We start from the raw sequence: 72089 nt of genomic DNA on the forward strand, positions 1-72089 counted from the left end.
GTTCTTTCAAAAAAAAAAAAAAAAACCCTTAAAATTTCGGAAACGACCCTGTTGCTTCACACGCTTTGAGCATTAAAAATATGTATATATATACACCCAATCCTCTTTTTATGCGGTGAATAGGGACCGCATAAAAAAATCGTGTAAAAAAAATGCTTGAAACTTCACCAGTAGCTTTAAAAAGTTTTCGCAACTGAGTTAAAAAATATTTTTTTATGCGGTGGATAGGGACTGCATAAAAAAAGTCTCACGTAGAAAATACCCAAAATATTATATTTAAACGAAATCAAATGAACCAAGCGATGATAATTTTGCCGACTCCCGAAAAATTTCCCGAATTAAGAAATTTTTGGAAAGTCACAGTGACTTCCCATCGGATGCCCCTGTCGACCCTTGATGATACTACCAAGCACTCGTTTGATAAATAATTTTCGCTCGTTTTATAAATAATTTTTATAAACTACACAAAAAAAGTCCGCACAAAAACAGGTTTGGGTGTACACACACATCGGAAGGCGCACAGACCGGAGAGCGTTCACTTTAGCTCAGGTTCTATCCCCACCTTACCTATAGCATCCCAGGTGCTATTACTTCAATATATTTTTCAATTGTTATAAAGTGTTCACGCAGTAAATACTTTTTATGATAAAGGTCAGATTCGGATATAAAATATTTATCTTACTTACGGACTCGTATTACCTATTCTAAAAAATCAACAGTAATATTATGACGGGTGCAAATTTCTTGGTCATTTCCATTTTATTCCATTTGTAGAAACAAGAAACCCAACGAGTAGGATTCTATCGCAATTCATGATCGTGAATAACTTAATTCGAACTCATCAAGCAGCCAAAATTCAAATTATTATTATTTTTTAAAATTTATTTTTAACATTTAACAAATACATGCAATAGGGAAAGAAACTCCTCAAATATCTACACATGAATCTGTGAAACTAATTTAAAAAAAAAAAAATGGGGAACAGATTATTTTACAAAATATTAACACTGTTGATATTTCGTAAAATCCTAGCAGGGGAGAGTTCCGTACAAAATTTATTTTGTCTTTGCAAAAGCAAAACAATGATATGATTTTTTTTTACTTGCCATTTCTATGATATTTTTAAACATACATTCGATTTGCGATAGCTCGAATGTAAAAAGACCGACGGAAAACTTCGACTTATCGAAAGTTTGACTTAACGATAGTTTTGTTTTTTGATATTTTAATATTAAAAACCATCGAATACTTTAATTAATATGTACATATAACAGACAAAATTACAGAACTTAAGTTTTTTAGCACAATATGCACATTTTAATCAAATGTATTGATAGAAAAAAATCAAAATCATGCTGGAACCGCTAGAATAGAGCTGATTCTACTTCAGGAAATGTGCACATCTTCATTCGTTTCAAATTCGGATTGCAAGTGAAGGTAAAATAATTTTTCTCCCATAGTCACTTCTTTTTTTTTTCTTTTTCTTTTTTTTTTCGTTCTTTCGAAATAATTTCGAGTAATCTTGAAAAAAACTTCGAGTTGAAAGAAGTTAACTTCGAGTTATTCAGAATAATTAGAATGGAATTAAAGACTAAGTTGTCAAGACTTGATAAAAATTTCGAGTTATAGTAATATTCGATTTATCGGACTTTGAAGTATCGCAAATTTACTGTACTTTTAAGAAAATTAAAATATTTAACGATGTAAAATCCTATAAACATTGAATTCGTCATAAAAACTATTTTCTACACTTTAAGCATGAATGAGAAAGGAGCTTTGAACTAGAAACTTTGCAGGAAATTTGATCGCCAAGTTTGGCGAAAATTAGGATATGAATTTTCTGTTGGAAAAATAAAATACACACACACAGTAGACCGTCAAGTATCCGCAGGAATCTAAGATCTGCGTACAAATTTTTGTAATCTTGTTCTAATAGTATAGCATTAGGAGCAGCTCTAAATATCTAGCATTTCTTTTTCTAAAAATAAAGTGTGTGTGTGGGGGGGGGGGGGGGGGTAATTTTCCGTGATAGATACGTAGCGGAGCATTTTTTAATCTGGCGATTAGTTTCAGTTTTATTTATTGTCGGGGACTATTTCAAGTTACATATGAAGTATTTATTTGGCGATACCATAAACTATTTTGTCTTTTTCAAAGACTTGTAAGCGAAGCGATAAGCCCTAGAAACAAGGGTATAACTTTGATATACACCCCCAAAAATTACGCGCCAAATCTGGCATTTCCTACGGACTTTTTAGGGTTGCTGTTTCGTATTTTGGTGTTGCCAATTTAGGTGTTTTCAGCTTTTAGGTTTTTGCTGTTGCCAAATTTAGTATTTTCTTGCATTTTGTACCATTTTTTGAGTTTTTTTTTAAAGTTTGTGGCAACAATTTTTGTGGCAACAAAGTTTTGTGTCAACAAAAACAAAAAAAGTCGCCAAATTTCCGATTTGGGGGGGTATATCAAAGTAGTTCCGAAACAAGATCTAAAAGTCCATTAAAATAAAAAATAATCCTCTGAATAATTATGTTTCTCCATTAAGCGTAAAATAATCCATCAAATGATACACAAGCTATAAATGAACATGTAAAATTAAATTAAAAGAAATTGCCTAACCAACTTTAGATCCACCATTTACGCATTAAATAATCAGCTAAATAACTTTACTAATTCGATTTGAATTGGTTTTTACGGTATATTTCTGAGCATCTTGCGAAATATTGATGTTTGTTACATGTTCCATTTATTAATCAAAATAAACAAGCTTTGAAACTTGTCGTTGATTGGTGGAAGCAACCGTGGCTTGTGGCGCCTCCTTGCGGTCAGAATGGGCAAATATGAAGTTTTGAAGTTTTTCCATCTAGTGTGGCCATGTTCAAGTGCAGAAATAGTTTCCCCGGTTTAACACAAGAAAGTCAAAAATTGTCAAGGCCTGGTAAGCGCCAGCGCATTCAGTGGGGCCATGCATTGACATAATATTTCCTATCATTTCCATACAATTAAAATCACGAGAAATACGCAGACGACAATCTATTACGATTTATCTTTCTTATTGTTGCATTAATAAAAATATTTTTATTCCCTAAAAAATAATGATAATAAAAATAAATCAGCACCTCTTGGCGCGATTGGCGCCAAAGTTGAACCAAAGCCTGTTTACATATAGATTCACATATATTCCAAATTTCAACCAGAACGTAGCATTACTTCTTGAGATAGGGCACTCAAAATGGAAAAAAAAGAACGGGTGATTGCGCTACCCCCTTTTTAGCTGTTGACACAAAAATAAAATCAGTTCTTATACCCACTAAGGGCTACTTGCCGATAAATTTTTCTTTCATTCCGTTCATTATTTCTTGAGATACAGCAGTCACAATTGACGACAAAAAACGTTCTATAGCTCAACCCCCGTTTGAGTTATTGACACCAAAATTGAATCAGCACCTGTTCCTGTTAATACCAACATATGGACCAAATTTTGTTTGATTCCGCCAGTAACTTCCTGAGGAATAGCAAGCACGCGTAACTCGAAAAACGTCCCATTGCTCCACCCCCCTTGGAGGAATTCGCGCCAAAAACTAATAGGCACAAGTTCACATAGGGGCACATATGTGTACTAAATTTCGTTCGATTTCATGCGGTAGTTTTTGTTGTAGAGCGGCCACAAAAAACTGGTCACACACAGACGTGACACACATACATACACACACACACATACATACACACACACACACACAGAGACATTTTCCAAAAATGGTCGAAATGGACTCAGCACACCTCAAAACGTTCGAATCCGTCAAAATTCGAAATTCGAAAATTTGCACGAATCCAATACTTTCTTCTATATATTAGATATAGAAGAAAGTAAAAAACATACATACGGTATGAACTGATAACCGCCTCCTTTTTGAAGTCGGTTAAAAATACAAATATGCTTTACTTGAAAAACGGAACAACATCGAAGAAAGATTTTTTTCTTCAGTTAAAAATGACTAAAGGCTCTTCTCTTGGGACCATAGACTCACAATTCAGTAAGATTTAAAAGTACGAATTTCAAATAATTACTTTTAAATTACATGTGTTAATATGGCCAAACTTGCAATTTCATAAACTGATCACAGTAAAATATTCGAGTAATTTTCAATTTCATTCTTCGTTTTATAAAATTTTGATGCAGCGAAACGTAATTTCCTTGTATCAACATCAAATTTTATTTATTCACTTATTTTACCTCCAAACACAAATCCTTTTTGGACATTAAATATGTTTCATGGTCATGTTTCAATATTGGGTGGAAAAACATCCGCAAAAAATCTAGTTTGTTTCTCACAAAGGAGAGAGAAGTTTCTCAATGTTATCTTGAACTAAAAATAAGACACAAACGTTTAAAAAAAAAAAAAAAAGAACTTTTTTCAGGATTACAGTTCAAAAATTGTAAGCTTCTGGGGGCATAAGTAATCTATTATTGTTAAAAATAAACTAAAAGTTTAAATAAGATTATTTATCAAAATATAAAATTAATCTGAAATGACACATCCCAAAAATATAAAGAGCAAAAATAAATTAATTAATAATTAATGTTCATTTTTTCTCATCCTCAAACGCACAAAGTGTGCAGAATTTCTTTTTCGTTGCTGTCTGAATGTCTGAACTTAATTTTTAAATAGGAAAACACATTAACACATAAAAATGCTCGTATTGTTAAGAAAACTTTAAAAAGGAACTACAACTTACCTAGTTTGTGTAAACTTAATTTCCTTTTGATTACAAATTTGTTCTAGATATGTTTCTTATAAGTGTGTGGTAGAAAAATACTGTGTGTTAAAACAGAAAATAATAGGAATTTCAATTACTGATTCACTAGGGATGCACCCCACTCTGGCTGTCCTTCGTGCAGCATGTGTCTAGGAAATCAAGTCCAAAAAACGGGAAAATAGTCAAAACAAAAAGAAAAAAAGAAAACCACGCCGCAATGGCAATCTGGCGGACCAAGGGAAAGGGGCCGAATTTCAAGGTCACAACCCAGCTGAATTGAAAGAAGAAACAGAAATTCGTCATTTTCGGACGGAACGCGCGACATAGCAAAAGACAGGAGGCAGTTACACGAGGTTCTCGTGTTCTGAATTGACTCGGAAACGGGAAAATTGCCGATTAATGGGAATATTTAAGTGGAAGATATCGGGTTTCATAAAGTTTTTCTCTTTTGAAAAAATTTTGTTGACGTGAGGTGCAACAAATGACAAAAAGCAGACAATTGTCTTCCGGGAAGGGGGGGGGGGGGTCCGGACCGCATTTAAGCATACGGTACTCGAATTTGGACATGTGAATAACACGCGCTCTTTATTGGTCGAATCGTCTGTCAATCAATCGCCTTTCGCTGGAAGTGATGCGAGAACGTTAAGTCCAAATGTAAACATCGTGTTATAAGCTGTTTATTTTTCATTTTTGAGAAATAAATTGTTTTGCTATCTTTTTATGTTTCTCGAAAGCGTAGTGGCCGCAATTTTGTTCTGATTTTAAAAAGAAGGTTATGTTTGAGTGGCAACTATTTCGTTGTTTACATTGTGGATTTATGTTGCTTGCGAATCGAGCATGCTTCTTCATAAACTTTTTCTTTAATGTATTTTATGCATAAGTGGCGTTTTGTTATACGTATGGATTGGATCAGTAAGAATATTCATTTTTATCTTATTGTTCAATCATTGCTAAGGTGAAATTTGCTAGAAAATATTCTTATTATAATTGTTTTCCAACGTTTCTATGAATCACTATACCAACCGAAACTCGAGTGATGCAATAACCAGAAGCAAACTTAAAAGAGACATTAAAAAGACAATGATTTAAAACCCTCAAAATAGCTCAGAAAAGTTATCTGGAATGGTTTGCTAGACATATCCTTTATAGTATAGTTAATTTCTGTTCCACGCTGTCACAAACTTTAACGCTGATTTAAAACTAGAATTGTGTCATCATTGTGTGCTAGGGGCTTGTGTGTATCCGCGTTTTGTATCCGCTGGGGCAGCTACAGGAGAGGCCATAGGGCATTCCCCCCCCCCCCCCAATTGACCACAATACTATCCATCCCTTGTGTTGAAATATTTTATGAATAAAGTGAAAATAATTACAAAATTAAATTCAATTCATGAATTATCTTGAGTTGTAAAGGTTGAAACCTTTTTTTAAAAAAAAAATAGTTCATAAAATTCTTTCGTAAAGTTATTTGGTGCCTTATTGCTATCTGATTTGGTGCTTTTTATTGACACCTAAGCAGTTTCAAAAAATTTTTGTGGTCAAAACTCTAAAAATTTGTCAGCATCATCCTCCACTGCCGCCCCCCAAAAAAGGTAGTTAAAAGTCGCCCTTGGGTACGTGTTTTCTGAAATCCTGTGATTTGCCACTAATGAACCAGTTATTTAAAGTAAATTCTGGTTTACTTAAGCTTTGAGAAAAAACAAAAAATGTACGCAACCACAGATAACTTGTAACCATCCTAACGAAAATTAATCTATCTTAATAAGGCTTTAAAACAACAAGCTACAGCTATTATTATTATCATAGTAATTATTTTCATGGGAACATTTTTTTTTCAGTCAAGCATAAGCAAAAAATAACCGCAATTGCCTAAATATAAAAAATAACTCCTTTTTCTGTTTTAATTGCATTTTATAAGAAATGTTATACATAATTTTGATGTTTAGCTGTGTTTCCCTTTGTCAATTAAAACATTTTGAAATTGATAGATTCAACAAAAATTTAAAATATTTTCACACCAATGGCAAGTGTTGTACTAATAGATCCTGGAATACATCACACTGTAGTTCAACAGTTCAATTAAAAATTTACTTTGAAATATAAATATATAATATATATATATATATATATATATATATATATATATATATATATATATATATATATATATATATATATATATATTAGCCATGAATAATTGTTTTATAATCATTTATTAACACTTCAAATCTATAGAAAACACAACTGCACAATTTGATTTAAAAGTTCATAACATGTTCAAAAAAACCAAGGTATTCAAAGTTAAATTAAGTGTTTTAAAAAAAGGACGAAGGAAAAAAAAACTTATCAGCAAACGAACTTTTGACCTGATAGGCATCAATTTCTCGTGTTCCACTTAGTATTTGTTTTCTTTCCAAATTCTCGGACTCAAGTATCTATGTCCACCATGGTCTTGACGTTGCTTCTTATTAAAATCTTTTCATCATTTTCTACAATAATATTGTGAAACTTAGCAGATAGATGTTCGCTTTTTATTTTCATGGAGAACGAGAGCGAATCCATATCGGCCATCTCAGACAACATGGCGCGTGTTTCAGCGGCGACGGAGGGAAAGGCAATTGATTGACAGACGATTCGACCAATGAAGAGCGCGTGTTATTCACATGTCCAAACTCGAGTACCGTATGCTTAGATGCGTCCGGACCCCATGGACTCCCCTCTTGGCTACGTCCTTGGTCGATCGCGCCGATTCGGCGGAGCAACCCCCCCCCCCCCCCACACACACACTTTTTACGGTTAATTTATTTATTTTATCTCGAGTATCACTATTGCATGATTGACAGTTGGCAATATGACCTTGAATATGGGCAAATCTTTTTCATGTCTAAAAATTAAACAACCCAACGAAACCACGGCGCCATAAAGCCGACTCCTTCCGGCGCCCGGTTTGCTCAGTTGCATCTCCCGAGAGCCCCAGTTAGAAAAAGCGCCCAGTTTCCTCTTTTTTATCTTAACGTTTGAATAGTTATTGTGTACAAAATTCATTAAAATCTCAGGAAAAAAAACGTATGTTAGTTGTTAGACTGACATCAGTTTTCACTTATCTGCTTCAATACTTTCAAAACTAGCCGTAATAAAATTGTGACTTTTTTTTTTCTTTTTCAGTTTTTGCTGCCCGCAAAAAGTACCATGTCTTTTAGTTCTTTTTTTTCTGCCCCCAACTTTTAAGCCCAATCGCTGCCTCTGCCCATTACCACTCTTTTAATTTCAAGAAACAGTGATAAGAAAATGACGGGGGGGGAGTGGAATATCAGTTGTGGAGGATGAAAAGCTTATTAAGGCAAGCAGTTACTAAGATATTCTGTGAAAAGAAAAAAAAACCGAAAGTGCTACAATCGCAAGGGAAATTTTTTTGTGAAATAACTGTCCGTTATTCGGAGTGTCTGTTATTCAGAGTGAATTACATGGAATGGCCTATATTGAGGGACTGGGACTTGCAAAAATGTCCGTTGATTAGAGGTGTCCGTTATTCGGAAATGTCCGTTAAGGGAGGTTTCATTGTATATATAAAAGAAAAATAAAGAAGTTAACTCACAATAAATAGATTCGCAGTAAAAGTTCATGATAAATCTATACATTTTTTGCTCTGAAATATATGCATCAGTATTGTCATTATATATCAATTGTTTGGTTTGTTTCACTTGTTTAGTTGTTTTGTAATTATTATTGGGTATTATAGCGATTCCTTTCTCAAAAATGTATGGTTTTTTTTTAACAGTTACAAAAATTTCTATACACAGGTTTTTTATTCCAATTTATATTATTGTTTCATTTATTTACATTTATAAGAAAGAAAATCAATACTACTGTTAATCATTCGCGGGAAAAATGATTATTAGATTATGAATAACAAATATGCACTTCCCGTTTATCTTAACTCATTTTACAATTTAAGCAAAATTTATTTCGTACTTTCTTTTACGTTAGGATTTAAATTTCAAGAGTATTTTCTTCATATCCATACAAATAAATTTTCTTTTTCCTTTCTTATCTGTATATGTTGCGTAATATAATATTTAATGTGTCATATGCATACAGTTTAATTTAATTTACTATTTAAGAACTATTTGTGGTGATATTAAATCTTAAACGATATAAAATTTTAATTGAGTATCAGAGTACGTCATGTGAAAACCATGTACTTTCTCAATGGATTTTAAAAAAATCTTAAATTTTTATTCACGGTAGAGTTATTATGAGATGTAAACAAACAGCCTTCACGGGCGGCCATGTTGAATGAGCGCGCAGGCCTTGTGTTAAGATGGCTGTGGATGAATTCGAATTTCATAATTTTGAAGAAAATATTTCAAGCGCTGTCTATACAATGTTCATTTAGTCTGCAAAACCAGCCGGTAAACATTCCTTCATACATGTATGGCGTACATTGCAGTATTTGTGAGCAAATCAATAAAAACGAGTATATAAAGAGCTGATTATCTTCAGTAGTTCTTTTTTCCCCCTCGAGATTTTCGGTCGCGCCCGTGTAAAGCAAAGTCGAAGGAATGAATTAAAGTTTCGATTTAGTTATGGCCGTAATTTGATTATAAAAATTTAAGTAATACACTGTGTAAAACGTGAAACGGAATTAAGGCTATACACGACTTCGCTATAAACAAAAGCAACTGTACAATGGTAGTCATCGATGAGTGAAATGATATATGTAGACAGCAAAGGAATGTAACATTGCAACTAAAGCAATCCCCCCCCTCCCTCTCCTGATTTCCAGAAGAAAAATAATCTAATTGCACCCCCAGCAAACTTGACTGCTTTGTGTAACAGTACAGATGCAAAAATCTTGAAAAATTAAAATCATATTTGTGTAAGTACATTTTGTTTTTAAAACATTTTGAATTTTTACTTTTCAGTCTAAAAGTAAATTCATTTCTCATTAACAAGTGTCATAACCAAAAAGCGTTTATTCAAAACTTTTAAACAAAATATGCACCTGTGTTTCATGTTATATAGTCTTAAAATATTTAGTAAAGAGATACTTAAACTCCTATAGTACAAAACCAACTAAATCTGTGAATTTATTTACATCTCTGGAATACAGGAATGTTGCCACTCAGGCATAACTAATAACACGTAACATCCTTCCCTTTTTACAGAACTTTCAAACAGTTATTTTCCCCCTCAAAATAAAATCACAACACAATATTATACTAGAATCAAAAAAAATTTTTAAAACGTCACAAAAGTTCTCTCTTCAAAATTAAAGAAATAAACTTAAAAAATCACTAAGCAGAATAAGGTAAATTAAATTCTGAGAGAGAGAAAAAAATTAAAGAAAAGTAGCAGTTCTAGTCTTTGTATCTTGATGGCAATTTCACAACGCGTCCTGATTTTGTTTTATATTCTGTATTGTCTCTTTTTGAATCAGTACCCATTTTTTGTAGTAAAGATGGTATACAAGTTTCATTTTTTGTATTTATATTTTCTGTTGGTACACTTTCTGGTATCTGCTTGGTTGGCGTATTTGGTATTGGTGTCTCGAATTTTTTTTTCGTGTGTGTTGTTTTGGGTATTCCTCGAATAAACCTTCTATTTCTGACATATTTTTGTCCATTATCCGTGGTGACCTCTAATCTTCTAGGTGTTAAAGTCTTTGTAACCACAGCTTTCTTCCAGGTATCATTTTTCTTTTGAGGCTGCATGTACACTATATCTCCATACTGAAATTCAGGCAGAACAGATTTCTTGTAATCAGCTTCAGACTTCCTCTGTCTTAGATCTTCTTTGCGATGAGTAATTTCAGGATAGGAATTGAAAGATGGCTTAAATAAATTATTTGTAGTGGGTACTAGAGTCCTTGTCCTTTTTCCAAGAAGTAACTGTGCTGGGCTTTTTGAAATGTTTTCAATTGGAGTATTCCTATAATTCAATAGACCTAAGTAGGGATCTTCTTTTGCAAAGAGACTCCTTTTCATAATCCTCTTCACAATTTTTACGGCAGATTCAACTTGACCATTTGATTTACTATTGTATGGACTGGTCTGCTTGTGTTTAATATCCCAAGCTTCACAAAATTTGTCAAATTCAGAAGATTTCAGCTGTGAATCATTTCCAGTTACAACTATTTCTGGTATACCATATCTTGCAAAATGATGTTTGACTTTTCCTATAACAGTTGTTGATGTCGTGTCTGGTAGATAATCCACTTCTATAAATTGACTAAAATAGTCCACAGTAACTAAGTAATTTCTATCTCGTAAAACAAATAAATCAATTCCAACTTTCTGAAAAGGTCTTTCTGCTACTTCATGCCACTTTATTGCTTCTTGAGGTCTACGATCACTATATGATAAACATGTATGGCATCCACTTATGAATTGTCTAATTTCAGATGACATACCAGGCCAAAAAATAAGCTCTCTTGCTCTTCTTAAGCATGAATTAATACCTTGGTGTCCTAGATGAATTTTGTCTTTCATTTCTCTTCTCATCGCTTTTGGAATTACTATTCTTTCTCCTCTTACTACAACACCTTCTTGAATTCCAATTTCATCTCTATAGTCAAAATAATTTCTTATATTTGGAGGAACATCAATTTTGTCCTCTGGCCATCCCTTTGTAATCATTTCTTTTAAAGCGAGAATTTCTTCATCTTTATTTGATTCATGTTGTATTTTCTCTAAACAGGTTCCTTTAATTGGCAGAGTGTGAACACTGCAAACTATATCAATTTTCTTATTGTCCTGTTCTGTTGTATTCAGTGGCGCCCTAGACAAAGTATCTGACACAAGGCTTTGTGTTCCGGGCTTGTAGACTAAATCAAAATTGTAACGTTGAGCTCTAAGTAACATACTCTGCAAGCGCTTCGGTGCCTTGTGTAAGGGTTTCTTTCTAATAGCTTCTAAAGGTTTGTGGTCATTGTATACAGTTATTTTTCTTCCATATACATAATGGTGAAATTTTTCTAAACTCCATATAACAGCTAACATTTCTTTTTCAATTTGAGCATAGTTACGCTCCGCAGCATTTAGTGTTCTACTTGCATAGGCAATTGTACCCGAGTCTTGCATTAATACTGCACCAAGCCCAAATTGGCTTGCATCACATTCTACTTGAACAGGTTTTGTAAAATCAAAAATTTTCAAAGTTGGTGCTTCTGTGAGTAGACTCTTCAGCTTCATTAGGGCTGCATCTTGTTTCTCTGTCCAATTCCATGGAGTATCATTCTTTAAAAGAGTATACAATGGTTCACTAATAGTAGCATAATCTTTTAGAAACTTCATCTGATAATTACACATTCCCAAGAATCGTTTCAATTCTTCTTTATTATTAGGCTTTTTAAGATCAATAATTGCTTGAATTTTCTTTACATCAGGTTTCACGCCTTCTTTGGAGATTTTGTGACCCATAAAAATAATCTCATCACATTGCAGTTCCATTTTTTCCTTATTGAGCTTCACATTCAGATCTTTGCATCTCTGTAGAAAAAGTTGTACATTTTCATCATGTTCTTTTCTGTCTTTTCCAAAAATTACTACATCATCAGCAATATTGATGAGTCCAGGAAGACCTTCAAATGACTGTTTCATCTTAATTTGGAAAATTTCCGAAGCTACATTCAAGCCAAAAGGCAAGCGCAGAAAACAATATCGTCCAAAAATAGTTTGGAATGTTGTTAGTATACTTGATGCTTCATCAAGAGAAATGTGCCAGTAGCCATTCTGCAAATCAAATTTGCTAAAAACTGTAGCACCATTTAATTCATGTAGCACTTCTTCTAAACTAGGCATAATATATCTTGGTCTTTTAAGAGCTTTATTCAATTCAAGCGGATTTAAACAAATTCTCAACTTACCGTTTGGTTTTTCTACACAGACAATGTTACTTGTCCAAGAAGTTGGTTCAGTTATTTTCCGGATAATTCCTTTTTCTTCAAGTTGGTCCAGTTCCTTTTTAAGTTTATCTCGCAAAGCAATAGGCACTCTGTGTACAGGCATAGTAGAAGGTGAGATATTAGGGTCAGTCTGTAGATGAACAATACCAGGCAAGTCTCCAATTCCTTCAGAAAATATATTATTATAATCAGTTATGTTTACTATGTTTACAGACTGGAATTCTTTCTCTTGGATCGTAATCAATTTCATAGCTTGAATAGCCTTCAACCCTAGAAGTGGTTGTATATGTTCCTTGTCAACAATAGTAAACTCAATATTATACCTTTTGTTGTTCTTCGGATTGATTACATGTTCACGATGAACTCCAACTGGTTCTAAAGTACTACCGTTCCACATCTTTAGAACTTTATGACATGGATCTATGCCAGTAGCATAATGTTTGGGCAAAATATTTACTGTAGCTCCAGTGTCTACCTGAAAAGTTACTTCTTTTCCATTAATTAACATCAGACATTTTATGTCTTTACCTTTGTCTTCAACTTTATTCACCCATTCTTCACTCTCGTGATCTGAATCTAAATTATGAATACTTTCTTTCTTCATTTTGAATGATGATACACATTTTTTTGCAAAATGGTTCTTCTTTTTACATTTCGAACATGTTTTTCCCCAAGCTGGACAAAGTTCTTTCACAAATTTATGCTTTTTACCACAAAACTTACATGATTTTTCTTGTTTCTCGCTTTCAAAAAACTTTTTAGCTTCAAATTTTTTATTTTGCTGAATTTTGTTCACTATTTCTGGATGAAATTCTTTTCGTTTACTTTGTGCATATTCTGCAGCTCTGCAAGTATCGATGCATTTCTCTAAGGTTAATGTTCTTTCTCTCAAAAGTAGTTCTTGTAACTGGGAGTCCTTTAAACCTAAAATAATTCTATCTCGAAGTAAAGAATCAATACAGTCTTCACAATAATTGCAAGTTTTGATTAACACTCTTATGGCAGATAAAAATTCATCAAATGTTTCACCATCTCCTTGTTTTCTATTATTGAACATAAATCTTTCATATGTTTCATTAATTTCACCGACTACATATTCATCGAACTTGTCAATTATTTCTTCAGTTGTTCTTGCTTCATCATCTGTCGAAAACGAAAAACCATTGTATCTTTGTAATGCAGCGTCACCCAGTGTATGTAATAATAGCGCAACTTGATACTTCATAGTCTGCTTTTCTAAATTGGTAAGAATCGCATAATTCATCCATTTTTGCTTGAACAACTTCCATCTTGTGCATAGATCACTATCGAACAACAACGGTTCAGGAGCTTTGATAATAGGCTTAGCAGCGTCCGTGCTCATTGCGGCTAATTAGAATTTCGATCTAAGTAACTTCTTCAAAGTTATTTAAGAGAATAATAATTTACTTATTTTTCCCGCTGCCACCATGTTTCATGTTATATAGTCTTAAAATATTTAGTAAAGAGATACTTAAACTCCTATAGTACAAAACCAACTAAATCTGTGAATTTATTTACATCTCTGGAATACAGGAATGTTGCCACTCAGGCATAACTAATAACACGTAACATCCTGTTTGCTTTGATGGCCTCAACAACGAAGTACTTGTAAATACTGTTTGACTGCGGATTGTATGTAATTTGGCAATCCGCCAAGTAAAGACTATTCCATCTGAATGAATCTAGCAGGGGAGAAGGGAAAATAACGATGGGATTTTTTGATGCACGCGTTTTATAATGTCACTAGTGCCTTATTCATTTATTGCATTCTCGAAAAATAAAATAAGGGGAAACAAAAATAGTCACCATGGAAACAACAAAAAGAAAAGAAAATATTTTCATTTCGTTCAGGAACGTAAAAGCAAAATGGTAAGCTCAAAAACTTTATTGTGAATCAATAAATCAATTCATTTTTGCCGTGAGAATATAGATCAAATATACTTAAGATTAATAAAATGTTGCTGAGAGCTAATTTTCATTTTTACAAAACTAAGGCTAAATAACAGAGAGGCAAAAGTGCAAATCTGTAACAAAGCAACTAACACTCCTATAAACTAATAGATAGGTCCATTTCCGCCCATAAACCGGATATTAACCTTTCCATGTAATCGATGGTCAAACAGTATCGCTGAGCATTCCTCTGATAAGAAGAAAAGGAAAGAAATTATTTCCTTTCAAACGAAGACACAAATTTAAAGATATCGGCCATTGCAAACAGGGTTGCCAGATTTTTGAAGCAGAAAAATACTACACCTCCTCTGAAAAAATACTACAAAATACTACATTTGGCGCCATCTACATTACATTTTATAAAACTACAATATTACCAAATACATATATGTATATGAATCTTAACACTGATAGATATATATATTTATTTGTTTCATTTTTCTTGTTCCACTTCATTTTTACCTGTTTTACCGCTTTTTTCTTCAAATTGGCAACATTTCTGCTTTGTTTTTAAAAATTTGAACTTTGTTATTTGTTTTGTCTCTCTTTTTTTTCGAAATAAAAAAAAAAAATCACACATAAACCATTTATTTCCGAAATACTACAAAAAATACTACGCCCCTAATTTGGGGCGAAAAAATACTACCGTAGTATCAAAAATACTACGTCTGGCAACCCTGATTGCAAACGAACCTGTTCATTTCTTCCCCTGCTGTCCCCCTGGGGGTTGAGTCAGCCTGACCACCTGTGGAAGCCAACCGCCGACGCGTTCCGGGAAAAGCGAGCTACGTCACTGCTGTTTTTGAAGCAGATTGACCGAGAGCTTTGAGGGGGGCTTCTCGAATTCCTCAGAACGCCTTCCCTACCAACGAAATTCAGTCGCAGCAAATAATTTCAGTTGTGTGGTGTTCTTCATGTCGTGCACTTGTGGTTCGCTGGGAAGTTGCTGATAACTGAGGACGGTTGGTGAGTTTGATTTTATTTTCTCAGTTCGTAGGAGTCAACTAATTGTATTCTCAGTTGTGAAAGAATATTGCTGTAGGGTAAATCAAAAAGCTTCCATTTTGAATTTCAACCAACTACTTTCCAAAAACATTTAAAACTTTTAATGTTGGGACACAGATCAAATGAATTGACGATGATGTTACACACTTTGAGATCACACTCGGCTACAAAGGCAGAGCCAAATTTCCAAGACTGAGTAGGTAGAGCTGTCAAGAGCAGCAAAGATTTACCGGGGAGAAAAATTTACCCTTCATATAATTTTCAAGATCCATTCAAACAAAACATCAAAAAAAAAAAAAAAAAACTCACAACTGTTTTGAAAAATCAGGAATTGCTTATTATCTTCACTTGACCAAAATTGATGCTGCTCTGATATTTCAGATTAACTTGAAACCGGTTGTTTTTATTATTTATTTAAGGAGCGCAATTTTCGTTGTTACAGATTCAAATCACCTGCGGTTTGATTTTATTCATATTTTTTTGGGGCTTAACTCAAGCAGACTATATATTAAAAAAAGGGTTCTTTGTGTGAAAGTAAGTTTTTTGTTTTAGAGAAAAGCACCTAAATGAACTTTAAACAAATAAATTTCATCTAAATACAAAATTTTCAAATGACTTATTCTCATCATTTATGATTGATAAGAAGTAAAAATACACACGTTATACCCTGTAAATAATCTTTGTGATAAGTGTACTCGTGGATATCGGCCATAAAATCTCTATTTTTTTTCCCGCATCCTAATCACTATTTCTTTCTACTTTCTTCTATATCTAATATATAGAAAAAAGTATTGGACTCGTGCAAATTTTCGAATTTTGATGGATTCGAACGTTTTGAGGTGTGCTGAGTCCATTTCGGCTATTTTTGGAAAATGTCTGTCTGTCTGTGTGTATGTGTTCGTGTGTGTGTGTGTGTCCCTGTGTGTGTCACGTCTGTGTGTGACCAGTTTTTTGTGGCCGCTCTACAGCAAAAACTACCGCACGAAATCGAACGAAGTTTGGTATATATATGTGAACTTGTGCCCATTGGTTTTTGGCGCGAATTCCTCCAAGGGGGGTGGGTTCGAACCTTTATGGTCGTAGACCCACCGTCGTCATTAAAGGGGACTGGGCGACGTTAAATATGCTCGTGGTCTGAATGTCCTCCAAGTGAAACGATACCTCTGGGGGTGCTAGCACCAGGTAGCTATTAGCTCCTGAACCAGTTCTAAATTCTCATAAACTGTTTGATCCGGTGATGGTGCTGCCATCTATCGGTGCATAAAATAATGGAGGCAAGGCACTTAGTATGCAGTCCTCCACATAAATACAGTTGTAGTCAGTTGAGACTCTGATAAGGGATAGGAATAGGATGTTTGTCTTTTGTTTGAACCATGATCTGTACGAAATAGGTTAGAGCATCTTTCAATGTCTTATCAGGTTTGAAGCACTTGTTCTTCAGTGGACTATACGAAGTATTTGAAGAGAAGAAAACGGTAAACAATCAATCTCTAAATAACTTCTTTACTTTTAAACAATCTTGAGTTTAATAATTTTGCTGATAACTTGTTTGCGGTGTATAGCCAGGCGCGGATCTATAATTTTTGGGCCTCCCTGCAATAAAATCTGTATGGCCCCCTCCCCCGAAGCTAACAGTGTATATATTCAACGTGCATAAATTTTAATGCTAGTACAGCGGTCTGGCTAGAGGATATTTGGGTCCGTTAACGGACCCTTCACAAAAATCCCGATCAAACAAAACGGACCTTTCACAAAATCTCCATCGACCAAACGCTTTGGCTATTGCCACGGAAAGCCCGTGACGCTAAACAACAAAAGCAGCTATTGCCACAGAAGACCGGAAGTACATCCAGGAATAGTCTGACAGCAGCTGTGAAATGTAGAAATTCCTTTGCTAGAAAAAAAAGGGAAATAAAACAACCTTAAAAGCATAGTGCAGGAACACTGCAGACACGTATTTTGGCGTTACAGGGAATTCCTTTTTCAATGCACAAAATGTCAGCTTGTGGATTTAAAAGCATCCGACAAAAGTCGGATTTTTTTGTCGAATGTCTTAACATTCTTTAACTCACATTTTATGCACTGATAAAGACGTTTCTTGTAACGCAGAAACATGTGTGTGCAGTGTTCCTGCACATTTGCATTATTTGCTTTTAAAAATTATTTATGTTTGGCGGACTAGAACTAAAATAGATTGGTATATTCAGTAAATTACCGCCCATTAGCCAGGGCTTAAGCAGAAGTACGGGAAATACAAAGCCAGCTCAGTCATTTCCAGCCGAGGACTGCAGTTTCGTGTGCTGTCCTCGGCTTGAAATGACTGAGTTGGCGGTGTATTTCACGTAGATTGGTATAGTTTGTCTTAAATTCCAATTTGATTAATCATATCTTTTATTTATTTATTTTTAATTTTAAAAAGAATTTTTTTGTAAAATTTTTGACGTAAACAAAATTTTTTAAATAATGCAAAATTAAATTTCAGCAGGAGTTTAGTTTTAAAAACTTTTATATGGACAAAGAGGTCTATACAACTATTCCAATAAGTTCAAAATTGATCACGTGTGTGTCAGTGGTTCTTCTTAAAACATAGTTGGTACTTGTTAACTCGGCCGAGTAGTGAAATGCCAAGTACTCGGTAACTCAATACTCGGCCGAATAGTGAAAGGCAGAGTACTCGGCTACTCGGCCAAAGTGCTACTCGGTACGTCTCTACTTTGAAGCAATGGATTTTTTTTCATTCCTCGCTTCTCATGAATGAAATTTGAGATACAGTGTACGCTAGTTAATTGAATCAGTGGTTAATCTAATCACAGCCGCTTTAATGAATCAAATCGGCAAAAACAGAACAAAATCCAACTTTATTGAATTAGCCGACTGTTTAGATGAAACGTGATTCATATAAGTGGCGATCACTGTATTCGTAATTACCACTCGATTTTTTGCGTATTGTGATGGAATTACGTTTTCCCCTGCCCCCTCCCCCACCGTTTTGCGGATTTATTTTATTTTGTTGCTTTGAATTCTCCCCGCCGCCGCACGCTCAAAGGCAAAAAAAGAAGAATATGGATGTTTGTTTTTTGTTTAATTACACGCGCAGAACATTTTCAATGACAGGACTGTGTGTGCGGTTTTTTTTTTTTTTTTTTTTGAGGATTTGATGTTATTGTGTCACTCCCCCCCCCCCCCCCCCCCCCCTGCGCAAATGAGAGGATGTCAAGGTTTTTTTTTAGCCATAGCATTTTTAATGAAAGAACTATATAATATTTTGTGAATTTGATTCATTGTATTACTTTCATTTCCCTCTCCTATCCAACGGCGAGCGCAAAAAAAAAAAAAAAAGCATTGAAGGACATTTTTAAAAATTATATGTAAAGTATTTTAAATGAGAGAAATGCAGGGCCTGATTACCGCACAGGCCGCCTGGGCCTGGGGCCCCAGCTTCCTCAGGGGCCCCGATTTTTTAAAAACTTATACATAGCATTAAAAAATCATGCATTTTTGTGAAAATAATGAAAATTAATGATTTATAATTGAAAACATACCTCTAAAATATTGTTAAACATTATTTTGCATTGACTTAATGTAACAGAATAGAGAGGGGAGCCTCCAAAGCATTGTAGGCCTTGGACCTCACATTTATTTAGTCGGGCCCTGAAGAAATGTGTATAATTTTGCAAATTTGATTTATTTACGCTACGTTCGATGTTGTATTCTCTTCGCCCAATTAAAGTTGTTAAAATATTTAAGAAAAATGTCCATTAAAGTTTTAAAATTAATTAACTGATCAGTAACATGAATTGTTTTGCTTGAGTATTAATCACACTCTTGGATTTAAAGTATTATATTTCACATATTTCTGCTTTAGCCCTGGCTAATGGGCGGTAATTTGCTGAATATACCTTGCCTTGCGTTCAATCTTCGAGTTGAACTGAACCATTGCTTTGGTCACTCGTCTGGTCTGCTAATTCTATATTAGCTACCAGTTTGTTTCACACTCTTGGCTTCCTTACGAGGTTTTCCATGGGCTGATGAGTGCTAATAAGCACGAAACTGCAGTCCTCGGCTGGAAATGACTGAGCTGGCGGTGTATTTCACGTATTTCTGCTTTAGCGCTGGCTAATGGGCGGTAATTTACTGAATATACACTTGCTTTCTTTTTATCATTGTACTATTTTTTTTTTATCTTGGATAATCAATTCTAGTAGATATGTAACATCTATTTTTCTGTAGGCAGAAGACTCTATATGCTCAACACCTTTATAAACGAAAGGAACTGCCCATATGGCGAATTCTACAGGTATGAAAATTCCTGCTTTTTTTGTAGGGATGCAAAGGATATTCGGTAAATTAAAGGTATCCTGCAGCTGATGTGTGGTCTCAAAATACCGCTTTGTTTTTAATTTTTTTTTAAAATTGGGTAATTAAACTTCATTTTTGTTATTTCTTTTAGATGTTCTTTGAACTTTCATTATCTTAAATAATTTACTACTCAAAAAAAAAAATGAATTTATTATTTACTAGCCGCCTGCGGCGACCAGCTGGTTCGCCTTTTTCCGCCATTCGCCTTTTTATGCAATCAGCTGTCTATGGCGGCTGTTTGGTTTGTCTGCCATTCACCTTTTTTTGCCAAGATTGACGCCTTCGGCGGCTACTGGCTCTACCCTCAGAACTACTGGAACTCGCCGTGTTACCGAAACTGCATAAGGCTTAGCATCATCCCATAGCTTTATATGGTATGTCTTTTCAACTTTCCCAATTCCTTGAAATAGTTTAGGAAATTCATGCAGGGGATCTAATTTTGACTTCAGTTCAAAAGTTCGCTGAATGAGATTTAGATTTTCACTTGCTATACAACTTAACAATGGGTGTTGCAAATTATTGACTATATACACCTCATCTTCATAACTAAAATTCTTGTTCTTTAGTTTAACATGAATTATCCCAACCAAGTTTAAATTCTCACCATCGGGACCACAGATAATTTTTTTACTTTCTAATCTTATATATTGTAATTTTTCTTCATAAACAGTTTTTGGAACCACCGTCACATCTGCCCCCGTATCAATTTTGAACTCCAAAGGTGTATTTTCCAGCAATATTTTAGCATTCCGGAGGTTTCCTGGATGATTGTGTTTATTGTTAGTGTTTTTCATTATGTGACCTATGAAATTCGAACTCTCTGACAGTTTTTTTTTCAATTTCATTTACATGTAATTTTGCCTTACACACTTTGGCATAGTGTCCTACTTTTTTGCAAAGGTTATAGATAGCTTTGCGAGCCCGGCAGTCTAATTCAGTATGTTCACTTGGTTTACCACACCAAAAACATGCGTTTGTTTTCGTTTCTGAATTAGACGAATCGGCAGCTTTCGAGTTCTTAAATTGAGTGTTATGTTTATATTTCTTGTTCTGCAGTACAGCAACTCTGTTAGCCACTTTAAACGATGTAGAGTTATCATTCAGAATGTGTTGTTGATTCTTAATTACCTCCGCTTGGCGGGCTTTCGTAATTGCTTTTTCTAGAGTAAGCTTTGTATCTAGTTGTAGATTTTCAGAAACTTTTTTATCGCGAACACAAGGCTATCCCTAATCATTTCTTCCTGAAAATCAGTAGGAAATTCACATGAGGATATTAATGCATACAACGATGTGATAAACTGTTCTACCGATTCACCTTCATCTTGTGTTCTTGTATAGAACTTATATTTTTCGTATATTACATTACGTGTAGGAATAAAAAAAGAGTGAAATTTCTCTCTTACAACCTCATACTTTTTGATATTTTCTTCGCTTATTCGAAACGATAACAAAATATCTTCACTCTTCAGCTTTCGAGCCCATTGGATAAACAAAACTGTTTACCTGTTCTACTTCGTCTTTCGTCGTTAGGCCTGACGCAGATCAAAACCGCTCAAATCGATCTATTTCTGCCAGTCGTCAGGGCGAAAAGAGAATTGTTCAGGCGCAGGTATTTGATTCATTGTTGTTTAAAGCCGCTGCCACCATGTAATGTTACTCACAAGCACCCTATGCATTCAGCTTTCAACAATTCCACATAAAACAAAAACCCCCCATAGTCGCGAACCCAGAGTCCCCGATAAGTCTCTTCATCGGATGTAAGAAATTATATGCTCCACGCCATAGACTAATAATAAGAATAAACCGAGATGTGGCAACTCTTTGCTGCTCACGAACCAAACCATGTGACTAGTGGATATCCTAGCAACAGCGGGCGTTGACCGTAGCAGACGATCAACGCCCGCGAGAAATAAAATAAATAGAATTGATGGAACGCGGAATAATGATCTTTTATGGAGTCCAATTTGTAAATTTGTCATTCTAAGTTGTAAATATTTTGTTAATATAGTAAGTTTTTCGTTTAGATGCTATTGTATATTTTCTTTAGTCAATTTCAATAACTCTCTAAACAATTAAAGATGCAAGCGCCCAAATAGAATCGACAAACGCTAAGATTTTTACCTACAATTTCAATTTAAGATTCCGATTAGTACATTTTTGCGTTAACGCAAAACGTTTACTCCACTACGTTCACGCCAACGCTGACATAGCAGTTCCGAATGAAATAAAAGTTACTGAAAACTGTGATCAAAAACTAATTACTAATGTCAAAATAATTCATAACTAAAAGAAAAACAGTTCAATCTCTGCACCTGGAAAAAAATTATAATGAAAGCACATTACGTCTTAAAATACATGTCGAGTGCCAAACTATAGATAATGTTGCCATCTAGCAACCATGCTGCCAAAGTTTTCGCCAAGCCTTCCACCAGTCACATGATGTATCCATGAACCAACTTTTTCATCAGCAAGTCTGGGAAAGCTCGGTCTACTCTTATTATTAGTCTATGCTCCACGAGGTTACATTGCGTAACACTTGACAGTGTTCCCAAGAATAATAACTTGGGATCTCCATAATTGCGTAATGGGGCTTTCCGCGATTGCCTACTGCGCAGATGCATGAGAGCGCCTGGGTTATATGGCTATGGACCAGGGCTGTCCAACTGCAAAGAGCCCACGGGCCATAATTCCAGTCACTGATCACCTGGCGGGCCGCAGTTTGAAAAAGTGGAACGATAGCCTCTTGCACAATAACAATTAATAGTTGAATTATTAAACAATGAAACAGAAGGATTTTAAAACGATTTGCTTTCATTTAATGGGAAAACTGAGGCCGATCCGCTTTCCTTACAAGGGCAGGAATGTCAACATCGGTGTTTGTCGTTGCCAGCAGAAGAAGGTCTAACAATGAACTATTGGAGAGGTAGCTCCCGTGACGATTCTTGATGAAGTTCATCGCCGATAAAGTACTTTCGCATAAATATGACGAGAGCAAGCTCTCGATTTCTTTTTCGAAATCATAAGGCCGTAGAGTCAGTGAGGGGGGTCTTTATTTTTAACTATAATTGCAGGCAGGTTTTGCTTATCTGAAATATTTCTCTTTTGCCTCCCTGTCTCTCCCCCCCCCTACGGGAGACAATACTATTTTTATGAATTCGTTTGAACACCAGCATGCAGGGTAGGACTGCTTGATCTTGACCTGTAGATGTCCTGTACCTTTTTCTCCCAATACAATTAAAGGAGCAGGGCCCAATACAGGCTGATTTTGCTACCGTTTTTCGGTACCTTCGCAAAAATCTTGTTTTGAAATCGGTACTTTCACAAACATCAAGTAATAAAATCAGTAGCTTCACAAAAATTAGCATTTTAAAATGTAAAATTTGTTTCTCTATTTAAAACAAAATATACTCATAAAATAAAATTATAAGCAGATTTATATGAACAATCGCTTAAATGGAGACCTTTTTGTAGTATTTTAACTCATTTTTAGCTGTTTCTCACCAAAGTGTATTTATGCAATATTATCACAATCTTTAAACATCTGTTTTGAGGAACCGTTTTTCTAACAATTTCCTATATTGTACGCAGTACATAGACCATTAAGCTGAAATTACATTGGTATTTTTCGTACTTCTTAGGTTTTTAGCTCCCCCCCCCCCCCAAAAAAAAAAACAAAACCTATTTAACCGATTTTTTTTTTCAATATCGGGTGTTGCCATATGCAACAACTTACATTACAACATCAATGATAATATTTCTGGAAGCATGAATTGTTTTGCTGATGATGTAAAAGTTATGGGGATTGTCGAAAATGAAGAACAAGTAAAACAGCTTCAAGAGGATTTAACCATTTCAAACTTTATATTTCTAATGTCAAAGATCAAGGTAACTTACTCAAAAATCGAAGTTTTTACTTATATGCTGAGTTTTGTTGCCATTATTTCGTACAAGAAAATTTTGATGATTGAAAAACTGGCAATCTTAATCCGTTGCTGCAAATTTTTGGCACCTATAACTTTTGCGAGAAATGTTTCTCATTTCCATACGTGAATCAAGAGTAAGGAACTATCTATTTGCATAGGATTATCGCAAAGTACAGGACTGTCCATGCATAATGTCCCGCTTTAATGTGGGGTTCATGAAAGTGTAACAATTTGTGATGAGGAGGAGGAAAGAAGTGACGAGGGATATACAATATGGGGAAAATATGACATATGGCTTTTTATAGTACGAATGTTTATGGAAAAACAGCGTGAGGGTGAAGGCGGATGGTTAAGTATAAAACTTGGTGACAAAGAGAGGAGGGGGATCAAAAATGCTTTTGAAAAGTGACATAATTTATGCGCAGACCTTGACCGTAAACAAATTACAAAGACAAAATTTTTAAAAATTGTCTTATTATTGCAATGTTCAGTATTTTCAAGTGGACAAATTTTTATTGCATCAAGTCGAGTTCATTCATTTAACTGTTTTAAACTTCATATTTCAGGGTTGCCACGCCACATGGAAACCTGAAGAAACAGGGAAAACACAGAAAATTCAAAAATCAACAAAAAAACAGGGAATTTTGAAATTTTCCTAAAAAACTTTTTTTAGAGAATTTTTTTCCTTCTTAAATTGAAGTTATAAAAATCAATTCCCAAATATATAAACTACCAAAAAATAAATAAATAGTAATAATGATAATATTAAAAAAGTAAAATAAAAAATGGTAATTTTGTTTAAAAGTTTTTTTAAAGTAAATATTAAAATATTTATCATAAAAATAGAAGCTTAAATTTCATGATAATTTAGAGTGTATGAAATTATTCATCAATAATCATTGTTCTGGGTCACTTATACACTTTTAGGTCCATGGTTAAGAGAAGTTTTTTTTTTTTGTATAAAAAGTTGAATATATTCAACCACAATGCTATTATTTCAGTTATTATGAATTCTTATTTATTTTCCCTTATTTATTTAGAAATTTGTGTTTTGTTTTTTTACCCTGTGGTGAAATTATCAAGATGTTAATGTTCTTTTGCAAATAATCAGTGCTCGCTCGTTTGTAATGTTTCATTTTCATACAGGGAAAACACAGGGAATTTTTTTTCCAAAATTGAGTGGCAACCCTGTATTTCTAATGGCAAAGTTCAAGGTAACTTACTCAAAAATAGAAGTTTACGTATGAACTGAGTTTTGATGCATCATTTTATGCAAGAAAATTTTGATAATTGGGAAACTGGCAATCTTAATCCATTGCTGCAAATTTTTGGCACCAATGCCAGTGCAAGAAATGTTTTTCCTTTGCATACATGAATAAAGAGTGGGGGAATACCCATTTGCATAGTTATCACAAAGCAACCTGGTAACCAAAAGCCAAAACATTCCTGCGAATAATTTGTCGATCATGCCTATTTCTCAATTAATGAAATATCCTTATTCGTTTATTTATTTTGAGAATAATATACAAAAAGCAAATTTGGAATTGTTTTGTTTTGTTTTGTTAGTGCATATAAAAATTGTTTGTTCCCAGATGTTCTAAGTTTTCAAAAATTTTCAGTTATGAGTATGGTTAAATTTCGACCATGTGGCGAACATTAGTTTACTAGTGAAAAAAAAAAAAAAAACAGTCCTGATTTGATTCCCATTGCATTGCATGAAATCCATTACAACAAAAATCTCATTACAGTGAGCAAAATTTTCAGTCCCTTGAAATTCGTTGAATGGGATTTCACTCTATGTACAAACAAAGAACTTCAGCAGTCTCTTGACAGCCCCTTTTTAGCAGGGTTGGCTTTCTGCCGGCAGAAACTAGTTTTTGCTGTGCCAGTGGCAGAAACTGGTTATAACCGGTAAAAACCGGCAGAAACTGGCAAGAACTTAAAAGTGTCTTTAATAACTCAAGTAATAAGTAAATGATATTTGTTTAAGTAAACTAAAAAATTAAACATCATTTCATCATTTTGAAAAACAAAATCCAATGCTAGTGCCCTTGATTTAGTTTAGAAAGAGAACTTTTCAATTGCAGAGGCTCGTAGTATGGATTGATTTAACAAAGGATAAAAAATCATATGGGGATGCTTAGGAAAGAGGAGTGACATACAGAATTAAACGGGCATAACTGATTGTAATTTGCTCACTTCTATGCTTCCTCTAAATTGATTGTGATTGAAATTATCGTGTTACGTGCTTAAAGAAGAAAGGCCCAGAATTTTACTTGCCTAGAATTTTGTACCTAATGTCACAGCTTTGCAAAACAAATTGGCCCCATTTCTCAAAACTTATTTTTCTAGTCAAATTTTTACCACAACCCCAGTTACTACATGGGGGACCAGTTATATAATAGATGAAAATTTCACGATTATTGCTTGCTCCTTGATGCATTGTCTGCTAGCTCTTCTATTTCAAGAATATTCTAAAGTTTCTCATTTGTGCATATTAAATTGAGAACCTGTTTAGATTTTTCAAACCACCTTTTCGAAGAGGCAATTGCAGAGTCCCAACAATATAATATTTGATTTTGAATTGTGATAATTTTGTAATAAAATTACAGTGCTTTGGTTAACAATTAATTATTTTTTCCATGTATTTTCATATTTCAGGGTTGCCACGCCACATGGAAACCTGAAGAAACAGGGAAAACACAGAAAATTCAAAAATCAACAAAAAAACAGGAAAAATCCAGGGAATTTTGAAATTTTCCTAAAAAACTTTTTTTAGGGAATTTTTTTCCTTCTTAAAATGAAGTTATAAAAATCAATTCCCAAATATATAAACTACCAAAAAATAAATAAATAGTAATAATGGTAATATTAAATAGTAATAATGATAATATTAAAAAAGTAAAATAAAAAATGGTAATTTTGTTTAAAAGTTTTTTTTAAAGTAAATATTAAAATATTTATCATAAAAATAGAAGCTTAAATTTCATGATAATTTAGAGTGTATGAAATTATTCATCAATAATCATTGTTCTGGGTCACTTATACACTTTTAGGTTCATGGTTAAGAGAAGTTTTTTTTTTTTTTTGAATAAAAAGTTGAATATATTCAACCACTATGCTATTATTTCAGTTATTATGAATTCTTATTTATTTTCCCTTATTTATTTAGAAATGTGTGTTTTGTTTTTTTTTACCCTGTGGTGAAATTATCAAGATGTTAATGTTCTTTTCCAAATAATCAGTGCTTGCTCGTTTGTAATGTTTCATTTTCATACAGGGAAAACACAGGGAATTTTTTTTCCAAAATTGAGTGGCAACCCTGTATTTCTAATGGCAAAGTTCAAGGTAACTTACTCAAAAATAGAAGTTTACGTATGAACTGAGTTTTGATGCATCATTTTATGCAAGAAAATTTTGATAATTGGGAAACTGGCAATCTTAATCCATTGCTGCAAATTTTTGGCACCAATGCCAGTGCAAGAAATGTTTTTCCTTTGCATACATGAATAAAGAGTGGGGGAATACCCATTTGCATAGTTATCACAAAGCAACCTGGTAACCAAAAGCCAAAACATTCCTGCGAATAATTTGTCGATCATGCCTATTTCTCAATTAATGAAATATCCTTATTCGTTTATTTATTTTGAGAATAATATACAAAAAGCAAATTTGGAATTGTTTTGTTTTGTTAGTGCATATAAAAATTGTTTGTTCCCAGATGTTCTAAGTTTTCAAAAATTTTCAGTTATGAGTATGGTTAAATTTCGACCATGTGGCGAACATTAGTTTACTAGTGAAAAAAAAAAAAACAGTCCTGATTTGATTCCCATTGCATTGCATGAAATCCATTACAACAAAAAATCTCATTACAGTGAGCAAAATTTTCAGTCCCTTGAAATTTGTTGCAATGGGATTTCACTCTATGTACATAGGGAAAAAAGAACTTCAACAGTCTCTTGACAGCCCCTTTTTAGCAGGGTTGGCTTTCTGCCGGCAGAAACTAGTTTTTGCCGTGCCAGTGGCAGAAACTGGTTATAACCGGTAAAAACCGGCAGAAACTGGCAAGAACTTAAAAGTGTCTTTAATAACTCAAGTAATAAGTAAATGATATTTGTTTAAGTAAACTAAAAAATTAAACATCATTTCATCATTTTGAAAAACAAAATCCAATGCTAGTGTCCTTGATTTAGTTCAGAAAGAGAACTTTTCAATTGCAGAGGCTCGTAGTATGGATTGATTTAACAAAGGATAAAAAATCATATGGGGATACTTAGGAAAGTGGAGTGACATACCGAATTAAACGGGCATTACTGATTGTAATTTGCTCACTTCTATGCTTCCTCTAAATTGATTGTGATTGAAATTATCGTGTTACGTGCTTAAAGAAGAAAGGTCCAGAATTTTACTTGTCTAGAATTTTGTACCTAATGTCACAGCTTTGCAAAACAAATTGGCCCCATTTCTCAAAACTTATTTTTCTAGTCAAATTTTTACCACAACCCCAGTTACTACATGGGGGACCAGTTATATAATAGATGAAAATTTCACGATTATTGCTTGCTCCTTGATGCATTGTCTGCTAGCTCTTCTATTTCAAGAATATTCTAAAGTTTTTCATTTGTGCATATTAAATTGAGAACCTGTTTAGATTTTTGAAACCACCTTTTCGAAGAGGCAATTGCAGAGTCCCAACAATATAATATTTGATTTTGAATTGTGATAATTTTGTAATAAAATTACAGTGCTTTGGTTAACAATTAATTATTTTTTCCATGTATTTTCTGTTGTGTATTAGGAATCAATTTTTCATTTTCTGAGTTTTTGCCAGTTTCTGCCGCAAATGTGGCAGAAAGTGGTTTTTGCCATGCCGGTTTTAACCGGTTTCTACCAGTGGTTTAAACCACCGTGGCAGAAACTTGCCAACCCTGCTTTTTAGTAACCCACCTTTATCTGAATATTTTTATTTACCCAAACTGGTCTGGTATCAGTCACTGTAGTTTATCAAGGTTCTACTGTACTTTAATTTGTTCTTACCAATGATTTGACATTTCTTTATCTTGTTATTAGTTTTAACAAAATTATTATAATTATGTTAATATATTATTGTAATTTATGTTATTTTTTCAGGTTTTGAACAGATGATGGAAATAAGGTTAGTTTTCTTTTGCTTCTATTTCATACAGTCCATAATTAGATTCCATTGAAATGGGCGTTACATTCAGACAAATCAATAGGGAAGTTTTCCATTTTTAAATTTTATTTTTATATGATAGAGTAACATGTATAAACATCATAGGTGAAAAAAATTTTGCGATACGATAAGTAGTTTTTTTTTTTAAATTAATTTTTAAAGTTCAAGCGCTTGTGACGTCAAATGGCATAGGAAGTGATGTCATGCGCTCTTCCGATAGGGGAGAAACCGAAGGACGTGCATTCGACTTCGAAGACGAAACGTAAAAGGCTTATGTCCTCGCATTTAACTCCTCGCGTTTCTGGAACATTAAACCTCTCATCCTCTCGGAAATATTCGAATACCATCATTGATGTTACTTGAGGAAGATTATTTAGATTGTGCTTTGACGAATCCGGTCTCCATATAGTGTGTTCGAAAGGATTATTGAATTTCTAAAAAATATAAATGTCCGTAGCGAAAACAAGGGATCCTCTGCATGGCTGCCCATTAGTGCCCAGTGACGTGAGCTCATGACGTTTCAGAAGAGCGCACTTTAGTGGTTGGAATTTTAAAAATTCATTAAAAATCTCTCACGGTGTTTTAAAATTCGGCGATGGTGAATTTTTTAGTTTTGAGGGTCAATTAACAATATCCAATAGCCAAAATATGAACATTTATTGCATAACTGCTTCAAAATAGAAGCAAGGTATTTTTGTATTGAAACTGCAAAAAATAAATTATCTTCAACTGTAACGGATGTTATATAAAGTGGAACTCATTTTAAATTAGCACAAATAAAACCATTCATAAAGTTGCCATTTTTTTCGACTGTGACTAAACAAAATTTTGTTTTGAGGTAAAAATTTCCCCTTTTTTTATTTGGGTGGGGGGGGGGGGGTGATTTATCTTCTTTCTTTTTTTTTCTTTCTGCACTACTAACAGAAGAAAACCTGTTAGGATGCATTTCATTTATTCGGGAATTTTTGATTGGCCGTTTGCTTTCTTGAATGATTATTTTGTAGAGTTTTACAGTATTTAAAATCTCTAAAGTTGAAGTTATAAAAGAAAAAAAAAATGATAGAGAGACACTGGTAGTTATTAAAAATAATCATATCCGACAAATGATCATTAATCGGCCTAGTATTAGCAGCTGATTTATTGGTAATCAACCAAATTTGCTTATCGGTGCATCCCTAGTTTAAAAGTTTATTTTTCTGGGAAACATGCTTGAAAACTGAAGCATGTTTATATATTCTATAAAACTTGTGTACTTGATAGATTAGTTAATATTTTAGAGTTCCTTAATTTTAGAAAGTTCCTTAAATGTCATTTTCTTTTGTTTAGAGAAATTAATGCCTCATCAAATCAAGATATTAGCGACATAATCACGGAGAAATGTTGTGCATTAACTTCCATGAGTCGCATTGGTAAGTAACATTCATGTGAACATTTTTTTTTTTATATTTCTAATCTCAGGTCTACCATTTTACTTTAAAACAATCAACAATACAGATTGAGTATAAACTTGATGACCAGATTTTTTTTTTTTTTTTTTGAGAACGCATGAAAATGAAAATAAAGGGATTTTAATATTGTATTTTTTATTATTAATGTTCAATTCTTTATAGGTAAGCAACAGACAGGATTTATAAAGTACATAATTATCAGAAAAAAGGTATATTCAAAGTTAATAATTCAGTATGAGTAAAAACTTTAAAACTGGAATCAAGCCCGGATTACCCAATAGGCACACCTAGGCCCTGGCCTAGTCGCGCAAGCCGAAAAGGGCGCACATCACAGTGAAAAAAAAAGTTAATGAACAACTTGTTGAAAAAAAAAAGTGGCGTGTTAATATGTATAAGGCAGTGAGAAGCAAAAGGATGTAAATGGCAAAATTAAAAATTTGGAAGATAACCTGTACAAATAGTAGGGGTTCCTCTCCTCTGTCTTAGGGCTAGAGATAGTACTAGTAGCCCTGGTGGGTGCTGCTGTACCGCGTGATTTATAAAACAAATTCAAGGAAAGCCTACCTACGATGTTATCTTTAAACGCATTTTACTCAGAACTTGAAAATGGGCACTTACATCCCTTTGCCATAAATTGTGAACAGATCAGCATTGAGTTTTCACACCGAAAGTTTTGCATTTCTGACAAAAAACAAAATTTGCAGGTCATATATGTCTAAAGCTTTTTATGGGGAAATGTCGTAAAACACATGCACCAATTCAAACATACATAGCATTTTTTTAAACTGAAAAATAACAGCTATTGACTTAATATATGAGGGAAAATATTTTTAAAAAAACTTTCCAAAAAAATTGAAAAAATATTTATTTTACTTGCTTATGTGTTCACAGCTGCATATTACATAGAACTCAGAAATTTCAGTTTTTGGTGTCAAAACAAATGTTAGAAATTTTTTATTGCTTATTTTAGGTTATGCATCGAAACAATATTACTTCTAGAGCCTACAGTTTTTTTCAGAACTTAAAAAAAATTTCATATTTGGCCGAGTTATAAGGAAAACAAAAAGTACTAGGCGACCATCTCTTTTTGATCCGCCATTTTGGATAGAAGCTCACATGGGGACTTTTTAGGATTTGTTCCACGCATGTTCAGGAACTAATCCTGAAAAATTCAGCTAATTATAAATTTGTGGTGCATCGACCCTATTTTCGGCCTAAATTTACTGGGCCAACGGCCTGAATCGTGTAGAAAATTCAAGCTATGTAAAATAAAACAACTTTAAAGACTACGGAACGGTCTCTGTTGGTGAATCCTGCTGTAAATTGAATTTCAATGCATTGGCGTTGAGAGAGAAGAAAAGAAAAACAGGTAATTTGCAGGCGCGTATAATTCACATTAATTTGAAACTTTTTGACAGATAATATGCAGGAAAATACGGTATTTATTTTAGCAGAAATACACTTAATTTTAAACGAATAAGTAATTTTTGTTGATTTGTTTACAAAATCAAATATCTTCATAAAATTTTCAAGTAAAAAGAAGGTAGCTCATGTTTTATCAGATCTACATGAACTTTTTCACAATAAAATGAAAATAATAATAATGATCCTTTGATTGATATTGGGCAAAAAATAATGGTTAAGGCAGTTTTCTTCAGTTGGTGAAAAGTAAGTGTAAACTAGATGTTATTGCAAAAAGAAAAATTAAATGAATTTAAAGCTTTTTTTTTTTTTGCCTTTTATATAAATTAAGGGTAAAATTAGAATAAATAATTACAGTCGAACCTCCATATATCAAGCTTCCACATATCAAAATTTTCTATATATCAAAATCCCAACAAATTTCTATGTTCATTACGTAGAAAAATTGTTTCTATATATCCAAAAAATCTCTACATATCGAAAAAAAATTCGAGACATTCGTAGATTTTTTTTTCCACTTTAGATTGTTTCTCATGAAAAATAAAGGTTAGGGGAGAAAATTATCTTCACTAAAGGATGCTACGAAACTTTTGAGGAGTCTGGGGTTGAGGGGTGTGTGGATAGGTCGTTGTTTCGTTCTGGAGTTCTTAAATTCCCTCAAGTTTATTTCAAATATCTTAGATGTAACCCCTAACATTGTAAAATCAGTTTCAAGTTAGCCCTTTTGTTTGTTGATTATCATTCCTAGTCTTTAGCTGCAGTAAAAATCATTCGAGTTAAGCAGATTGATTTTTTACTTTTCTCGCGATTACATCGTCAAAACGAAAATCCCCTATTGTTGCGGATCAAGTTGAATTGCCGAAGAATGAAGATGTATGAAAACGCAAAAATGTAATTTCTGTTATTTTTTTAATTATTAACTTTCATTTAATCCGATGCTCGTATAAATTAGAAATTAGGTTTCATACACGAAAATTGTGATATGGATGAGCTTTAATTTTTATGTTTCAGGAGATTTTTAGGATAAAATAAGATCGTTTCTATACATCGAAGTTTCTATGTATCGAATTTTTTTCCAGCAATTTTCTACTTCGATACATGGAGATCCGACTGTATTTGCAGAATATTTTCCAGTTAGGATTTGTGCTCGCAGAAAGCTTATCATTTTATCTAGGTCTGCACGGTTGTTACAAATAACTACTAATACTAACAAGTTAGTGAATTTTTGACATATCGTATTAACCAGGTTCGACTGTATAATATTACATCATGCCCAATTTTTATGAGCACTTGATATATCTAGTCAATTGTTAACACTACAAAATACATTAATTTTATCACATAGAGATAATTAGAGGAATGAGGTTGACAACAGAAATTACTGCACCAGGTGTTACCTATGCTGGGTGCCCAACTGATATACATATCAATATGCCTTAAATTTTAAATGTTCACTTGATTAAATACCGTATTTTCCTGCATGTTATTTGCGGCGGGGTATAATCTACTTATTAAGATGTAATTTTCAGTTCCTTGTTAAAAATATGTGAAATATTTCTTAGCCGGCATGTCAATGGCTTAATTTTACCTTTTACACTCTCAAACCTGTCATTAAGTTTTTTAATAATCAAAAGGGTTCTATAGTGGATCCTGTGCATAGTTATGTGTAACACGTGAAAAATTGTTTTAAGTAATTGGTGCTATAAGATTCAGTATTTTAATGCATTCAGAACTTTTACTGCTATTTATGTTATGTAGCTAAGCAAATTGATGAAGTATCATATTCAATATCTTTAATATTATTTTAGCTCTAGGGCGTGTGGAAGATAGCAGAAGATTCTGGATTGTCAAACAACCTATATACGAAGGGCAATCAGTTATGCATCCCGTTACATTTACATTAGTAGGTGACAGAGAAGTTGTACAGTAAGTTGTTTTTTAAGCACTTTTATTATATTTGGCATGTTTGTCACAAAAATTCTGAGGCCTGGGTATGCTAGTATCTCAGCAACTAGAACACTGAGAGACTTCGGGGTTTCCCTAAATGATTGGTTTAATCCTGAGGTACAACTTAACGCCAGAAAATTAAATTTTAAACTAAAATAATTATTTCAGTTAGGATGGAAAACTAAATTTGGGTATCACCAAGACGATGGTAGACCAAATCGGTCACCAAGACCAATTCGAGATATCAAGTTTTAGGGATAATAATATTCTAAAAATTAGTCATGATAGTTAATAAGTGGAAACATGTAATGAAAGTTGAAAAAAAAAAAAAAAAAAAAGCCTTAATACAATAACTAAAATTTTAATTTTTAACATTAGTCAAAAAGAGAAAAAAGAATGCTCTAGTTAAGTAGCAAAATGTAGTCGTTTACCTCGACTAAACTTATCAAAGGTTTTGGATTACCGAGTTGCAGAATGGTTTCAAACGAGTTTCGGGAGCCCCGGTACAAAAAAATGTTGGGCAAAGGATTACACCATTCCTTGTCTTAAATACTCAGTTTTAAGTCAAAATGGTATAAATATTTTTTTTATTTAAGAAGTTTTAAGTATTTGTAAAAATGTTTTTCTCATGGGTGTTACTTCGCACCCCCCCCCCCCCTCCCATTTCACATAAATTTGGAGTTTTTAAATTGAAGTCTACAAAACGCAATGATAGGCCATTTTGGTAAAGTTCACGGAAAGGAGGGGTTTAGGGATTCTCTTACAACAATCTTTTCAAACTGATAGTCCCCAAAAATCACAATATTGGGCGATTTTAAAAAATAATATAGAAAATAGGTAGGGGGCGCTGGCTCTCCCCGAAATTGAAACTTTGAAGATTTTAAAATTGATGCTTTAAAAACCAAATTATACTCCATCTGCCATAACATTTTACACACTTTTTGAATGCATTATTGGAGGGATGAAGTTCAAGAACTCGCCTTCAGCAATATTTCGAAATTGAAGTTCCAAAAACGCAATTTTAGACTATGTTGGATGATGTTAGGGGTAAAAGCGTTCAGGGCTCCAAGCAATTAGTTTTTTTGCCGATCGTAAACCTTTTTTATTGCAGCAATAAAATCGCTTTTGACCTAAGATTTTTACTTTTGCGAACATATATCAGTTCTGATCGGAAAGTCTACCCAAGATAGAGCGAACAAACCAGGAAAGAAAGAAAAGTGGGGGAAGGATATGGGTGATTACTAAAACTGGCATCATTCACCCCCCTCCCCCCCCCCAGTCTTAATTTGTAAAAGAATTCTTTTATAAGAGAGCACTTGGTAAAATTAGGAATAAAAAAACAGCTTCAGTGAAGTAGATATATTTTTTAAACAAGGAGGGCTATCCAATATTTATTAATTAAAAAAAGCAATAGGGGAACTGAATCCTCACCAAAGGAGGGCCCCCGAATCATGTCTCTCAAAAGGCACTCAAATGCAGCCTAAAGTAGCTCTTTAAATATTTCAGCATCGAAAAATTTTTGCAAGAGAACTCCCGAACCCACTCCTCTGAGTTCACCACAAATGTCCGTAATTTGAGTTTTTAAGGCTTCAATTTCTAATTTTTTTTTTTTTTTTCAATTACTGGTATCCCCTTTACCCATAAACATGAGTTATGACCACCTAGAAGTTTTAATACTTTATGAAAATTTTTGACAGAAGCTTCCTACTCCCTTCCCACTTTAGTCATCCAAAGATAGTCCAAAACTGAGTTCTTAAAACTTCAGAAACTAAAATTTTTCGGGCTGGGAGGTGGAATACCTCCCTCTCTTATGTGAAACAGGCACACTAAAGGCAGTGTAAGTTTGTGTTTAAGATTTGGTTTTCTATTGAAAGAGCAACTCCCCCCCCCCCCCCCGCCCAACATCGCCAAACACAACCCTAAGTTTTAAGACTTTAATTTTGAAAATGTTTCGAGAAAGCCCCCCAAATTCTCTAACTTTTATCTCACTCAAAAATAGCCAAAATAGCATTTCAATACTTTAGCATAGAGAAATTTTCGGGGAGAGAGACTTCCCCCCCCCCCTCCCCCATGAACTCCTTCCCCTAAAGTTCATTAAATTTGACTTAAATTTGTGGTTCCCCCTTTCCATCACCGAAGTTTTTAGAATTTAATTTCTAAAATCTATCGAGAGGAAGTCTTCGAATTCCCTCTTCTTAAGTCGCCAAAGGATTACCTAAAGCACAGTTCTGAATACTTCAGCTTTGAAGGGGGAGGAGGATCCCGAACCCCACCCTCTATGTTCATTAAAGATGGTCAAAAGTTGCGCTTTTAAGACTCCAGTTTCGAAATTTCGCCTAAAGAGTGCCTCCCCCCTCTTGACATTGCCAAAAACAGCCTAAAAGTTAAAACTCCAATTCATAAGCGCACATATGCAAAATGCTAAGGGGGGGGGGGGGGAGCTCAGAAATTTCTCCAATGGTTTTGCTGAACATTTTCCCCCATAGAAAACGATTTCAGTACAAATTAGAGATATTAAAATTTGACATTTTTAGTAACTTATTCATTGATGGATGGAAAAGATTTTTTTTTTTTTATTTACATTTTTGCAAAGAAAAAAGCACTAAATTTTGCCCGATCATGATAAAATTTTGTTTGAATTTCTTTTTCATAAGAAGGTTCCAAATTAGGGGGTGAGAGGATAATATTTTCATACTTGGAAAATAAGAGACACCCAACCTGCAGTCAGAGATGGTTTTGCCCTGGACTACGTAGTCCTGGTTTATTCTCTTTTTGTGTTTCATTTGATTTGTCATATGATTTTTGTTTTGTCATATTAGGTCAGTAAAGCAGCATATGATATCATTGATTGGGAGGGCACAAGGCCAGATGATTATTATTCCTACACACCGTTTCCTGGCGATGAAAGATGCTTCCAACTCATGATTCCTGTACAAAAGGTCAACCTTTTGTTTGGGGATGGAGGACTAAAAATAAGAAAAATACAGGTTTATTTCTCTCTTTTATTTGTTTCATTGTGTTTTCATGTAGTCACATTGAAAATTGTATGTCGTTTTTATTGAACAAATTTAAAAAAAAAAAAGAGTTTTTATAAAAGTTTCTATGAAAACCTTTAATTTCATTAAATAATTATAGAACTCAGGGTTACCACTGGCTACTAAAAAAGCGACTATTTTGAAGAGTTGTCACTATGACGGCTATTCAAGCTTAAATTAAGACAAAAATTATTGTTTTGTAAAAAAAAGAAAACTGCTAATATGTCCACCTAAAAACAGCTAAAATGGAAAAAATACAAGGGCTGTAAAAAGAAAAATCATCATCATTTGAAATTTCTAATTTTAAATTCACTCGGGTCTGCCACATTACAGAAAAGTTATAAAATGGGTTAGGCCCTATTTATAGCAGGGATTGAGCCAAACTGTGCCAATCACCAATCATGCGCCAAAAGGCTGCTAAATGGACTTTTCTGCGCCAAAAATCGGACGAACTTGCGCCATAGGTGCGATTTTGCATGTAATGTTGCAGTTTCTTTAACATATTTGGCAGTTTTTGCAGATTATCATCAAGTTTGTGCATTTGAAGCTTGTTTTTACGATTTTTTCGACTTAGTCCCGATTTTTTGCGCATTTCAAAATCCAATTGCATCCGCTTTTGAAAAACTCGATTGTTTTAATTTGTTATGTGATTCTGTTCCTTTGACTTGAATATTTTTTGTATCGATCATTATTTTCAACCATTCTTATCTTTTGTTTTTAGTAGAAGAGGACTTGTAAGTTCATCTTCTTGCCACACCCACTCGAAAATATCAATGCAGTTGCATTCAAATTGATTCAAGCGAATGCCTTCTGTAAGAAATAATATTGTTCACCAGTTTTTAATCTTAGGTTTCTTAAGATTTTAGGACTGAAAATTGATCTCTAATTTTGGTCGGAGACACTTAAGATAGCAAAAAACGGGGAATTCTAATGCTCTGGTAATGAATACGCAGATATTTTCAAGTTTCTCAAATTCAGGCATTTTTTTTTCATATGCTTAGCCTGTCTTAAAATTTTTAGTTTTATTTATTCATTAATTTTTTCATATTTTTTTCACCACGTATTTTAAAATTACTTTTCTTATGACATTTTTTTTTTCATTGTGATTTCATTATTAATTTTGTGATTGAATATCACACAGTTAAAAGGTTTTAATGCTGCCTTTGCTTGATCTTCAGATTTGTTGATCAAGTATTTCAGTATATAACATTCATATATGTCTATATATAAACAGCGAGACCTCTCTGAGCAGCCCCCCCCCCCTCCGTTCCGCAAAATTTCGGCCCTCGAGAGGGGGTGGCTGCTGTAAAGGGTTTTCTTTTCAGTTAGTTGCAATATAACTCTACAATACACAAGATAAGCAAGTTTAATGCGCAGAATAAAGTTTGAGGCCGTTGTAGAAGGGAAATAGTATATTATTTAACTATTGTTAATAGTTTTCGAAGAAAGGATACTATTTGTGACTTAAGTTTCTTATGTCCTCCAACAATTGTTTTCAAAATCCAATTCAAGATGTTGCTTGTTGCAATTCAAAACGTTTTTCAATTCCAAATGATTAATAAATTGCTCCAAGCAATTTATTTATCATTGCATCTGAATTTCGGATGACTTTATTTATTATCCCCAAAATCACTTCAGTTGAAAGTTTAGTTTGCTGATGATCACAAAACGCAAATCGATTGTCAGAGGGCAAATTAGTGCCCGAGAGGCATAAAAATGTATCTGTTTAAAAGACCTTAATTACACAGAGCGAACTGATTAGTTAATTTAAACCAATCCCAAACATATAGATTTGATTAGAAAACGCTTAGTTTCGCAGACTCGTTATCGGAAGACATTTCTCCCAGTCGGCAGTGTAATTATCGAAGCTCTTCATTGCAGTTTCTAAATCGTACTCTATTAATTCTCTCGCCAATTTTCCATGTTCACATTTCTCAGAATTTCAATACGTAGTTCGAGATTCATAAGATGATCGCCAACAGTGTTGTTTGCAACCAGATTACACGTACACACTGACCAGTGGCGCACACAAGGAAGGGGTCCGGACCCCTCCCATAGCTTTTGCATTTTTTTTTCGATTAATTCTGATTCTATGTATTTTCTACGTAAAATATTTCCTAGCAAAAATAACAATAATTTCAGTTCTAGTAAGTGAAAAAAGAAACTTCTATTGTTAAAACAGTTTTGTGTAAATGTGCACTTATCCTATTAAACGAATTGCACAATCGAGAGATCTTTCTTGACTTTGAGAAGGCTAAAAACACACTTAAGGAGTACTGTGTATTATGAACGTTTAATGTGTTCTTGCACTGAGATGAGTTCAAGCATTGTCACCATAACACAGAGAGAAAGTCACAAGTAAAGTCGAAAAATGAACTGGAAAACTAGCTTTTATTCTACGATATTTTGTAAGCCTACAGAGACAGACTGGTGGCTGTAAGTGAATACAGTGAAATAATCATAATTTTAGTTTTGTAATTACTTATTAAAATGAGATTTTTCTTGGTCTTCAGACTTGGTGCTTCTTTACTTGAATTTGCTTCGCTGTTTTCATTTTAAAATAATGAGAAAAATAAATGCATTAACTGTTTTGCTTTCTGGTAATTTAATTAAGTATTTTTTATTAATATTTTATTATTAATTAGTACTAATTATTTATTTAATAATTTTTTTTACTGTCTTTTGTTCTCGAGAATCGATAAAAATCAAGTGAATATGTTTGACGGTTTATTCAGGTATTATATGTAAATGGGAGTTTTAACTCTGGACCCACCCCTTCAAAAATTCATGTGTGCGCCACTGACACTGACCTTCTAATAAAGTAAACATGAGTGACATTTTTACTCGAAAATTACCGGAATTCGTTAAAGGCCAATAAGAATTCTCCTTTTTGAACCGAAAAGCTGCATATTAGACACAAAGTGAATAGATTTTCGTGAAAAAAAATGGAATGGACGAATCCACTCGGCGGTCGTTCGGAAGCGTTGGGTAGCCGTTGCTAGGGGTGCTTTTAACGTGGGCTAAAATATCCTTGCCACAAAAATTTGGCCGTTAAGAGGGGTGGCCGCTTGGAGAGGTTTTACTGTGTGTATATATATGTATACAGTCAGCTCTCTGTTTAACCACTCTCCGCTCTCCACTGTAACACTCCACTTAACACTGTAGTGCACCATCTGGGACAATGAAAAGCCGTCATTAAATAGAGAAAGTCGTTAAATACAGCGTCGTTAATTAGAGAGCCAACTGTATATATATATGTAAGGTAAAATGCAAGCAAATAACTTTCACATACCAAAAATAATAAAGAAAAAAAAGTTTTTAATTCAACTATTATTTTTTGCTTTTTTTTTTTTTTTTTAGCCTTTTTTAATGTGTTTTTGAGTTTTATGAAGCAAACAAGTTTTGAAAATAGGTATCGAAGCACTACAGCTTAAATGTGCACTAAAGCAGTGATGTAGATTCAGAGAAAGGAACTGTGTGAACTAAATTTAAATCAAAAGAAGTGTAAGAAAAAAGTAGATCAGGACAAGACTAGTCTTTTGAGAAAAATATTAGACAAAAGAAAAGAAAAAAAAAATAATAATAGCAATAATAAATGTAATCAAGTGAGCTTCAATTGGTAGTTGGAGTTATGGTGGTTTTGTATCCTTAGTCTCCTTTTTTGTTATTTTCTCATGTCACACAAGTTTCTATGTGTGAAATATACATATTGATGTGAAATTTAATTTTGCTGCTGCAAGTTGCTCCAAATTCACCATTTACTGCTCCAAATTCACCATTTTACTGCTCCAAATTCACCATTTTACTGCTCCAAACTCACTATTTTACTGCTCCAAACTCACCATTTTCCTGCTCCCAAGATTGCTCCAAAAATGAGTTTTGGTCGGCACATCCCTAGAGCAGTATTTTATTTCATTGTGTGTGTATATATATATAACGTGTGTGTGTAGTAAATCCTTACTTCAAAACATACTTTTTGCCCCTTAAATTAAACTATTTTCGTGTTCCATGTTTCTACGAAACAAACTTTTTGGTCAACCAAACTGCTCCTAGTTCACTATTTTCCTCAGCCAAGCTGCCCCGTAATCATTATTTTCTGAGCCAAGCTGCTCCAAAGTCGCTATTTTCCTGCGCCCCTCCAAAAGAGGGTTTCAGCTGGCACACCCTTGTTATAGCTATGCATAAGTAAAACAGCCTTTTTTTTTTCTCCTGGCACCATCAGGCACAAGCCCAGTAGCAGAAACTTTCTAGCCAGTCTGGGACACTATTTTGGGCATTTGAAAATAATGTGCAGCATTATTATTAGTTTTAGTTTTCATAAAATACACAAGTCCCGTGGAAGGTCAAGATTCAGAAGTTTTCCAACTGGCAAGTGGCCACAAGACCCAAAAAACTTAGTGGCCACCACTGTCACCGAGTTTTAAAGTATAAAAAGGGTGTGTGTGTGGGGTTTCACTACTTTTATAAAAATAAATAGAAAACTCTGCACACTATGAAAAACAATGATTCAATTCATATATTTATTTAAATGTGGAAAATTCAAGTTCAAATAGGTTTTTGAATTTTTTTTTCAAAAAATGAATAAATAAATTAGTGAATGAGAAGTTGGCAGAAAACTGCCTTTTAGATGAATGTTTTAGTTTATAGCAGAGCTTCCAAAGCAATGAGGATCAAATACAATTGTGCAGATAATAATTCACATTTTTTATGAAAATAATTTTTGAAACGCACATGTTTGTTTGTATGAAAGATTTGTGCCTATTTTTGAGCTTTTTTTCACCTCTCTTGAAAAGTTTAAGCCTTAAAAAAATGGTGTACCCGGGTGAGCACCTCCCTAAGGGCATGGGCGCACTCCCTCAATATCGTGGAACCCCCCAAAAGCAAGAGCCCCCCAAAAAAGATGAGAAATACCCCTCAAAACAACCCCCCTTTTAATGTTTTTTGAGCTCTCAAACTGTAACCACATTTCATACTATAAAACATAGTTTGGCTTGCGAGACGTATTATATTTCTGGATTCTAATTTGACTCTAAGAAATCCATCTCTCTTGGTTAGATAACAAAAAGCGGTTGACGCTTCTTCGCCTAATTTTGCACATCGTCTCACTTCTTTAGTTTAATCATATAATTCAGTAGGTACGCCATCAGGCACCATTTCTTGTAAAGTTTTATCTGAAATTCCTTTTTTAACCCTAGCGTCAATGACCGGGTACCCGGGTACCTTTTTGCTACTTTCATCAGTTTTTGCCCTTTCTAACTAGGTCTTGGTAAAATTGCTTTTAATTCTTGTTATTTACACGAATGTGAACTAAAAAACGTGTTTTCAGAACAATTCTTGGGAAGTTTTTTAGCACTTAAAATTTTTACACCTATATTCAATAACCGAGTACCCATTACACTGCACATCAAAAGACTGTTCAAAATGCTTCTGGCACCATTTTTAATTATTCTCACGCAAAATGAGCCCTTGAGTTAAAATATCACCCCTGTTTTCCCCCATCATTCCCGCCCCCTAATTTTTTTTCTGTTTTCGACAGTTACATAGCAATTATTCATATTTGATAGGTACACTCACGCAAGTACCTCCCCTCCCCCCCAAAAAAAATCTAAAAAATACTCACAAACGATTTTTTTTATTGATAAAGGTTCATTTTTTTAAATTTTTTCACTTATTTTCTTGGCGTAAAACCAAAGTATTGGACTCGCTTCCCATGGCCGAAAAATTTTTCACGTTGTTAAAAAATAAAAATTAAGAAACACTTGAAAACATTGCATTTTACATACCAGTCAAGCTAAAGATTTTAGACCCAAAGAAAATTTCTGTCTTATTTACGTTTATTCCAATTACATTTACAGATATAATTAAGATTTTAAATAAAATTAAGTATACTCATAATATGGATTAATATATTTTTATATTTCAGAGGGTATTACACCCATTGTTTGTCGCTATTCGATCAAATGCTTCTAAATTATCGGCACGTTTGATCAATCTGGTCAACATCAGATTTTGTTTTGTTACAAAACAAAATAGTTGTGACTTTTGGTTGCTCCAGAGTTGCTTTTGTTATGATGTGAAATGGAAAACAATATTACAGCTTTTTTTTTTTTTTTCTTTTTGTTGATGTACAAACATATTGTTACATCCTCAGTGATACCGAATTAGGAACTTCGTATCTCTCGATATGTAGACAATAATATTTCAGTTGGAATATATGATCTGTTTTTTTAGTATACCTACGAATGTCAGACGGCATGACAGCAAAGGTTGAGCAAATGACCAGTGAGGTAATATTTTACGATGCAACGGGCCACATGTATGAGGGCTGTAGACCACATGGGGCCACATGTATGCGGGCCCCATGTGGTCTACAGCCGTAATTTGAACATTACTGGTATTTCACTTTGAAATAACAAGACCTAATACATCCAGTATTAAATATAAAAACTGGAGAAACACGTTTTTTTCTAACGGACCATTTAGCTTGTAACGTAAACATAAAATGTTGGAAAAACTATAAGCCATTTTGTTTTTTAGTAAAAACAAGCTACACACATTTCCCAAGATGAAGGTGGAAGAAAACGTTTCAATTAAATAGAAGACGTGTCAGAAGAAAAAAAAAACTTTTCCTGCTCTAAATCTTCGAATTTCAACATGGGTACCGGGGTACCCTGTTATTGAGAGTAAGGGAATCTTTTGGTCATTGACGCTGGGGTTAAGAGGATGATCCGAGTTTTCCCACTTCTGCTTATCAAAGAACTCAACATAGTCTGTCTCTCTGCATCGAAATTGAAATCTGGAATTGTAAATTTTAGTTATCCAATCGAATTCTTCAAACTTGCCATCGTACTATGTTTAGATCATCAGCACTTGTTCTGCAAACTGGTTACTTTGAGAATCTAAAGACATAACACTGGGTATTGCGGATGACAATCATCAAAGAACTTGTTTCGAGACAGATTACGACAACCCGTTCGAAGAATTAAACTGAAAAATGAAAATTTATAATTCGACATTTCAATTTTGAAGCTGAGAGGATAGCGATAAGCAGAACTGGTACAACTCAGCTCCCTCTTTCAAAAAGGGGATTTCCGATATATCTTTGAAAGAAATGGTGCTCGATGGCGTACCTAGTGAGTAGCATGGTTTTTAAAACCTCACATGTCATACTAAAGCAGTGAGACAATAGGTAAAATAAGAAAAAAAGAAGTGTCAAGTACAGTTACTTGTCTAACCAAAAGGGATGGATTTATTCGAGTCAGATTAGAATCTAGAAATTTCAAGCCACAATACCATCCCACCACAATTCAATCACGACTGAAAATTATGAGTAGTCAAATAGTTCAGCTCGCACGTCAAACTTATGTTTTATTGTAATCAATGTGGTTGCAGTTTGAGGGCTCAATTTATTTAGCAACTTCTTTTGTTTCAAAGGGTGACTTAATTGGGCTGTTGCAAGCCACATTTATATTTTAAAATTTTTACTTAACCTTTGTTCTCTATCATAGGTAAATTTGATATTTTGAGCCAAAGTTATGGGCTAAGTGGAGAATTAACATTTTTTTTTACTAGATGAGAAATGCTTTTATTTCTTATTTTTTCTGTATCTATGTAAGAATTAATTAATATGAAAACAAACTTTTACGAATCATAAATTCTAATACTTTTTCTCTAAGTACGGAGCAACACGATGTTATTCAATATATTGGTCAAATTCAACGCATGTGTGGAACTTTAAAATACAGTTTGTTAATTAAATGATCTTATGCGGTGTGTGACCTACACAAAAATCTTGCTCTTAAGTGATGTAACATCAAATTTATCAAATTTTGATACTTGATGAAATTATTGTAACTTTTTCCAGTTTTTATGCAATAATGGTCAACTTCAAGGCGTGAGCGACACCTCGAGATTTTTTGCAGTCGAAATCTCTTTGCATGACCAAATATCTCTACAAAAGGCAACTTTTCCGGATTATTACTTAGGGTTTATCAGATTTTGATTTTTTCCCCTCCACCCTAATGAACAGGCCAGTACTTCAACGTAAGTCCACCTCATATTAGAGCGAGATTAAATGAATTTGAATCCAGTTTTTGTTTTTAAAAACACTGCTTTTTTTGTGGCGATGAAGAGACTGGGAAGAAGAAAGGGCAGAATTATCGCAGAAAATATCATAAATTTTCTACACTTGCATTCAAAGAATTCCTTTCAAAATTAGCTAAAGATCGTTCTGAGATGTGTCAAAAGCTATGATTTAGCTTTATGAATTTTCTGTTATGATTCTGCACTTTCTTCTCAGCCTCCTCATCTGCTTCATCGCTGCAAAATAGGCAGTTTTTTAAAACATAAAGCTGAATTCAAATTCACTTAATCGCATTTTTCATAAATATTGATCAGCACAAACAAAAGTAGACGCTTGTAATAAATAAGTTTATTCACTCAAACTGCACATTTAACTGTAAAAGAAGCAGGTCAGGGGTGCCCATTTAGTAGGGGTCATGGTCCTCACTGCGCCATCGAAATTTTTATTGGTTGTTTTGAGGGGTATTTTTCTCATTTTTGAAGGGGTGTGCGCCCTTGCCCTTAGGGGGGTGGGCACCCCGGGTACATTAGCGACGGCACACGGACTAGAATAGCCAAATGTTATTCAAGGACATGCGAATAGAGGGGATTCTGCAAATGACCGGCTGTCTTTTGAGAGTACGCATTATCTGGGAAATGGTTTGGTCTTAGAGAAAAAAATCATAAGGGCTATTTTTTATAGAGAACTAGCTGTACCCGACGCGCGTTGCTACGCCAACAAAAAAATACATCATTATACTGATTTTCATGACAATCGGTTGAACGGGGCAGAAGTTGCTACTCTGCAGTGCCACCTGGTGGCGAGTGGTTTCAATGAGCATATTATGCACCTTCTCCGTGGAAAAATACATATATATAGCAATTTTCATAATAATCGATCCAGGTATACAGTGAAGCCGTGACTATACTCAAATTTTACTCACGCAGTTTGCAAGCTCAATCCATCGCTAAAAATATCAAATAGAAAAAGTTTTAAATCCCCCCGTTGCATGAAAAGCCATAAAACAATAAAGAAATAATTTATTTGTTCAAACTCAAGAAAAATGGCAACGGCTAACTTCTTATCAATGAGATCTTTCACGCGAATTAATTTCTGCAGCCGATAATTTTATTCGTATTTATCCAATGGATTGTGATTTAAATTGGAATAAAAAAGGAACTATCGATCGGGTTTTTTCGAACTGGTCTATAAACATTCCCAGTACCAAAAATAACAAACGGTGGAAGTTTCAGCCAAATCTGCCGGGTAGTTTTTGAGTTCATGGATGACATACAGACAAACATTCATTGATATATATATATAGATTTTGAGATCTACAACCTACCTTGGTCCGAGGTACTTTTTGATAAGCTTACCAATTTTGAGAAAAAACTAACAATTTTTAACTTTTTTAGCTCACATGGGATCGATGGGGACTTTTGGCACTTTATTTGTAATGGTAAACCCTTGGTCTCTACAAAAATTTGGATTTGTCGGAATTTTTGTTATTTCCAGTGTCTAAATTGACCGGACTATTTAATTCTTTTCGTGTTTGTATGAAATTGAATTTGTATGAATTGAATTTAAATGAAGAAATTGTGTGAAATTTGTTATTAAATAAATAAATTTTCCACTTTTGAAATGAATTGCACTCAAGTTTGTCCATTAGTTCATTTTTCACTTTACGGAGCGTTGTTGCAGAAAGTAAAATAAAATTCTGCGACAGGGTTGAGGATTAATGATGCTAATTGGAATTTAATGGACATAAGGACATTAGTCCTTATTCTAATGGCGACAATGAGGAACACTGTTCTTATTTTAAAGGGGTTTTTAATAAGTGATCAAATCAAATGAGAAATCAAAGCATATGCAAATAACTTATCTGATGATCATGAAGTCGATTAGCTTTATTTCTATAGCAAATGTAATGACTTGGCAATTGCACGGCTACATTGTGACGGTAGAATTATGGGTGTTTTCTATTTTTCCGCCTAGTAGTTCGAGACATTAAAAATGGTATAGTATCCATCTAGCCAATGCCAAATGGGACATGTTTAAATCAACATTTTTTAAAAATGGTGCCTGTGTTTTGTCGCTAATGAAATCTGCTCAGCAAGATTGACCGGGTTAAAAGGATGAGTACTGAATAATCAGTACTCCTAATAGGGAAGTCGCAACCTATTAAATGTTCATATTTTGACTATTGGATATTGTTAATTGATCCTCAAAACTAAAAAATGCACCATCGCCGAATTATAAAACACCGTGATTGGTTTTTAATGAATTTTTAAAAATCCACGCGCAAAAGTGCGCGCTTCTGAAACGTCACGAGCTTACTTCACAGGGCACTAATGGGCAGCCTTCCGCCGAAGGTCTCTTGTTTTCTCTACGGACATTTTGAGCGCGCTGATATTTTTATTTTTTAGAAATTCAATAATCCTTTTGAACACACTATGGAGGCCGGATTCGTTAAAGCACAATCTAATAATCTTCCTCAAGTAACCTCAATGATGGTATTCGAATATTTCCGCGAGGATGAGAGGTTTAATGTTCCAGAAACGCGAGGAGTTAAATGCGAGGACATAAGCCTTTTACGTTTCGTCTTCGAAGCCAACTGCGCGTCCTTCGGCTTCTCCCGCGGCGGAAGAGCGCATGACGTCACTTCCTGTGCCATTTGACGTCATAAACGCTTGAACTTTAAAAATTAATTTTTAAAAAAACTACTTATCGTATCGCAAACATTTTTTCACCTATGATGTTCATACATGTTACTCTATCATATAAAAATAAAATTGAAAAATCGAAAATTTCCCTATTAAACATAGGACTGTATTTATGCACATTGGATCTATGCAGTATTCATTCATGAACAAAAAAAACGCTCACTCTTATCGCCAAAAGTGCGTAGATGCTATTATGTTGCGGTGCGATTGCCAAGTCATTGCATTAATATATAGAAATTAAATTCTCCAATATTAATACCGATGCTATATGATCAAGGTAACTTGTTAGGAAACAATTTTTGACAAGGTTGTTAAATAGGTGTTTCCCAAAATGCTTTATGACGAAGTCGTTAAATACATGGTTCCTAAAATACTAAATAGGGATTCCTAAAATACTAACAAAAACAACTGTCTTGGTTTTGCTTGATATCTCACTATTTTTTAGAGTGGAAGCAAGACGGCATATTTGTACATTTTGTGTTTTTGAGGGGACAACAAAAGCTGGTCCAATTTTCGATAAATAAATTGTACTCTTTGTTTGTAAAAGGTTCATCGCTAGTTTTGGATGTCTTTCCATACAATTTTTATCCTTCTTTTTTTCTTATCACAGACACTTTCTAAAGTAAAAATAATAATGATGGATGATATTCCTGAGACAGTGGAGGAGAAACCTGTCTGGATCTACGGTGAAGACTCTTGTGTGTTTGTAAGCAATATTTTTGTCCAAGTTGCATTTTTTTCTTTTCAGAAATGATTAAATGTAATTGCCATTTACTCTTTTGCAGGTTGCTAGATTGAGAATCAGTCTTTTGTTAAATCCACAAACATAAGTAAGTATCTCTTAATTAAAATTCGATTGGTTTCTAAAATTTAAAATTGTGAAAAGAGAAAAAAAAATCAAAGCATGAAAAGTTTGAGATTGTGTGTTTTGAAGGTTTGAAACTGAAATTAACTAAAGAAAATGAAATTTTGATGTACTTTAATAGAAACTTAAACTGTTTCTAAAGGTTTCAATTTGAATCTGTGTGTTTCTAAAAATGTAGGTTTTGAAAAATGTGAGACTAAAATGTGTTTCTGAAAATTTAGGTTGAAAGATTGAAACTAAAAGTGTTTCTGGAAAACTTGGACAGAAATGTTAGAAACTAAAAGGGTTTCTGAGGATACAAAAGTTGTTTGGTTTTCAGAAAAATATAAAGTGGTGGTGGGGGGGGGGAATACTGGAATAAAAAATGCGAGGGGAACCAGATTGGAATTTTAACCGACCTCTGTTTGTGAAAATATAAAATGAAATATGAAATGTGTTTTGAGAACCTCATGTGTGAAAATAATTGTTTAAAAATGTAGAAATTCGTTTTTGTGTAATTTTTCCTATGATTTTATACGAATAGTTTGAATGGTGTATGTGTGCTGTTACGAATCGTCTCCAAGCGGGGGGAATTTGTTGGCAAAAGCCTTTATTTTCCACTAGCAAAGATACCCGGCGTTGCCTGGGTCAGTAAGAATCGTGAGAAACAATCACTACTTCATTTGTTTCCTGTTTAAACTGAAAGAACTCAAAACACCCCGCTTTGGTGTGATTCAAAATCGAGCTTCTTCCGTACACATTAAACTAAAATACTGTTTGACCACGGATTGTGTGTAATTTGGCAATCTGCCAAATAAAGATGATTCCATGTGAATGAATCTAGCGGGGGAGAAGGGAAAATAACGATGGGATTAGGATGCTCGCGTTTTATAATGTCACTAGTGCCTTATTCATTTATTGCGTTCTCAAAAATAAAATAAGGGGAAACAAAAATAGTTACCATGGAAACAAGAAAAAGAAAATAAAATGTTTTCATTTCGTTCAGGAACGTAAAAGCAAAATGGTAAGCTCAAAATTGTGTTGTGAATAAATAAATAAATTAGTTTTTGCCGTGAGCATATAAATCGAATATACTTTAAATTTAAAAAATGTTGCTGTTTTTTACGAAACTAAGGCTAAATAATAGAGTAGCAAAAGTGCACATCTGAAACAAACCAACTAACATCCCTATAAACTAATAGATACGTCCATTTCCGCCTATAAAACGGATATTAACCTTTCCATGTAATCGATCGTCAGACAGAAGCAATAAGTACAAAAAACCCCAGTGGCAGAAAGTTTTGTAGCTGTCTGCGACAAGCTTTTAGAGTTTCAAAATCTGTCTGCAAAATTCGTACGTAGTTTCAATAAAAAAAATTAAACAACGTTTTTTTTTTTTTTTTTTGAATAATTTTATTTGAAACATGGTAGGAGGTGACCCTCCCTTCTCAAAGACGATGGTGCACCTCCTGAAGAACTCCCCTCTCAAGAACAACACCTCCACCCCAAACTGAGATGAAAAACTTTCTCAAATTACCCCTCCCTCCACCTAAAGGTTTCAAAGGTGAAATCTGATGGACCCCCCACCTTTGTTGGGCACCTGATATTTGCAATCATGTTCTGACTACTGAAGATGGTTCTGTCCATGATTTTTCACTGGGTCCGTTTTTTTTTTGGGGGAGGGGGGGGTTTATTTATTTATTTATTTATTTTTTTGAATAATTTTATTTGAAACATGGCAGGAGGTGACCCTCAGTTCTCAAAGACGATGGTGCACCTCCCGAAGAACTCCCCTCTCAAGAACAACACCTCCACCCCAAACTGAGATGAAAAACTTTCTCAGATTACCTCCCCTTCCACCTAAAAGTTTCAAAGGTGAAATCTGACGGACCCCCCACCTTTGTTGGGCACCTGATATTTGCAAACATGCTCTGACTACTGAAGAGGGGTCTTCTGTCCATGATTTTTCACTGGGTCCTTTTTTTTTTTTTTTTGTGAAAAATTGAATAATTTTAATTAAATACTTAGAGGGGGAGGGCAATTGTAAAACTAAAATTTCAAACTATACATGTACCATACTTGCCAACTCTACTGTTTTTAACAGGGGACTCCCGTTTTTTGCTTCCATCTCCCGATTTCCCGTTTTTAAAGATTTTCTTCCGTTTTTTCAGTCAATAATCAAAAAGTTTTCCTTTCTTCTCAATAGATGGCGCCCCTTTCTAGTCCACCAATGTCAGGGAATAAGAATTCTTCCAATTAATAACTCCGTTCGTAAATATTAATTTTTTGGAAGCTTTCCACATTGCATGTGCAACGAAGCACGTGCTCTGCCGAAAATTGCAGCAGATTTCAATCTTTTTGCATCTTGAAAATATTTCAACTATTTTGAAAGTTTGAAGTTATTTTAGCATGTGCTACCCTATACCTACTTATTATATATATTATTTTCATCATACATTGATTTTTTTTTTTTTTCGGATTTTAGGAATTAAATTTTGGTAGCTACTTTTCTGGAAGAGACTGGGGAATGTATAGAACTTTAAGCAAGTTCACTACCTATTATTAGGTTTTTTTCCTTTGCGGTATGTTTTTCTTGCTGCTACCAATTAGCTTACATCAGCAAAAAAGCCCCATTTCACTTTAAATTTAGTATTCATGTTATTTAAAAGAACAATTAATAATTACGTTGTGAAGATATGTCGCTGGTGAATCACCTATATACCTCTAGTGGAATCTCCTGTTTTTTTTTTCTTCGAAGGTTGGCAAGTATGATGTACTAATGTATTCGGGATGAAGCAAACTGCACCGTTGAAACTTTAAGGTGGTTGATTTTGTGGTATGTTTTCTCTTTTCCGTTGACAATATCATTCTTGGAGATTTTCCTAGTATGGGGGGGGGGGGGATATTTAAGCTTTGATCACTGAAAAGTGCAATTGTGCAGTCTTACCGAAAACTTACATTTCGAAGGGTTTTTTTTCTTTGCTTCCAATAATAGATTTAAAGTATGAATTACTTTTTCACATTAAAGGTGCTGAAATGCTGACCCCCAAAAGTTTGCCCCCGGGGCGGACCGCCCCCTTCGCCCCACTCTAACTACGCCACTAGATATAGAAATGACAGATGGCTCATTCTAAAATGATATAAGTGAGCTTAGAAACCAATTTAGTTGTGACTGGAGTTATTTAACTTTAAAGAGCTCGTTGAAATGATATCAAAAACTGAAACCCTGCGAAGCCCCAAAAAAAGTTCCCACTCTGACTGAAATTTCCTTTGTCCTTCTTAATTAATTTGCTTCAACTTTTGGATTGGACAAATTTGGATCTACTAGTTTTAACACGGAATTCCCACATTACAATCTAAATCATAGCATCGTCTTATCATACCAGTATAGTATGGTGATGGAAGAAAAAGTTAGAAAGATACTTACATATCTATATACATAAAAATGGACTTTGGTAAATTTGTTCCCTAAGATCTCAGAAACTACCCGGCATATTGTTCTTTTTGGTACTGGGGAGGTTTGTAGATTAGTTCGATAAAAATTCCTTTTTTTATTCTAATTAGTCCAAATTTTCGCATAAATGCCCCAATATCACGGTGAAAAAAATACGTGCTCGTATTAAAATTATGTGTCCATCGAAAGCGCTTATTTTTCTGCTGAAAGTGGCATCTGTTAGAAAGTTCTAAGTTGTATGAAAAACGAGTTATGAGCTTTTTTTGTTCCATGTTCGAAGGCTTTCCTCAACCCAATTCATTAGTTAGTGTATCATCTCAACTCCCAGTTCATAGTTAGAATTGTTGAATGTTTTTGTGTTTCGTCTGACTGTTTGAGGCTTTTCTCAAGTCAAATCTTAATGTAAAGTTTTTTTCCCCATAATAACTACATTTGGTTGATATTTTCATTTAAACGGAATTTTAGTACAATTGATAGTTCTTTTTTTATTATTTGTGCTGATTGGATTTTTTAATCATTATCCAATCTAACAGCAGAAACCTCGCCAAAATTTATGCAGAAAGATTTCTGTAGTGGATGCATTTGGCAGTTTTTAAACTGTCGCGGTTTTTGAAGTCAAAGACTACGTAATAATGTTTGTCAGCTTTCACCATGTAAACAAAATATCGTCAGTCAAAAGAATCTTTAAAAACTTTTTTTACTGTAAAATAATCCGGCAACTAAATCAGGCAAATCCATAAACAGCACAAAAACTTCCATTAATATGACTTTGCGCACAAATTCAAACCATCGCCAAATTTTACTACTTATTTTGGAAATATTTCGGATGAAATTGTTTAGCGCCATTTTATGGTGACCAAAAGTATCTTAGCATATGGCGACAATATCTCTTTAACAAAAATTAGTAACATACCGTTTTACAAAGTAAGGAGGGGGAGCATTATCCAAGGTATCCCAAAACGATTCAGGCAAATTCGGTAACATTTTAAATCGCACCAAGAACTCACAATAATTGAAATTTTCCAAAATAACTGAAGCAAGTTTAAGGGGATCACGGGCGCGCGGCTACATTTTTTTAAACAGTTCGTTCTTTAATAGACATACAGAGAAGGTAAGGCTCCATGTAAAAAAAAAAAAGTATTAACTGATAAATCTTTTTTAACCATGTGAAGTTTAATTTCACATTTCGGAAATTCTTCGAATTTGTATACGCTTAAATTTTGTGTTTTCGTTTCTAAATGAATACTATTTTGCTCTTTTTACTTACTGCTACTTTAGTTTTACGAGTAAGGAAGAAGCTAGATTTTAAATCACGCCAAAAAGGTGTGTTTTAAGTTCTTTCGCTTAAAACAGAAAACAAATGCAAGTAACGATTGTTTCTCATAATTATTGCTAACCCAGGCAACGCCGGGTATTTTTGCTAGTACGAATATAAAAAGGATTGTAGTTTAGTAAAAGGGGGAAAGGGCGAGCTTGGGTAAAACTTAAAAAGTAGGTAACATAGTCCATCCTCGACTAGACCACTATCTGAAACTAATTTAAATCAAAATTTATGGAATTTATTTAATTGAAATACAGTATACTCCCGATTATCCGTGCTAGTCACCGGGCGGCGTAGCACGGATAATCGAAAAGCACGGATAATATGAAAAATCATTTAAGGAATATGCAGGGTAACTATTTGAGGGGAATTAGAAAAAACTAAATACTCACACAAACCAGGAACTTTTCTTCGAAATGTATTGCTTTAAAAAAATCGGTGATACATTTTTGTTTTCTTTGTTTGTTTAAATTGTTGCGTATGTCCGTACGAGTTTTTCTTACTGCAATTATTTCTTCGTAATCGTAACTTCTTTCACTCATGCAATCCAATAAATGTTCCACAGATTTTAGAGCAGTAGAATGTGAAATTGTATAATCTTCATGTTCTTCATCTTCGTTTTCGGTATCATCACTTGCGTTTGATTCAGTAACAAGTTCAGTGATATTTCCGTCAGTTAGATATTGAAATCCTGATTCACATTCGTCGCTTTTAAACCACTCTTCGACATTTTCAGCGTCAACTGATTCGAAACCTTCGATTTCTTTAACTTCTTCGATGATGTTATCGATATTATCGATAACATCATCAAAGTTTTAGAAAAGTGTGATTCCGAAATGAAGCACAGTTAATCCACTAACCGGATAATCCGCTCACGGATAATCGGCAGTATACTGTAGTAGCAATTGCAAGTAATATCTTTAATTCCATATCATTGGTTTCAGAAAATAAGGGTCATGGACTCAATGAAAGTCATTTCGCCCCCCACCGCCCCCTAGTAAATCCCCCACTGAAGCCTTATGCTAATAGTTAGTTGAAATATATAAGTAAAACATTCTCTTAAGCAAAACAATTTCCTGGTATTTTTATCTTGATTAAAATTTCTAATTGGTTTCATTAATTGTAATCTACTATATATTAAAATCTGTTCGCGTCCGTCTGTCCGTCTGTCTGAAGATCGATCTTCTTGAGAACCGCTGTGAATCGAGAGTCAAACGAGATACCGGTCAATTCGAAATTTTCCAAAGAAAACAATAGGACCAATCTCGTATTTGTGCTACTTTAATTAGAGGAGATATTAATTAAAACGCTAATTAACATTACGTTATTCAGGAATTTTTATTTCTTTCCTGTTGCCATTTTGCATATGCGTGAGCAAGTAAAAGTCTAATAATTGTTTTAAAAGAAATTTTTTTTGGCTGCTGTCAAAATCTTAAAACAACGTTTCCATCTAGAATTTCATTTTAAATTAGTTTAAAATTCGTTGCCTTATTCGGACATAGCCTTTATTTTATCGTCTGTCTATTTTTTACATTCAACGTTCTTAACTCTTTTCAGCATATGAAAGTTGTTTCTTTAGCTACGGTGGCTCCCAAAAGTGTTCGTACATCTTGAAATTTTGTAGTAAAACCAAAATAACGCAAAAATGAATTCGAATATGAAGTCTAATTTTTTTGCACACCATTCCTATTCCATTCTTAATAAAACCCAGTAGTTTTTTCCAAAATATTGCCAGATTCAATTTTTGAAATTTGTCGAAGAACGAAGAGGCAGAGAAAAAATACGACACAAAAGTCATCGTACACTGAAATATTTTCGAATAAATTCATAATTAAAATTATATGTGGTTTATTTAATTATTTTTACATTGTAATGACACAGTAAAGTCATTTGCCTTTAATCTTTTGTTTATTTATTCCCCAATATTCTGCTTATTATTTTTAAATGGCAGGTATGCATAGAAAACAACAAACACGATTCGAAATTTGATTTTTTCTCTCACAGTAGCCGTAAAGTGGTTTGAAATGTCTCTAAATTAAGTTATATCATTCTATAGTGAAGTGCTTGATAAAATGCTATAAAGACATTAAAGACAAGAATCCAATCAAAAATAAGGTAAGAAAAGGTCAACGGGCAATGTTAAGATCAGAGGTTTACAGTAAAAAAAAATATGAAAAATACACATTTCAAAACTGAAAAAGTTTCTGCGGAATTGAATGAAACATTTTACGTTTAATTATCACCTACAATTGTTCGCCAAGTTCTCTAATAGCTGGATTAATTTGGGACCTCTTCCTGCAGAAATTTTCTTGTAACAATAAACTTACGCTTTCCGTCGTAAAGTCAATGATAAATAAGCTCAAAACGTTTTGGAACAACGTCTTACTTATAGATGAAAATAAAGTTAACAATTTGGGTTAAATTGTTGTATAATTGTAAATGGAAGAAAAAAATGAGGAATTCAAACTTAAGAACTTAGTTGGATGAGTTAATCAGGACGGTGAAGGTGTTCTTGTGTGAGGGTATATATCAGCATCAGGACTTGGAAATTTGGAATTTTTTGATGAAATAATGAATCATGCTGTTCATTTAAATATTAAAAAAAACAATTTTAAACTATTAGCTCAAAATTTGGTAATTGGGAACAACTTTGTTTTTTATCAAGATAACGATAAGAAGCACACGTTTGCCTCAAAAATTGTCCTTAAGCTTAGAAATGTCTCCTCAATTGCCAGATTTAAACTTAATGGAACATATTTGAAGATTTCTGGTGGCTAGATTACGAAAATACATTATTGAAGCAAACTAGAAACAGTACGGATCGAAGTGCAGCTGAACGCTTACTCAGAAATTGCACAAAAAAAGAAAGAAAAAACAATGAAATCGATTCCCAGACGTTTAAAAGCTGTTGTTGCTACTGCATGATATTCTACTAAATAATAACTTAGTAAAAAGTTAGATTATTTACTAATTTTTTGACATTTTCTTCAAAGTGTATGAAGACTTTTGTGAGATAAAATTTCTGACATTTTTTGGTTTTTAATTTAAAAAAAAAATAAGTTTTAATGTTTTACTAAAAATTTTCTTGTGGTTTTGTTAAAAATAGATCATAGATCTTATAATAAAATACCTATTTCGAAACATTAATTCTAACCAATAGATAAGGGCCTATTTCATTGAAAGTCGTAGGTGTACGATTACTTTTGGGAGCCACTATATGTTTATTGACTGTAGTGTAAGTTTATCATTCGCCGGCCTCATATTTTGGTACACTTAGGATGTGCGACTAATTATGTTTATTTTGTTGGACTTTTTCCCGTCACATGGGTGAGTTTTCAAATTGTAATAACTCTCTTTTTCCTTCCTGTTTCTATTTTTAAAATACAGTTTGTATCGTTAAAAGAGCATGTTAAATTAAGATTGTTTGGATTTCTTTGTGAAACAGAGTTGAACAAAAAAGATAGTTTTTAAGGATTTTAACTAAAGTTAAATTGGAATCTGATGACTTGGTTTTAAATCAATGCGTATTGGTAGTTATTTAGTCTTAGTGCTTTAGTTTCTCGTAATCAACCAAAAAGTATGTGTCATTCTATGTAAAAAGCTGATTGTAATTGCACATAAATAGTTCAGATATAGTCTATCAGATTTAATTCAGTTTAAAGTGAGCACAGATTATAATTGATAATGCATGTATTTTTATCTTTTGTGCTAATTGAAAATACGCATAACTTGCATTATCGATAACTATGATTAACTTTAAAGAGATTTTTGCCAAAAATATGCTCTACTGGTGTTTTGCAAACCTTGCATTATGCGTATTTGTTTACTCCGTAACGTTTTAGAAACTGAGGTCAGAGTAATACAAAAACATCAATTGAACATCTCTTTCATTTTTTAAGTAGCCCGTGCTACGCCAGGCACGCAGCTAGTATGTTAAATAAACATTGAACAGCTTTGTAGCTTTTTTTTTTCATAGTTAAATTTGTAATTGTGATATTTTATATGTATATATAGTTGCAATTTTCTTCCTTTTTTTCCTATTTTTTAAAGCATAATTAGCCTATTTTTTCCTATTTATGAAATTTTTGCTCCTATTTTTCCTACTATTTTTTTTCTAAAAACTGTCTGCAGAGCCTGCATTATGCAAAACTTATTTGCAAAAAACATTTAAAAAATTGCTTTTTTTTTCACCTCAGTATTGCACATTTAATAACATTCTTTTGAGTTATAAATGGAACTAAAATTAGTTTTCTTCGTAATGTTGTGAATTTCCTTTCATAACTCTACCAACTGTTCCGTAAGGAAGTTTTTATATAATAGTTATTAGCAATTTTTTTAAGTAAAATACTTTTAAATGAACATTTTGTAAAAAAATATTATCAAATACTCATTGATTAAACCTCATTAATATTTATATTTATGCATTACGATATTGCAGTAAAAACTAATTGATTACATTACACTCCTTTAACTTTAGCGTAGCTTTAGACAGTTTGATAGAAATGTAAAATGAAATAATAGATATAGATAATGAGAGAAACCTTAATTTTAAGTCTACATATTGTACTATAATATAAGAAAACAAAAAGTGATGTGAGGATGCATTTACTATTCTGAAGACTTCAGTTTGTGCTAATTGAAAATATCTGATGTATATCAAAATATCCGATATATATCAAAATATCGAACATTTTCGAAAATATGATATTTTCGAACCCTGAGCAAGTTTGTGCCCAAGTACCTTGCCATAATGCGCTGAGAATCGGAGTTCCTGCCTAAACACCAGGTGAAAACGCTGTCCCAGCAACCTATAGTCCTGACGTCGCTACCGACAGACTTCTTTTTGTTCTCTCGGATTGAGGCAGGCCTGAAATGAACCCGTTTTTCATCCCTGGAAGAGATCCAATCAGCAGTAACGAAGACCTTAGTGGAGGTCCCCAAAAACACCTCTCAGGGCACTTACCAGTCATGGCAGAGACGATGGAAGAAATGTGCAGAAGCGCAAGGACATTACTTTGAAAAATTTTAAGTGTTTGTGCAAATCTGTTCAATAAATTACTTTAAAAAATAATTGCATTACTTTTGGAATAGACCCTGTATATAAACATGGTGGAATACAAACAGAAAAGTATTTTAGTTGAATATAAATTTTTAAAATAAATACCCGGGTAAATACCCATTTTGGGTAGTTACTCGGGTATATACCGTGGGAATTTGCCCCTAAAAATAAACACCCGGGTATTTTACATCAGTATGTATAACTAACTTTTCATAAAGAAATTGAAAATTTCCATTTATTTATAGGTGAGGCTCAGACTGGCACGTGAATCCAATTATTGTCAAGGCTATGTATCGTAATATTTATGCTCATGTAAACTTTTTTTTCTATGTAATAAAATTCAATGTATGTTGTTTTTTTTTTTTTTTTTTTTTTTTTTTGCTTTGGAAATCTGTAAACATAATTTTTATTAAATCTTTTTGGGAGATGAAAATTCTCAGTTTACCGAACAAAACATTTTACTGTATGAACATAGGGTATTTTTGAAACTAAAAATTATTCATTTCTTCAGATTTTAAGACCTTAATTAATATGTGTTAGCATAAGCCTTTATTTTTCAATGTTCTTGGAGCAATTTCACAAAAAACTAGAAAGTTTTTTAAAATAAGTAATTGATTTGATTCAAACTGAAAATTCCTTCTTTTTAGTTCTATGCGAGTAACTTAAAATACTTTGATCGACAAGTTAACTTCGTCACAAGGACGAAGGTAAAAGGGCAGTAGTAATTTCGTTTATTTATTTATTTATTTTTTTTTCATAAAGATGTGATTTACAAATTGATCATAGAAGTCGTAAAAGTTGAATATGAAGATATTAGATAACTAAGACATTTCATAAGTGAAGTAAAACATGCTTAAATGGTGCTTGGCTATTTTTTCAAGTTTTATGACAATTGTGTCTTCATCCACCACGCTCTCAGCAACAAAAGTATGGTTGTCTAATCATTTTTTAAATATTCAAAAATACATAAGTAGATGTATTATGTATTATAGTAAGTGATTGTGTTTAAAAAAGCAATTGTTTTTGTAAATTGCAGTTATAATATTGTGAAAAGGTCATCATCATGTGACAAAAGGGGACAAGGGTCAAACATGTTGAGAAAAAAAGAAAAAAATGCGGCATCATTTTTTGACAGCCCTCAAAATGAGGAACCTGCATGCATTTTTTTTATTTTTTAAAATGAAAATTTAAGCCATTTTATAACGATAGACACCGGTTTCAGTTCATTCGGACTGCTAGTTATTTTTTAATTAATTTTTAAAGTCTCCCGATTAGCCCCGCCCCCTTAGTTTCCCCATCTCCGCTGATGACGTCAAGATTCATTCCCGCTCCTCGCTCCTCTAGCATGGACGCACGTGCGTGTATAGAACATGCTATCATTCTCAAGATGGCTCCACGCACAAACTGCCGAACTGCAAGTACTAGATGTATCTCATTGCAAATATTCAGAATCGTACATAACAAGTTGAATATTTTTAGAGTACCAAGAGATGAAAATAGTGCAAGCCATCAACACTATTAAAAAGAGAGAGAGAGAAAACTAAACTGTGTTATTCACTCTTCTGTTGCAAAAGTTACTTAACAGAAAATGACAGAATTGTATATTAATTATATAAAACTGTTCTACTTTTTACAAAAGCTATCCCTGATCACTTCTCTTTTTTTTTTTTTTTTTTTTAATTCTTCGAATTGAAACGAGTTTATTTTCTTTGAGGATAGAATGTTATTTTTCATGTATTGATTTATTTCATTTTGCTCTGCTTCAACTATTGCATTCAAAACAATTATTGAAATCAAAAGTCTCGATTTGAATTTTGAGTAATTTTTAAGATTTAAAAAAAAATGAAGAGGCTTTTTGAATGATTTGCATCTCTAGTCTGCAAAATTCATGAATAAAAATAACAATGAATAAATAAAATACTTTAGGAGCAAACAATAAAAATGAGGAAGAAACGTATTGAAGAAATGATAAATTCTCAAAAATTTTAAATTTAAAATCATATTTCCTTTTTACTTAAAAAAATTCGAAAGAGTTACAATAAAGATTAATATAGTTTTCATTTATTAATTTGTATTACTTTCCTCTGCTCTAACTTCTACGTCCAAAACCCGGGTCGTACGAAGAAGTGACGTTACACTCTCCCCCCCCCCCCGCCCCTCCATGCGACCAGAAAAATTAAGCTGTTTCGTTGTAACTTCAATGCACAATAGACGAACGTCTTCGTAATTTAATTGTTAATGAATAAAAATCTGAATTATATAGGTAGTTAATATTAAAAAAGCAGCAAATAAAACTTTTATTTATATGTATAAAGTGTTAGCTTTTCAAAAACAATTTTCGAAAAAAAGGAATACTGTTAAAAAACTAAATTATATTTATCTGTAAAATGTCACTACATCAGATAAAAAAAGAAGCAATCAAAAATTAATTCACTACGCATTTAAATCAATCTGAAAACATGTATAAGCATTTAAAAGCACAAAAATAATGAATATTAATTAACCTAACACACTACGTGTTATTTTTCAGATCAATAATATCAATTTAAACTGGCCAAAATAAAATAAAAGAAGACATAAAAAGAATGGAGGTGTTTCCGAAATTTATAAGAAATAATTTTTCCTGAAAGAGCATGCTCAAAAACATAGGATTTGACCATTTTTTAAATAATTTGACAAAGTTTAATATTCTAAAAAATTATTTTAATCGGTGCGCAGATTCAATTTCCTTTTTTACGCTTCTGCACATGACATCGCAAGTGATGAAATACCATTCACTGATGCCATTACCGCAGAGCACAATATTTAATTCGCTTTTGGATTATCATAACCTGGAAACGTGCTTGACAGCAAGCTTAAACATTCAGTGCGCCAGTGGAGTGCGCGCCAAAGTTCATCACTTTTGATGTCATAAAGACCACACCTTGTTTTAAAAATCGGATGTTTTGAAAAATTAATTAAAAATTTAACGTTTTGAAAATAAAAGATTTTTTTGGCTCCGTGTTATTTCTTTTTCGTTCTATAAACTTCAGTGATTAAAAGTAGTACTTTTGGCTGATGGAAACAATCCCATTAGGAAAAAAAAGCGGGTAAATTTGACAAACAAAGATAGAAAACAGTAAAGTGTTGATATCTGCTTAATGTTATAAAGTATTAAATTAAGAAGGTTTATTCCCCCATATTCCATGCGGGGAGAGGTATCTGCCTAGCTTGACGCTAGCAATTTGTTTGATATCTTCTTAATTTATTTTTTGAGTGTCATTATTTTTCATGGCTAAAATGGCAAGTAGCGTTCATTTGCTCTGCCTCATTAATGAACACAAATACTGTTTTATGAATGTCAGCATCTTTTGCAAGCTGTGACAGTCACTCAGGCCTGATTAAGGCACATGTCTACTAGGCCCTGGGCCTGGGGTCAATCTTGCTAAGGGGCTTCGAATTTTTAAAAAAAACCTATGCACAGCATTAAAAAAACATGTATTTTTGTGAAAATGAAGGAAAAAAAAAACATGAATCATGTTTTAAGTAAATGTTAAACATTATTTTGCGTTTACTTAAAGTGATAGAATAGAGGGGGGGGGGGCTTCCAAAGCATTGTAGACCTTGGCCTCAGTTTTTTGTATGTCAGGCCCTGCAGTCACTGGCACTGGTCTAGTTTGTAAAATTCTGAGTGGTATCCATAAATATAGAAATAAATCTTTCATTTTTGTTTTCCTTATTAATTTCTAAATTTTACTTTAAAGTGATTTTATTTTGAATTAGTTAATGATGAACAGCTTAAAATGAATTTTTCAAAGCGGGGTGGGGGTTGTGTCTCAATAAACCGTACGCCCATGACATATAGAGGGCCAATAAAATGCTCTGTATTTAATTTATTGTGTAAACAATTTGAAGTAATTTACTTGTGAATAAAATATTGATGTTCAATTAAAAGTCAGTTTTCTTGCTATCGGAATTTCGGGGGTTGAGGGTGGGTGATTCAGCTAAGATATACACTTCTTCCTCTTCTGAAGATCAAAATGAGAGCACCTTTGTTTTCAATAAACAACGGCAAACCACGCTACGCTCCTATCAACTACGTTTCGACTCCTTCGGAACCGGTTCTATTGGGGGCATAGCTGAATACAGAGACTGAATCTTGACGTTGTGCATGCTCCTCCTCTTTTTGTGTCGCGTGAGCTTCGTTCCGTTTTTTGCTAATTTTAAGCTGTAATTTTGAAGAATCCAAGTCAGTTTTTTAGAAACTGAGTTGATTTTCGGGAGTTTTAAGTAGAAGACTATTCAAATCAATCAACGTTCCGCTATTACCCGAACCATGCAGGTTCCTCGGTCGACCACTGAGTAACCGGTTGCTAACCGCTGCGTTCTATTATCTACCGGTTACCGTATTAATCTGTTGATTAGAAACGGTAGTTGCCGGTTGAACTCGTCGAACGCAAGCATTCCTTGCGTTCGACGAACCTCACCAGTCGACCCGTTACTAACCGCAGCGTTCTATGATCAATCGGTTGCCATTCTAAGCAGTTGATTAAAGAACGTCATCATTAGCTGTAACGTGATTAACTAACCGGTAGCTACTGTAACGTAAGCATTGAGAGCGTTTCAAAATTCGCCGCCGGGAACATTGGGCGCCGAGCATTTTGGACGCCGGAAACATTGGGCGCCGAGCATTTTCGGCCCCGGGAATACTGGGCACAATATGCTCGGCGCCCAAAGTGCTCGGCGACCAAAGTTCCCGGCGCCCAAAATGCTCGGCGCCCATAGTTCCCGGCGCCCAATCTTCCTAGACCGACACTGAACAGCCCGAGTCCCTACCGGGCGCAGCCCCGGCTCCCATCACCCGGTTTTTCCCGCGCGCTGCCACCCGACGTAGACACTGAACAGGCCCGAGTCCCTACCGGGCGGAGCCCCGTCACCCGGATTCTCCCGCGCGCTGCCACCCGACGTAGACACTAAACAGCCCCGAGTCCCTACCAGGCGGAGACCCGGCTCCCGTCACCCGGTTTTTCCCGCGCGCTGCCACCCGACGTAGACACTGAACAGCCCCGAGTCCCTACCGGGCGGAGCAAAGCTCCCTTCACCCGGATTTTCCCTTGCGCTGGTACCCGACGTAGACACTGAACAGCCCCGAGTCCCTTTCCGGGCGGAGCCCCGGCTACCGTCACCCTTCCCGCGCGCTGCCAGCCGACGTAGACACTGAACAGCCCCGAGTCCCTAACGGGCGGAGCCCCGACTCCAGTGACCCGGTTTTTCCCGCGCGCTGCCACCCGACGTGGACCCCACTCAGCATAATGTCTTCGCCCAGGTGTCAATGGGACGTCATCTGCTGACGATAGAGGCGTCCCGGCAACGTCACTCCCCGGCGTCCTAAGTCTGCCCCCATGTCCTGGTTCAATAACGGTCTGTAGACGTCCCCAGAAGGGCACCGTCTGACGTTCGGCGACTAATAAGGGACGACGCAGAGACGTCCCAGGAACGCCTTAGAGCGGACTAACCCACATTAAAGCGACGGTCTCACAGCGTCCTAGGGTTGTCCACAGACGGGCCCTTCGGCGTCGGGTGACCGTTTATAGTGCTTTATATTGTGTAGAGTGAGCTTTATTTGACTATTTTATTTTTTAATTCAATTTATTATTTTTTTAAATTCAGTTTACTTCATTTTGTAGCTCATTTAGTTACGAAAATTTTTATTATTACAATTTTTTTTTTCTCTTAAAAATTCATCAGGTTTTCAGCCCCAATGTTATTTGACAAAATGAAGCAAACTAATTTTAAAAAATATAAATTAAATTAAAAAATAAAAAAGCCAATTAAAGCAATTTTATTTCAGTATATTTATTATCACTATAAAATACATATATTGAACGCCTTTCAGTTTTTTTTTTTTTTTTTCAGAACAATTTTACTCTCAGATAATTAAAAAAGTTGTCATTCATTGTTTTGGTGCATTGTATTCTATTGAATTTTTTTTCCAAACTTTTTGGAGAATGAAGAGTCCAACAATCTTTTCCTAAAGCAGCTTGAAAAACACAAAAATAGTTTAGGCATATTGCATTCCTCGAATGAAAATTTTTATTATCATTTTACTTGTCTAGTTATGGGTCATTTATTAGTCATAGTCTTACTTGTCTATTTATGTTTATGACTTTCCATTAAAAAAAAAAAATTAATAGATAAGATAAAGATAAGATAAAAATTTATTAACAAACAAAATACACATACATAACAGTAAGCAAAATTAAAAAAAGGAAAGTTAAAAAACTTACAAATTATAAAACATAAATTACAAACTTCATAACAAAACATTAAGAAAATCTTGACTATAGTTCAACACGAGTTAGTATTAAATTTAACACTAAAGAGCGCCAAAGGCACTGTCCGCAGTGTTTTTTAATTGATTTAGTATGGAGTACAAACACAAATATGTATTAACAGAAATATTTACAAATTAATTTTACACAAGTAGTAAAAATTTTACACAGAACAATTATTGGACTGTTTGACTCCAGAGAAAAAAAAACACAATAACTCGCATTGAAACATTCAATAGTATAAAAACTACAATACAAAATCCCCCCCGGTTGGCAAGTCAGTATATTTTATCAGCTAAAAGTTAATTGTTGATACGTCATTATTTTGTATATATTCATTGACCCCTTTTTTATATTTTTTAAAGTTCTTCTCATTCCTAACATCTTCCGTTAGTTCATTAAACAGCCGCGGTGCCAAGTAAAAGAATTGTTTTTTAATAATCGTTTTATTTGGTTTTATAACTTTATATTGTTTTTATGCAAAAAATACAATATTCTCTGTGCATATATTTCTCTGATATTATAGATTTTCTCTGACTTTTGTAAAATAGTATCGTTTTTATTAAGTTCTTGTTTAGCTCCATAAATTATTTTCAAAATTTTTGCATAAGTTCTATTTAAATTGGTAAGATTTGTTTCATAATCGCCTCCCCATGCACAAATACCATACGTAATTATTGAGTTAATCCAAGCGTAAAATAAACATCTAAGAAACTTTTTCCCAACTATATTTCTCAATAGATAGAGCCAATGTATTCTACCTCTTAACTTATTCACAAGTTTATCAGTATGGCATTTCCATTTTAAATTTTCACTAAAAGTTAATATAAGATATATATAATATAAGAATATTATTATAGCTATTATAAGAATTTAAAATGCAAAATTTTAGTTCGCTGTGATTAAACTTTAAAGAGGTAGCCCTTTTAGTAAACATATAATTGGAGATTTTCAAGTTTTAAGCAACAGCTTTGAATTTTCTTATAGCAAGTGGCTTGAAAAAATCCTCTTAGTAATGTAATTTAAAACTACTTGAACTAGCTGTTAATAAAATATCTTGCCTACAATGGATCAGCCTCTGCACTGCTTATACATTTTCACATGTATTTTATTTATTCCTTTCAATAACTGTCCAAAATCTGAATATACATAGTACAACTTATAGCCCAGTACATAATATTAAGATTGCAGGCAAATTTTGTTTCCAATTGAAAAACAATTCAAAATTCTTATTCGCGATATAAAAAGTTGTTTAAATGAACATGTACATTTAAACAAGTTATTCTCAATTTATTCCCTGCATGTAAGCAATCAATATTAAACTTAAATACAGTTCCCCCAAGTTGTTAAAACTATTAAACAATTGGTTCTTATCAATACACAATGAAATTCTAAATGAAAATAATTAGATACATTAAGCCAGGACTTAGTTTTGCAAAAGAAAAAAAGAAATACAAGTAGCACAACATTCTTATATAATTTACCTGAATTTCATTTAATGGATTCCATGAAGTTTGATACAAAGAGCAGTACTAAAATAATACAATGAAACACCTTTATTGACAAATTTTATACAATAGATTTCTTTAATTATTGGCTGTTTCCCTTATCAGCTAGTTTGCTGAATGCTTCAGCCAGGATTTCATTTTCCCTTGGTCATCTGCTACCTTCATGTTTTTTCTAATACCATCTGAAAAAGAATTAATGAAGAGGAAAAATAAGAATATTTTCAAAAACCACAAAAAAGGACAGCACAATATTAATGTGTTGGGGGTGGGAGGAGGAAGAGAAAGAAAAACATTACTTGCTCAATACAGGAAAAAGTCATGTGATTTTATAAGCTATTGTACTAAGAAAATTCTTATTCCTGGCTTGCAAAATATTGTCCTATTCCTTTAGTCCCCACTGTAAAATGAGTAATCAAAAGATTCATTCCCCTTCTCACAGTGGCGGATCCAGAAATTGTTGTAAAGGGAGTTATGTTTCAATGGCGAACGTTGTACCACCTACGTAAAAAAGTATCAGTTAAGTCCATCCCCCAAGGATGGTGGCGCACCCCCCCCCCCCCCACATGCTACAAGGCACCCCCCTCCCCTAACCCAATGAGATCAAAATCCTTTCAATGAGGAACCTGCATGGTTCTGGTAATCGCGGAACGTTGATTGATTTGAATAGTCTTCTACTAAAACTCCCAAAAATCAACTCAGTTTTTGAAAAATCGACTTGGATTCTTCAAAATTACAGCTTAAATTTAGCTAAAAACGGAACGAAGCTCACGTGACACAAAAAGAGGAGGAGCATGCACAACGTCAAGATTCAGTTCCTGGGTTACAATAGAACCGGTTCCAAAGGAGTCGAAACGAATAGGAGCGCAGCATGGTTTGCCGTTGTTTGTTGAAAACAAGGGTGCTCTTATTTTGATCTTCAGTAGAGGAAGAGGTGTATATCTTAGCTGAATCACTCACCCTCAACCCCCGAAATTCCGACAACAAGAAAACTTACTTTGAATTGAACATCAATATTTTATTCACAAATAAATTACTTCAAATTGTTTACACAATAAATTAAATACAGAGCATTTATTGACCCCTTCATGGGCGTACGGTTTATTCACAACCCCCCCCCCCTTTGAAATATTCATTTTGAGCTGTACATCATTAACTAATTCAAAATTAAATCACTTAAAAGTAAAATTTAAAAATTAATAAAGAAAACAAAAATCAAAGATTTATTTCCATATTTATGGATACCACTCAGAATTTTACAAACTAGACCAATGCCAGTGACTGCAGGGCCTAATAAACAAAAATTGACTAAAATTGAGGCCAAGCCCTACAATGCTTTGGAAGCCCCCCCCCCCCCCTCTATTCTATCACTTTAAATCAACGCAAAAGAATGTTTAACATTTGCTTAAAACATGATTGATGATTTTTTTTTTTTACATTTTCACAAAAATACATTATTTTTTAATGTTGTCATTGGTTTTTTAAAAATTCGAAGCTCGTTAGGAAGATTGACCCCAGGCCCAGGGCCTAGTAGACATGTGCCTTAATCAGGCCTGAGTGAGTCACAGCTTGCAAAAGATGCTGACATTCATAAAACAGTATTTGTGTTCATTAATGAGGCAGAGCAAATTAACACTACTTGCCATTTTAGCCATGGAAAATAATGACACTCAAAAAATAAATTAAGAAGATATCAAACAAATTGCTAGTGTCAAGCTAGGCAGATACCTCTCCCCGCATGGAATATGGGGGAATAAACCTTCCTTAATTTAATACTTTATAACATTAAGCAGATATCAACTTTACTGTTATCTATCTTTGTTGGTCAAATTTACGCGCTTTTTTTTTCTTAATGGGGTTATTTCTATCAGTCAAAAGTACTACTTTTAATAACTGAAGTTTATAGAACGAAAAAGAAATAACACGGAGCCGGGAAAAATCTTTTATTTTCAAAACGTTAAATTTTTAATTAATATTTCAAAACGTCCGATTTTTAAAACTAGGCGTAGTCTTTATGACATCAAAAAGGATGAACTTTGGCGCGCACTCCACTGTCGCGCTGAATGCTTACGCTTGCTGTCTAGCACGTTTCCAGTTTATGATAATTCAGAAGCGTATTAAATATTGTGCTTCGCGGTAATGGCATCAGTGAATGATATTTCATCACTTATGATGTCATGTGCAGAAGCGTAAAAAAAAGGAAATTGAATCTGCACACCGATTAAAATAATTTTTAAAAATATTAAACTTTGTCAAATTACTTAAAAAGTGGTCAAATCTTATATTTTTAAGCATGCTCTTTCAGGAAAAAATATTTCTTATAAATTTCGGAAACAATTCCATTCTCTTTACATCTTTTTTTTTATTTTGGCCAATTCAAATTGATATTATTGATCTAAAAAATAACACGTAATGTGTTAGGTTAATTAATATTCATTATTTTTGTGCTTTTAAATGCTTATACATGTTTTCAGATTAATTTAAATGCGTAGTGAATTAATTTTTCATTTCTTCTTTTTTATCTGATGTAGTGACATTTTACAGATAAATATAATTTAGTTTTTTAACAGTATTCCTTTTTTCGAAAATTGTTTTTGAAAAGCTAACACTTAATGAATATAAATAAAAGTTTCATTTGCTGCTTTTTTAATATTAACTACCTATATAATTCAGATTTTTATTCATTAACAATTAAATTACGAAGACGTTCGTCTATTGTGCATTGAAGTTTGAAGTTACAACGAACCAGCTTAATTTTTCTAGTTGCATGGAGGGGCGGGGGGGGGGGGGGGGTAACGTCACGTCCTTCGTAGGACCCGGGTTTTGGACGCAGAAGTTAGAGCAGAGGAAAGTAATACAAATTAATAAATGAAAACTATATTAATCTTTATTGTAACTCCTTTTGAATTTTCTACTTCTTTCAATATGTTTTTAAGTAAAAAGGAAATAGGATTTTAAATTTAAATTTTTTGAGAATTTATCATTTCTTCAATACGTTTTCTTCCTCATTTTTATTGCTTGCTCTTAAAGTATTTTATTTATTCATTATTATTTTTATTCATGAATTTTGCAGACTAGAGATGCAAATCATTCAAAAAGCCTCTTCATTTTTTTTTTTAATCTTAAAAATTACTCAAAATTCAAATCGAGACTTTTGATTTCAACAATTGTTTTGAATGCAATAGTTGAAGCAGAGCAAAATGAAATAAATCAATACATGAAAAATAACATTCTATCCTCAAAGAAAATAAAACTTGTTTCAATTCGCAGAATTAAAAAAAAAAAGAAAAAAAAAAGGAGAAGTGATCACGGATAGCTTTTGTAAAAAGTAGAACAATTTTATATAATTAATATAGAATTCAGTTATTTTCTGTTAAGTAATTTTTGCAACAGAAGAGTGAATAACACAGTTTAGTTTTCTCTCTCTCTCTCTCTTTTTAATAGTGTTGATGGCATTGCACTATTTTTATTTCTTGGTACTCTAAAAATATTCAACTTGTTATGTACGATGCTGAATATTTGCATGAGATACAATCTAGTACTTGCAGTTCGGCAGTTTGTGCGTGGAGCCATCTTGAGAATGATAGCAATGTTCTAGACGCACGTGCACCCAGTGCCAGAAGAAGCGGGGAGCGGGAATGAATCTTGACGTCATCACCGGAGATGCGGAAAACTAAGGGGGCGGGGCTAATCGGGAGACTTTTAAAATTAATTAAAAAATAACTAGCAGTGCGAATGAACTGAAATCGGTGTCTATCGTTATAAAATGGCTTATATTTTTCATTTAAAAAAATAAAAAAATGCATGCAGGTTCCTCATTATGCCCTACCAACCCCCTATTTCAGGGTGGCGACAGGAACTGTGAAAAAAAGTTCCCTGACTTTTCCCTGATTTCCCTGATTAAGTTCACCAAATTTCCCTGATTTACGATACCAATGATAATGGTTTTCCTTCTTTGCTCTACTTGAAATCCATTGTATATTTGTATAAAATGCAGTATTTTAAACGTTTTAAGTTGTGTAAAGTTGTTGAACTAAAGATATTTTAAAAAGAAGCTACTTTTTTTAATAAAATGGTTAAAGAAAACATTATCAAGCCAATTTTTGGGAAAAAAAAACCTACAAAACAGTATACTAAATTTTTCAACATGGAAAGATTATAGAAAATTAAAAAAAAAAAACTTTACTTTCAGAAACCACTTAGCATGAGAATTTTAAAAAAACTATTCAAATTACTCTTAAAAATATATGTGTATTTATGATAGAACAAAAGAGTAATTGAAATTATTTTGAACTAAGTTTTAAAACAGTATAATAATTGTTGCAAGAATAACAAGCAATAGTGAAAGAACAGAAGTAATGTAGTCATTCTTATATAACTAATTGACATATTTATGCAAAACAGATGAAACCATTTGACATCCATTCATAGGGAGCTTAAGTACACAAGTTAACTCTATTTCAAATGATTTCAGTAAGTAACGAAAAAAAAATCTTAGATTGCTTTTGTATCAAACAACTTTGAAATGCAAGAAAAAAAAAGCAATTAGTTAATTTCAAAATATATAGAAGAAGAATGCAACTTGGTTATAAAATTAAAGAATCATTTAAGTCTGAAGAAAAGAAAATCTTTATAATATGCGGTGACAACAAAAAGTATAACGGCAAAAAACCAAGTTTTTAAAATTGAAAGTTCAATTTTAGCAATTAAATTAAAAACACGAAGAAGTAATAAGTTCTAAGCTTTTATAGTATTAATTCAAAAACCAAAGACTTCTTCTTGAAATTGTGATTACAGTACTTTATTACTTCGAGACAATGAAATAAAGGCAAAAGAACTAAAGCATTAATGAAGGCTTCCTCTTTGCCTGTATGGTTGTTTATTTTACGTAGCATTGAAAGCGTAAAAGGAAATTTCAAGCTAGGTAAAATAAACAACCTAACAGACACAAAAACAACCTTAGGAAGTTCATCCTGTGGTTAATAAGTAAGGTTCAATACTTTGACTTTGAGGAAAAAAGATGCACAAATATGCAGCAGTGTATAATCACACCTCATTAATTTAATTTTTTTTGAACAGCTAATTGGCGGAAAATGCATAGGGTATTAGAGTACTTAATTTTGTAAAGAAAAAAAAAAATTTTTTTCTTCTTAAAATCAATTATCCCTGATTTTTGTTATTTTTTCAAAATTCCCTGATATTTCCCTGATTAATAAAGTTCCCTGACTTTTCCCTGATCTCCCTGATTTCCCTGATCTGTCGCCACCCTGTATTTGTTTCAATGTCGCACCCTGCACCATAGATCATATTTTTTCAAATTTTCATCATAAAAGTCATATTTCTTTTGGCAGATAGGCTGGTCACGCTACCACAAGCTTTGAATATATGGCATTAAATTTATAAAATATTGGAAAAGCATAGACACACATGTGGTTTGAGGTGGAAGAGTGCTATGAAAAAACATTGAACTCATTAGTCATGATTGTTATTTTGAAAATGAACAATTAGAAAACTCAAAATAGCAATAACCTCAGTAAACGAACCCAGTCACTCCTTTGAATTATGAAGCCCTGAGAAGAAATACCTTACAGAACGGGGACACACACACACATGTTAATATTCATTCCATGTACTATTTTTCACATCGAAAAAAATGAAGTAATAATAATCACAACAAATTACTGTCACAGGGACCCTCTCCTGAATCCGCCCTTGCCCCCCCCCCCCACGCCATTAACATTGCAAAAACCTAACAGGCACCATATCATCAATGTTAAACTCAAAATCAAATCGGGAATATCTTCCAGTTTAAAGCAAAGGCAATACTTACTACTACGGGGGGGGGGGG

General features: G+C 33.6%; 1 protein-coding gene and 1 long non-coding RNA gene across 2 annotated transcripts; one reads left to right on the forward strand and one right to left on the reverse strand.

Annotated features, from left to right (window-relative positions):
• Positions 1-10364: 10364 nt before the first annotated feature.
• LOC129233961 (uncharacterized protein K02A2.6-like) lies at positions 10365-13262 on the reverse strand (the record flags this gene model as incomplete). The annotated part of the gene is made up of 1 exon (XM_054867872.1): positions 10365-13262. A coding segment is annotated over exon 1 (2898 nt), but the record flags the coding sequence as incomplete, so codon positions are not given.
• Positions 13263-36812: 23550 nt separating this feature from the next.
• On the forward strand, positions 36813-58778 carry LOC129233960 (uncharacterized). Its single transcript, XR_008581507.1, has 4 exons — positions 36813-36914; positions 48358-48453; positions 48533-48577; positions 58671-58778. It is a non-coding gene; the product is annotated as an uncharacterized LOC129233960 (long non-coding RNA).
• Positions 58779-72089: the final 13311 nt, after the last annotated feature.

This window comes from Uloborus diversus, unplaced genomic scaffold (genome assembly GCF_026930045.1).
Source record: "Uloborus diversus isolate 005 unplaced genomic scaffold, Udiv.v.3.1 scaffold_833, whole genome shotgun sequence".
Taxonomy (NCBI): Eukaryota; Metazoa; Arthropoda; class Arachnida; order Araneae; family Uloboridae; genus Uloborus; species Uloborus diversus.